This window comes from Haemaphysalis longicornis, unplaced genomic scaffold (genome assembly GCF_048455015.1).
Source record: "Haemaphysalis longicornis isolate Haplotype H1 unplaced genomic scaffold, Haemaphysalis longicornis Haplotype H1 scaffold_10, whole genome shotgun sequence".
NCBI lineage: Eukaryota > Metazoa > Arthropoda > Arachnida > Ixodida > Ixodidae > Haemaphysalis > Haemaphysalis longicornis.
In genome coordinates, this window is record NW_027526204.1 from 114,331,938 (window position 1) to 114,404,026 (window position 72,089).

At 48.2% G+C, this 72,089-nt stretch overlaps 1 protein-coding gene across 1 annotated transcript; it reads left to right on the forward strand.

Annotated features, from left to right (window-relative positions):
- Positions 1 to 9,586: 9,586 nt before the first annotated feature.
- Positions 9,587 to 39,448, forward strand: LOC144160043 (calcium-activated chloride channel regulator 1-like). The gene is made up of 4 exons (XM_077691663.1): positions 9,587 to 9,842; positions 23,863 to 24,039; positions 26,509 to 26,802; positions 38,817 to 39,448. Exons 1-4 carry the CDS (start codon positions 9,587 to 9,589, stop codon positions 39,374 to 39,376), a joined length of 1,287 nt encoding a protein of 428 aa, XP_077547789.1. The 3' UTR covers positions 39,377 to 39,448.
- Positions 39,449 to 72,089: the final 32,641 nt, after the last annotated feature.

Below are 72,089 nucleotides of genomic sequence, written 5' to 3' on the forward strand. Positions count from 1 at the left end.
GCTATCAGCTTCGCGATTTAACCCTGAACGTGAGGAGCAGCACAAAGAGGCGGGCGCATCGTCATCCTCTGGCGTGGAGGTATTCTGGTACCACGCAGCGCCGACTACTTGAAGCTATGCTCCACCAATTGTGTTAATTCTGACCACCAATTCAGGTCCATCGACTGGCAGCAGCAGGGGAAAAATTACATCAGTTTGATAAGCTGTCTCGTGATAGTCTGGTATGAGAGCTGTTTGATTATGCTTGTGTCTAATGTGTTGTATATGTGATATCGCGAATTGCGCATAACTTATATAATTTTGCCCTGCCCGCTTGACGGGCACGAGCAGTGGCTGAGCGCGTTCACTCTTTGTTTTCGTAGACATACGTCCCCGAATGTTGCTACTGTGTACTTTTGTACATTATAAGTTGTAGTAAAGACTTCTTTATTACTAAAGGAGGGCGATTGGTCGATTGACCTTCAGGTCGATTGACCTTCATGGCTAACTCTACGACCACCGACATCCTTTACATAGTACGGGACCTGTCTCATGAAGGAATTACGATACGCATGGTCTGGACACCTGCGCACACGTCTGGAGCGGACGGCACCCTAACGGCGCACAACGCTGCCCGGGAGTGCCTACTAATTCCTCGCACGGTTCTCGACACCACTTCACCACAATCTCACCCACCGAGCACATCTGAACAACATTGGCAACAAAAACTGCGTCAAGCTGGAGCCCTCAGCCGGCACCGGGTAGCCGAGACCTCACCCCTGGTTTCCTTGCTCCAGTAAAGACCCTTCCCAGAACAGGAGAGGTCTTCGCCAACAAAGTTTACGCCACCTCGGCCTATACCCCGATGTGATTTCGAAGTGGACGGACCCAAGGCGTCCCTCCTTACTCATCAGGTGCCCCCACTGTGGCAGCGGCGAGACACCCAAACTTGTTCCACCTATTTGGTCATGTGCAGCCATCTGAGACGGCCGTGCGCAGTTGCTCGCAGGCGCCACGGTTCCGACGTCGGCGTTAGAGCATGTCGAGTATGGTAGGGATAACCCCGACATGCTAGAAAAAATCAGACCTTGCCCTCAAAAATGGTCTCTATAAAATTCCCCGCATTTCCCCGAGGGGAAGAATGTGAAAGTGCGAATGCACGAGTTGAATTTGCGCGGTTCGGTAATGTTCTCGAAAGAGAGATCACACACACACACAACTAAAGATGCATTTATTCACAGACACCTATTTGTGTTGTCGTTGTACTTGATTGCTAGAGCGGATCTCAGCTTTGAAATTTCGTGTCAGTACTCCTTTAAGCGGGTGCATTAGCCCTTCTCACCCCCGATTCCTGACCAATCCCCCGCGTGGGTATGTGCCATGTCAGCGGCCAGGCAGCGCGCGCCCATCTCCCCCCGTTGCCAAGGAGGAGGAGGAATACACTTTATTGCAGTATGCAATTTAGGGGCGGGTGGTGACCACTGGGCGCAGCCCAGCGGTGACTTCGGCAGCACGTTCCACCAAGGCTTTCTGGACCCCGGGGTCAGAGCCGCCCAACGCCGCCTCCCATTGATCAACAGAGGGGATTAGGGGTAAGGGGTTTCGAGGGCACGCCCACATAGCGTGGCAGATGGTGTCGACATCTCCGCAGTGGGGGCATAGGGGTGATGGGTATTGATCAGGGTATATGCGATAAAGGCTGGCGCGGCACGGAAGGGTATTAGTTTGAAGGAGCCGCCACAAGCGTTCTTCCTTTGTGGAAAGTGAGGAGTGGGCTGGGGGGTATTTCAGGCGGAGGAGGCGGTAGTGCGCGGTGATAGCCGCGTACGTAATAAGGCTATCTCGAGTGGATTGCGCTCCGTGGTTAGGGGTAACCGAAGGGCCTGCTCGGACAGTAAGATCTCGAGCTGCTGTATGGGCCGCCTCGTTACCCCCTAAGCCGGTGTGGGCGGGCGTCCACACGAGCTCCACGGGCGTTTTGGGGGGGTTTTGCAGAATAATTTTGAGAGCTTTGGCTGATATGAGCGCTCGGGCAAAGTTCCGTATAGCAGATTGAGAATCGGACAAGATGACTTTGGGGGTAGGACCGTGAGAAAGGGCTAGCGCTATTGCCGCCTCTTCCGCCTCAGTAGGTAAGTGGGTGCGGATGGTGAGAGATGTGAGTGGGGGGGAGTTAGGACTGTTGATAACCGCCAAGGCATAGGCTGTGTGGTTTTGGTAGCTAGCAGCATCCACATAGTGTGTTGTCGGTTTAACAGGGTATTTTCTGACAGGTAACGAGCGCGTTGTTCCCTTCGAGCGACGTGGTTTGTGGGGTGCATATTGCGGGGAAGCGGCCGGGTTAGGATATTGTCTCGAATGGTAGGTGGAATCGGGTGGGCAGAATTAGTAAAGATTGGGATGCGGATGTGTAATCGTCGGAGAATTGTTAGTCCCGCAGGGGACGATGCTAGACGGGAGTATTGATTTATTAGATGGGCCTCAATTAGTTCCTCAGCGGTATTGTGGATACCAAGCTGTTCTAGTTTGGCAGTGGAGGTGCTGTGAGGTACCTGCAGGGCGACTCGGTATACTTTACGCAACAGGCGGTTTACTTTGTCAAGTTCTGCTCGGGTGGGATTGAGGTACGGGAGGGAGAAGGTGAGGCGACTGATAATGAAAGCTTGAATGAAGCGTAGGCGTTCTGCCTCCTTGAGGCCTTGGTGCCGGGGAGCGATGCGTCGGAGAAGGCCAATGGTTTGAGTGATCTGGGCGTTTAGTTGAGTGAGGTATTGGGAGTTCGCGCGATTTTGTTGTATTGAGAGCCCTAGCACCTTTATCCGGGGCACCGTAGGAATTTGGCTCTGGCCGAGAGTTATAGTAATGGTAGGAGGGTTCGGGGGTTTACCGCGAGGAGGAGGGAGAATTAGTAGCTCGGATTTTGCTGTGGAACATGTGAGCCCTGCTTGAGCCGCGGCAGAGAGGACCATATTTGCACCGGTTTGAAGTGTTTCTTCAATTTGGGCATCGCTTCCTCCAGAAGTCCAAAGGGTAATGTCATCCGCGTACATACTGTGTCGAAGGTAGGGTATTTGAGAAAGCTGTTGTGGTAGTTGGAGGACGGCTACGTTAAAGAGCAACGGTGACAACACTGCTCCTTGAGGGGTTCCCATGGATGACATTTTTATTGGTGCGGAGGTGACATCTCCTAGGTGAAGCTCCGCGGTACGGTTGCTTAAAAAGGAACGGATGTAATTATAGGTACGGTGGCCAACTTTCAATGATTCAAGATTGCTCAGGATTGCTGCATGGGAGACTTGGTCGAAAGCTTTTTGAAGATCAAGAGCTAGAATGGCGGCCGTGTCCATTCTGGAAGGAGGGGCAATGATGTCATGATGGAGTTGTAGGTGGACGTCTTGGACTGATAGCTGAGAGCGGAAGCCAAGCATTGTGGGGGGATAGGCGTTGGAATCGTCCAGGTATTGAGTAAGGCGGGTGTGAATAATATGTTCAAGGACTTTGCCTACACAGGAAGTAAGAGATATAGGTCGGAGATGTTCGAGTGCGAGGGGTTTGCCAGGTTTAGGTATGAAGGATATTTTAGCATGTTTCCATTCGGGAGGTAGAGTGCCGGTAATCCAGAAGTGATTATAGTATTTGGTGAGAGTGGCTATAGAGGTATCATCAAGGTTTCGTAGAAGTTTATTGGTTATGCCGTCCGGGCCGGGAGCTGTGTTGGTGCGGATCTTGAGGAGCGCCGCGCGTACCTCAGCTTGTGTGATTTCTCGGTCTAAATCAGGGTGTGGGGGTCCAGAGTAGTTGGGCGCGATAAAAGTGGGGCCTTGTGCTATGTACGTAGCTTTGAGATAATCTAAGAGTTGGGTGTTGGTGCCGGGATATTTATGGACAAGCTGAGTGAGTCGTGATTGGGTTTGGGTTCGGGAGGAGCTAGGGTCCAGTAGGTGTCGGAGAAGGTGCCAGGTACGACGCATACCCAGATTTCCGCGCATCTGGTCACAGAGTTGTACCCATTGGAGTCGGGCGAGTTCAAGGGCGTGGGCCTCAATAGTTTTTTGTAGTTCCGCTAATCTGGCCCGGAGTCGGCGGCGGTGTTTACCAGCTCGCCACCTTCGTTCAATACTTCTATAAGCTTCCCAGAGATGGTGGAGGCGAGTATCAACAACGTCGCTTGGAATTTCATGTTCGAGGGGTTTGTCTTGAGATCGTTTAGTTGTTAAAAGTCCGGCGATCCAAGTGGTCAGAGAGGTGGCATCGATGCTTGTTGGTGGCGGGATCTGCTCACTTTCTGTACGGAACTGGTGCCAGTCAGTAATATACTGCTGACGCGGTTTCGATGCAAGCGAGTGGATGGGTTGGAGGTCCAATGCAATGATAAAGTGATCGCTGCCTAGCGAATGAGGTGTGCTGTGCCAGCGTAAGCAATGGATGTTGCGGGAGAAAGAGAGATCAGGCATGGTATCGCGTTGCACACTGTTTCCCATGCGCGTGGGGGTGGTCGGGTCAGATTCAATCGTTAGACGTTTGGTTTGGACAAGGTCCCACAGACGGCGGCCTTTGGGTGTGGTGCGATGGTACCCCCAAGCGAGATGGGGAGCATTAAAATCACCAAGGATTAGCAGGGGATGATGCTGTGCTGCTCGGATGGCATGAGTAAAGAGGGAGCTAAAGTTGTGAGCTGTGGCTTTGGGGCTACTGTAAACATTCAATACGTAGAGGCGAAGGGCTTGCCGAGCAGGAGGATATAGAATAATAAAATCATGTGGTATGTCCGTACCCTCAATGGGAGTGGACTCAACAGAGACGTTGCGGTGCACGAGGGTAGCAGTGAATGGGTTGTTAGGGGATTGTATGGTTTGATAGCCCGTGAGTTTTACTTTGAGCCCTGGTTCCTGAAGCGCAATGATGGTGGGACTGGGGTCGTGAGTGGATATGTGCATTTGCAGGTTGTGGCGCTTTTTACCAAAACCTCTGCAGTTCCACTGCCAGACTAGAATTTTAAGTTTAGATTTGCTCATTGTCAAAATCAGAAGGGGGGAGGGGGACTTCTTGTGGGGTCGGGGCTAGGTTAGCATTTGTTGTGAGCGCCCGCACGCAAGACTGTATTTCTCCGCGAAGTTCTGTAATAGCAGCTTGTAAGGCGTTTTGGGTGCTTACTAGAGTTTGGTGTAACTGAAGATATTCCTGCCTTTGATTAGTTAAAGCCTGTTCAATGGAGCCGAGGCGGTCATTCGTTGCGTTATCGATATGAGTTTGGGGGAGTTCTGGTGGCGGGGCCTTACGTTTGTGGGGAGGGGCTTGGGATGCTTCAAGCTCCATGTCGGTGTCGGAAGGCGTGGGGGGCGCGGGAGGTGCGTTGGTATTGGGTGTGGCGAGAGTGTTGCGGAGAGCGAGGTTTTCCTGTTTGAGGAGGATATTTTCTTGGCGTAGCTGTGCAATCTCGGCGCGTATTGCCTGTAGTTCTCGAATGAGGTCTGGGGAATAGTGGGGTGCATTTGGAGGTGGGGGATTGTTGGGAGGCAGACGTGGGCGGCTCACCTGGAAATGTTGAGGGTCTTGCTCTGTTTGTTGTTGGCCGGTGGATGTTGTAGCCGTGTGGCGTAGGTTAGTCGTCAGGACGGAAGAGTTTGCACTCTGTTGCATCGATGAGGTAGTCGGCCCTCCAGTTGGCAGCTGCTTCCAAGGCTTGCCCTGTCCCTCTGAAGGTTTCTCTCGGTCTTTAGTGCTCCAGGCGTGGCGCGCAGGATGGTTGGCGCAGGTTCCGCGGTCGAGGCCAGGAAAATCGGCGGGGCTGTCATTCGGAGTCTTGGCTGATTTCACTTGTTCCGAGACCACCTGAGCGTACGATGGTGGTCGCTTGCGGGGTTGGAAGCGTCGTGGACAGTCTGCAGAGCCCGTGAGATGAGGGCCCTCGCACACTACGCACCGGTGAGTGCACGGGTGGTTCTCCGATGGATTCGTGATGCCGCAACTGGAGCAGCGCGGGGGGGATTTGATGTTTGGGCACACATCTTGCCGGTGCCCAGCTTGCCAGCACGCTGTGCATGCTTCCGTCTTGCGGCGAAATGGCTTGCACCGGTACGTCGCTGCCCTATATCGCACCCAGAAAGGGACTCGGTGGCCGTCGAACAAGATTTGAACTATGTTGGAGGTGTTCAGGCGTTTAACGTCAAGGATCGGTAAGTCTGGGTTATAATTCAAAATACTGTCCTGCACTTGTTCCGGGGTGTCGTCTTCGGGAACATTGAAGATAACTCCCGTGATGGTATTAGCTGGCGCGGACACATGGGCGGCTACTTCATACTGGTGACCGCGAAGCTCGAGGAACCTAATTCCGGCGTACCGGGTGGCACGGTCTTCTGACGGTGTGCTAATAAGGAGGTAATTAGCCACACAGTGTACCCGAATTTGGTCTTCACGGTTCAGCGCCACTCCTGCTTGGGTCTGGATTGCATCGGCTAGAGTGGCTTGCGCTACAGACGACAGTGCAATTCCTCCTCGAGGGCGAAGGACGATTTTAACATCAGACTCCGGGAGAGGCGAAGCCGGCGGCGGGCGACGCTGGGGACGCTTTTTGTCTTGCTTGGGTGCACGCGCGGCGCTCGAGGTGTTCATGGCTGCAGTAGACGCACGTGCTTGGTCTCGTAAGGCGTGTTGCCGGTGGCGGATCGTAGCCCACCCGGGCTGCTCGAGTTCTTCGGGGTCGATGTCGTCTCCTTCCACGATGTTTTCCATGACGGGTATTACGCTGAGCGGCGATGCGCCGGAGCTGGCGCGGCCGCTTGCAGATGTTGCGCCGGCGACGACAGCGGCTTCACTAGGCCTTACAATATAGTCATTCATTCGTTCATTTCAAAATTTCGTCCGACTAATTATTTCCATTTACGTTATCATAACGAATACATTTGGAACCTTTGTGAATGCTGCAATATTGTGAAAATGCAGGGCGTTACATGGTTCGCCATTTCCTGTAATTTTTTAATATTTTTCTTATCTTTTTAGTTTGTCAAAATTTCGTTCGACAAAATATCTGCATTTACGCTATTGCAACGATTAGAGGTTAAACTTTCGAAAATATGCATTATTATGGAAATGCCATGCGTTATACGTTTTGCCTTTTTCTGTAATTTTAATCGTTTTTTTCCAAAATTTAGTCTGACCTATTATCTCCATTTGCGCTATTATGACGATTACAGGTGAAACTTTTCCAAAATCTGTATTATTATGGAAATGCCATGCGCTATACGTTTTGCCTTTTTGTGTAATTTTTTTTTTCAAAAGTTCGTCCGACCAATTATCACCATTTACGTTATTGTAACGATTACATTTGGAACTTTTTGGAAATCTGCAATATTGTGGAAATGCTTGGCGTTACACCGTTCGCAATTTTCCGTAATTATTTGATATTTTCTTACATTTTTAGTTCGTCAAAATTTCTTTGGTCCTGTTATCTCCATTTACTCTATTACAACGATTAGATGTGAGACTTTCGCGAAATCTACATTATCGTGGGAATGCAAGGCGTTACAGGGTTCTCCATTTCCCGTTTTTTCGTGTGTTTCTTATTTGTTAGTTTTTCAAAATTTTGTTCTACCACTTACCACCATTTACGCTATTATCGCGGTTACAGCTCAATCACTCCAAGCTACTAATATGAGCTTGAATAAAGTTTTCAAGCTTTCCCCTTGCCCCCCAAATATCCGAGCATTAGTGACTGCGGCCATTAGGGCAGGAAAAACAACCGCAAATGAGTGGCAGCGCTGCAGCCGGGTCCGATGGTTTAGCTAAGAAAAAGGGCTCCTCTTACATTCGATTTGACCTTAAGTGCAAATTCTTCACTAACTTCTATTTTCTTATTGCTTACATTATCTTCGCATAATTTGTATCTTGCCCTTACCTGGCCTTAGCTTTTCTACAAGCGTAGGCATGGGCAGCTTACAACTTCAGTGAAGCGAAGTCAGCTTCGAAGATAATTCGATTTTGTAGATTTTACGAAGTTGACAGAGTCAACGAACAAACTAAAACCACATTTTTCCGGGCGTAAGTCTTGTTGGGGCTCAGTTTTCACTGCGTGATCGAACTGCGGCGATCCGCGGGCGTTCGGCCGGCCGATTGTGTCGGAGCTGTGGTCGGCAGTCGGCGTTCGGCTGGCCGATTTTGTCGAAGATGTGGTCGGCGGTCGGCGATTTTCGCAGTAGGCGCACTGAACCGATGAAGCCTCAGGGAGGAGCCATGGAACTCGTGTGGGTACCGGCTCACTCGAAGGTGGAAGGCAACGCCCTCGCCGACCACCACGCCCGAGAACTGTCCGTCCGGGCCGAGGACGAGCCGGCTGAGCTACCGCATCCCGTGACGAGCTTTAAAGACATAACTCGGATGTACAGATACGCGAGGGGCAAACTTCCCGAACCGCACCCGCAGTTAACCAGGCAACAGCAAACGATCCTACGGCGCACGCAGGCGGGATCGCTAGCGCATCCCGTTCTGTTACGCCGAATGTACCCGGCGCAGCACGACACCCTCTGCCCTTTCTGCAAAATGGAAAGACGCACTCTGGCACACATAGTCGAGTGCAAAGACCTCAAGAACCCCCCACCTCCTCTTCACCGAACACCCCCAATCCCCAACCCCCCGAGCGATGGGAGACCTTGTTGTCCAGCCCCGCCCTGCCAACTCATCTCGCACTGACGGCCAGGGGCCAGGAGTTGCTGGAGACATATGGGTCCCGTGAATAGGGAACCATCCGGTCTGGTGCCTGCGCGCACCATCGAATTGTCGAGCTCAGTAAAGCTGATTCTCTTTCTCTCTCTCGATCGGGAAGAGTAAGCGTCATAAAAAAAAACGTCATAGAAGACCGTTAAAGAGATGCATTATGCAGGGCAGCACTTTCGAATTGATTTTTCTACTAAATGAATCTACGTTAGCGTACACTGAGTGGTCGAAACAAACCCTAAGGACTCCGGACTTATTTTGCACAAGTAATGTCACAAATTTACAAATCACTGCACTGTCATTTTAGGGTATCGAATAGCAAAGCTGCACACGACGGTACGAAAGTATGAGTGCACTTACATCCCATTTTCGATTAGTTTTTTTTCCTGGCGGCATCGTCGTCGCCGTCTGGACTCCGTCTTTTGCTCTCGGCACCGAAGCCACATGACATAACCCGTTCCATGCGTTACTTTTCTCCACGCAGATTGTGTACGAAGAGGTGCTATTCCACAGGAAGTATGAAAAACGCTTCTATATCGATAGCGAATTGAACGACACATTATATGTCGCCATTCAACCTGACCGCCGCAAAGTACATTTGAAGGTGAAGGCGTGGCTGGTGAATCCCAGGGGACGAGTGTGCCAAGAGTGCCATGAAACACTTGATGGTACCCGCATCATCATCACCATTCCCCCGCATGAGGTAACGTAAATTTTCGCGTACTCCTGCTAGGATTCGGAAAAATTTCATGTAGGATTTCAAAGAAGCCTAACGTCACCAGCCATGTTTGTGTGGCGACGAAGACAATCGCGGCGTTTTGTTTATGTTTATCTATTTCTGTAATCTTTATCGGTCGCGTCAACGTTCTCGTCGTAGGAAGGATACTGGAAGCTGCACATGGAGTCCGAGAGCCCTGCCGCAATTAATTTGACCATCCAAGTCAAGTTCCTGGAAAGACGTGGCAACACGATTCGCGTCACTACCAAAGTCGGAAACCTACTCGTCGACCAGCCGTCCCAAGGGATCGTGTATGCGAAAGTTACCAAGGGCAAGCAAGTCGTGTTGAACGCCGCTGTTGGCGCCGTGGTGTCGGGTCACGATGTGCAAGGCCGGCTCCACGAGCTAAGGGTCCTGCTCCACGACGACGGACTAGGTACAGTGTCCAAGCTTGACGGCCATCCTTGAGCAGGCTAACATTGCAATATCAAGAAGTCGTCTTGGCATGCTCTAACGTTCATACCAGCATACTAGAAAGTGGTTTTGGCAAATTTTAATGTTCATACCAGCATATACTACCATTTTAACCGCGGAGCTGTTTAAACGCAAAAATTTCATCGCACGGGCGTGTGTTGTTTTTTTTTGCGTGTGTGAGCGTGTGGTTAAAGGCCCACATTTCGCAATTCTTTCCCCCATTTTCTGCGTAAAAATTCAGGGGAACTTGCGTTCATGCGCCAGACCTGAATGGCAAAGCTGCTGTAGGTGAGCATAATTGTTTATTAGCAGTGTGTGGTGCTAGTATCAGCGTCATATGCATAGAAGAGGGCGTCTTCTTCTTCACGGCGAGTGGCGGATGTGAAATCATCCTCGGCAATGTAGTCTTCCGCCAGCTCAACTGGCGAAGCTTGTACTGTCCCGCAAGGCTTGAAACATAGCGGAGCTGCAGGATTTATTTATACGGGAGCACTAAATCGCGACACACAGCATTTTTACAAGTTTGAAATTGTTTATATAAATGTTCGTTCGTTGCACTCAACTCTCCTAGTAGTAGTGATCGCCATAAGCGTCGATATCGTCGTGTTTCTAGTGCCAAGCGTTGCAGCGCGGTAGCGCTTGACGACAGCGCTGGAGTTTTAAGTGCGGAACACTTTTTAGACACTCGCCTTGTCGTTCTAGCTCGCTCGCTGGAACCAAGCATACCGCTACGGCGTTACGGTGTAGCCTGTCATGGTCCCTTCGCCACGGCGTAACCCAGAGGCTTCGAAAGCCAAGCGGTGTATATAGTCATAAGCGCTCGAAACTCGTGAACTGCTGGCGCTAAGCAGTGGCTTAGCTCGGCTATGCCAGGATCAACGCCGCCTGTATAATCCTTGCCTAACGCGTGAGCCAAACAGCCACTCTCCACTCTCCAAATGGCCAAACAGCCACTCTCCTGTTGCTCTCTCCTACCCTTTATCACTCCGTAGCCTTCCTACGAGCTTTCATGTCCACCAGCCAGTCTCGGAAAATATGCAAAATAGTTGGCAGTGTGTCTAGTGTTCCGCAGGCGGCGCTCACACACCTTTGAGGCAAGCTGACCGACGCACGCTGTAGAAGTGGGTGCAGTGTTCGCGGCTCGCGAGCAGTGACGTAAGGCGGAACGTCCGCTGGCGCGCGCCACATACCGGATGAGTTCCTGAACTAAGCGTCCCTACGACTCCCATTGGGAAGCGGGTGACGCGTTAGGCAATATTTATACAGGCGGCGTTGCCAGGATATACGTAGCATGAGCTAAGGTTCAGCTAGTTATTCTTAGCCTTCCTAGTTGTCTAGGATTAGCTGATTATCATGCACGCTGCTGCTTATCATCCAATCCAAATCCAATCCAAGCCGAGCCAAACCAATCCAATCCAATCCAGGGCAATGCAGTCAAATCCTCGCGCGTGCAAGCACGACATGGCAGTGCAACACCGGCACGTGCGGGAAGAAAAGCACAAAGAGAACAGAACTCCCGCTTGCGCAGTTTCAGGCAGGGGGCGCGCGAGCACTGCGAAGGCGGAAAATTTGAATTGCATGGGGTGGTAGCAGTAAGCGGATAACGGCGTTACAGTGCATTATGGCAAATCACTGCTATGCACTTGTGACAGCTTTAACATTGAGTGGAACGGCTTTAATTTTATTTTTAGGGGCGAAGCCCCTTAAGGGGTGGTGCTGTTAGCGTCTCCTTTCGTTGTCATCGTCGCAATCGTCATCTCATGTAGTCACGGTACTAAAACACCAGGGCACTCGTTCACGTCTCGCGGTAGAACGTAATGCGTAGTAATTAACACTGGGACGTCCGTTTACGTATCGCGCTAGAAGGCTTTATGCTTCAAAGACAAGAGACTCCGTTGGCAAAACGCCAAGGTGCCAAGAATACACTTATACACTGCAAGCTTCGCCCCTCCCCAGGCTCCACGTTGTGGAGATGGCCCGGGATTTTTAAGTGCAGAGCACTTTAGCCGCTCACCTTGTCGTCGTAGCTCGCTCGCTGGAGTCAAGCAGAGCAACAAAGCGTCCCGTGGTAACGCTGTCATTCGCGGGACGCCAGAGGCTTCGAAAGCCAAATAGTTCGTATAGTCATAAGCGTTCGAAACTCGTGAACCGTTGGCGCTTGTCCTACATATCCCCGTTGTTCAGCGCAAAGAAAACTGAAGGTACATTTCAGGCTAAATAAACGTAACTGACTGGCAGCGCCCGCGTCCATTTAGTTAGGAGCACTCGTTGGTTTGGTTTTTACGATAGTAAGCGAAAAAAGCGGCAGCGTAAGAAAACAATGGTGCGTTCGAAATGGCGCAAATCAGCTCCAGCATACAAAACAGAAATTAAAACATGCACAAAAAGAATAGACTCCCTCCCACTGGCGCAGTTTCAGGCAGGGGGCGCGCCAGCACTGCGAAGGCGGGAAAATTGAAATGCTTGGGGTGGTAGCAGTGAGCGGATAACGGCGACACTGCTCATTATGGCGAATCACATCTCTGCACTTCCGACAGCTTTCACATTCAGTGGAACGGCTTCAATTTCTGCTGAAGCCACTGCGCGAGCCGGGTACTAGGCAGTCGCCACGAGACACACGCTCATGAGAGCTCTGCATTATCTTGCTCCTCATTGTTTTTTTGCGCGTTGTTTGTTTGTTTTGCTAAAGCCATTTCGCGTTAAAGGAACACTCAGCGGTGGCCGCGACGTACGCGCTCACGAGAGCTCTGCATTATCTTGCTCCTCGCTGTTTTCTTGCGAGTTTTTTATTGTTTGTTTTGCTAAAGCAACTTCGCGTGAAGGGAACACTCGGCGGGGGCCGCGAGACACCCGCTCACGAGAGCTCTGCATTATCTTGCTCCTCGTTGTTTTCTTGCGAGTTTTTTTTTTGTTTCGTTTTTCGAAAGCCACTTTGCGTGAAGGGAACGACTGGCGGTGGCCGCGAGGCACGCGGTCACAATAGCTCTACATTATCTTGCTGCCCGTTGTTTTTTGCGAATTTTTTGCTTGTTTGTTTGCTAAAGCCACTTTGGCTAAGGAAATGCTCGGCGGTGGCCGCGAGGCACGCGCTCACGAGAGCTCTGCACTATCCTGTTCCTCGTTGTTTTTGCGAGTTTTTTTGCTTGTTTGTTTTGCTAAAGCCACTTCGCGTGAAGGAAACACTCGGCGGTGGCCGCGAGGCACGCACTCAAGAGAGCTCTGCATTATCTTGCTCCTCATTGTTTCTTGCGAGTTTTTTTTCTTGTTTGTTTTGCTAAAGCCACTTCGCGTGAAGGGAACACTCGGCGGTGGCCGCGAGGCATGCGCTCATGAGAGCTCTGCATTGTCTTGCTCCTGGTTGTTTTTTGCGAGTTTTTTTGTTTTGCTAAAGCCACTTCGCGTGGAGGGAACTCTCGGCGGTGGCCGCGAGGTACGCGCTCACGAGAACTCTGCATTATCTTGCTCCTCGTTGTTTTCTTGCGAGTTTTTTTGTTTGTTTCGTTTTTCGAAAGCCACTTTGCGTGAAGGGAACGTCTGGCGGTGGCCTCCAGGCACGCGGTCCCAATAGCTCTACATTATCTTGCTGCCCGTTGTTTTTTGCGAATTTTTTTGCTTGTTTGTTTTGCTAAAGCCACTTCGCGTGAAGGGAACGCTCGGCGGTGGCCGCGAGGTACGCGCTCACGAGAGCTCTGCATTATCTTGCTCCTCATTGTTTTTTGCGAGTTTTTTTTGTTTCGTTTTGCTAAAGCCACTTCGCGTGAAGATAACACTCGGCGGTGGCCGCGAGGCATGCGCTCATGAGAGCTCTGCATTGTCTTGCTCCTCGTTGTTTTTTGCGAGTTTTTTTGTTTTGCTAAAGCTACTTCGCATGGAGGGAACTCTCGGTGGTGGCCGCGAGGTACGTGCTCATGAGAGCTCTGCATTATCTCGCTCCTCGTTGTTTTCTTGCGAGTTTTTTTTGTTTGTTTGTTTGCTAAAGCCACTTCGGCTAAGGAAATGCTCGGCGGTGGCCGCGAGGCACGCGCTCACGAGAGCTCTGCATTATCTGGCTCCTCGTTGTTTTCTTGCGAGTTTTTTTGTTTCGTTTTTCGAAAGCCACTTTGCGTGAAGGGAACGACTGGCGGTGGCCGCGAGGCACGCGGTCACAATAGCTCTACATTATCTTGCTGCCCGTTGTTTTTTGCGAATTTTTTTGCTTGTTTGTTTGCTAAAGCTCGGCGGTGGCCGCGAGGCACGCGCTCACGAGAGCTCTGCACTATCCTGTTCCTCGTTGTTTTTGCGAGTTTTTTTTCTTGCTTGTTTTGCTAAAGCCACTTTGCGTGAAGGGAACGCTCGGCGGTGGCCGCGAGGCACGCACTCACGAGAGCTCTGCATTGTCTTGCTCTTCGTTGTATTTTGCGAATTTTTTTGCTTGTTTGTTTGCTAAAGCAACTTCGCGTAAGGGAATGCACGGCGGTGGCCGCGCTCACGAGAGCTCTTCATTATCTTGCTCCTCATTGTTTTTTGTGACTTTTTTGCTTGTTTGTTTTGCTAAAGCCACTTCGCGTGAAGGGAACGCTCGGCGGTGGCCGCGAGGTACGCGCTTACGAGAGCTCTGCATTATCTTGCTCCTCATTGTTTTTTGCGAGTTTTTTTTTGTTTGTTTCGTTATGCTAAGGCCACTTCGCGTGAAGGGAACACTCGGCGGTGGCCGCGAGGTACGCGCTCACAAGATCTCTGCATTATCTTTCTCCTCGTTGTTTTCTTGCGAGTTTTTTTGCTTGTTTGTTTGGCTAAAGCCACTTCGCGTGAAGGGAACGCTCGGCGGTGGCCGCGAGGTACGCGCTCACAAGAGCTCTGCATTATCTTTCTCCTCGTTGTTTTCTTGCGAGTTTTTTTTCTTGCTTGTTTTGCTAAAGGCACTTTGCGTGAAGGGAACGCTCGGCGGTGGCCGCGAGGCACGCACTCACGAGAGCTCTGCATTATCTTGCTCTTCGTTGTATTTTGCGAATTTTTTTGCTTGTTTGTTTGCTAAAGCAACTTCGCGTAAGGGAATGCTCGGCGGTGGCCGCGCTCACGAGAGCTCTGCATTATCTTGCTCCTCGTTGTTTTCTTGCGAGTTTGTTTGCTTGTTTGTTTTGCTAAAGCCACTTCGCGTGAAGGGAACGCTCGGCGGTGGCCGCGAGGTACGCGCTCACGAGAGCTCTGCATTATCTTGCTCCTAATTGTTTTTTGCGAGTTTTTTTTGTTTGTTTCGTTTTGCTAAAGCCACTTCGCGTGAAGGAAACACTCGACGGTGGCCGCGAGGCACGCGCTCACGAGATCTCTACATTATCTTGCTCCTCGTTGTTTTTTGCGAGTTTTTTTGTTTATTTTGCTAAAGCCACTTTGCGTGAAGGGAACGCTCGGCGGTGGCCGCGAGGCACGCGCTCACGAGAGCTCTGCATTATATAGCTCCTGGTTGTTTTTTGCGAGTTTTTTTGTTTGTTTTCCACTTCGCGTGAAGGGAGCAGTCGGCGGTGGCCGCGAGGCACACGATCACGAGAGCTCTGCATTATCTTGCTCGTCGTTTTTTGCGAGTTTTTTCTTTGGTTCGTTTTGGTGAAGCCACTTCGCGTGAAGGGAACACACGGCGGTGGCCTCGAGGCATGCGGTCACGAGAACTTGCATTATATTGCTCCTTGTTATTTTTTGCGAGTTTTTTCGTTTGTTTCGTTTTTCTAAAGCCACTTCGCGTGAAAAGAACACACGGCGGTGGCCGCGAGGCATGCGCTTACGAGACCTCTCCATTATCTTGTTCCTCGTTGTTTTCTTGTGAGTTTTTTTCGTTTGTTTCGTTTTGCTAAAGCCACTTCGCGTGAAGGGAACGCTCGGCGGTGGCCGCGAGGCACGCGCTCACAAGAGCTCTGCACTATATTGCTCCTTGTTGTTTTTTGCGAGTTTTTTGTTTTCCACTTCGCGTGAAGGGAACACTCGGCGGTGGCCGCGAGGTACGCGCTCACGAGAGCTCTGCATTATCTTGCTCCTCGTTGTTTTCTTGCGAGTTTTTTTGTTTGTTTTGCTAAAGCCACTTCACGTGAAGGGAACACTCGGCGGTGGCCGCGAGGCACGCGCTCACGAGAGCTATGGATTATCCGGCGCCTGGTTGTTTTTTGCGAGTTTTTTTGTTTGTTTTGCTAAAGCCACTTCGCGTGAAGGGAACACTCGGCGGTAACGGCGAGGCACGCGCTCACGAGAGCTCTTCATATTTGGGGCCTCATTGTTTGTTGCGAATTTTTTTTGCTTCGTTTTCTAAACCCACTTCACGTGAAGGGAACACTCGGTGGTGGCCGCAAGGTACGCGCTCACGAGAGCTCTGCATGATCTTGTTCCTCGTTGTTTTCTTGTGAGTTTTTTTTTTTTGTTTAGTTCTGCTAAAGCCACTTCGCGTGAAGGGAACGATCGGCGGTGGCAGCGAGGGACGCGCTCACAAGAGCTCTGCACTATGTTGCTCCTGGTTGTTTTTTGCGAGTTTTTTGTTTTCCACTTCGCGTGAAGAGAACACTCGGCGGTGGCCGCGAGGTACGCACTCACGAGAGCTCTGCATGATCTTGTTCCTGGTTGTTTTCTTGTGAGTTTTTTTCGTTTTTTTCGTTTTGCTAAAGGCACTTCACGTGAAGGGAACGCTCGGCAGTGGCCGCGATGCAGGCGCTCACGAGAGATCTGTATTAGCTTGCTCCTCGTTGTTTTTTGCGAGTTTTTTTGTTTGTTTTCCACTTCGCGTGAACGGAAAACTCGGCGGTGGCCGCAGGGCACACACTCACGAGAGCTCTGCATTATCTTGTTTGTTTTTTTTGCGAGTTTTTCGTTTGTTTGTTTTGCTAAAGCCACTTCGCGTGAAGAAAACACTCGGCGGTGGCCGCGAGGCACGCGCTCACGAGAGCTGTGCATTATCTTGTCCGCGTTGATTTTTGCGAGTTTTTTTGGCTTGTTTGTTTTGCTAAAGCCACTTCGCGTGAAGGGAACACACGGCGGTGGCCGCGAGGCATGCGCTCACGAGAGCTCTGCAGTATCTTGCTCTTCGTTGTTATTTGCGAGGTTTTTGTTTGTTTGTTTTGCTAAAGCCACTTCGCGTGAATGGAACACTCGGCGGTGGCCGCGAGGTACGCGCTCACAAGAGCTGGTCGTTTTTTGCGAGTTTTTTCGTTTGTTTCGTTTTGCTAAATCCACTTCGCGTGAAGGGAACACTCGGCGGGGGCCGCGAGGTACGCGCTCGCGAGAGGTCTGCATTATCTTGCTCCCCGTTGATTTCTTGCGAGTTTTTTCGTTTGTTTCGTTTTTCTAAAACCACTTCGCGTGAAAGGACCACTAGGCGGTGGCCGCGAGGCACGCGCTCACGAGAGCTCTGTAGTAGCTTGCGCCTAGTTGTTTTTTGCGAGTTTTTTGTTGGTTTTGCTAAAGCCACTTCACGTGAAGGGAACACTCGGCGGTGGCCGCGAGGCACGCGCTCACAGGGGCTCTGCATTATATGGCGACTCGTTGTTTTTTGCGAGTTTCTTCTTGTTTCGTTTTGCTAAACCAACTTCGGGTGAAGAGAACACTCAGCGGTGGCCGCGAAGCACGCTCTCACGAGAGCTATGGATTATCTGGCGCCTGGTTGTTTTTTGCGAGTTTTTTTTGCTTCGTTTTCTAAAGCCACTTCGCTTGAAGGGAACACTCGGTGGTGGCCGCGAGGTACGCGCTCACGAGAGCTCTGTATTACTTGCTCCTCATTGTTTTTTGTGAGTTTGTATGTTTGTTTTGCTAAAGCCACTTCGCGTGTAGGAACACTCAGCGGTGGCCTCGAGGCACGCGCTCACGAGAGCTCTCTATTACTTGCTCCTCGTTGTTTTTTGCGAGTTTTTTTGTTTGTTTTGCTAAAGCCACTTCGCGTGAAGGGAACACTCGGCGGTAACCGCGAGGTATGCGCTCACGAGAGCTCTGTATTAGCTTGGTCCGCGTTGTTTTTTGCGAGTGTTTTGTTTGTTTTGCTAAAGCCACTTCGCGTGAAGGAACACTCGGCGGCATGCGCTACGAGAGCTATGTATTAGCTTGCTCCTCGTTGTTTTTTGCGAGTTTTGTTTGTTTTGCTAAAGCACTTCGCATGAAGGGAACACTCGGCGGTGGCGGCGAGGCATGCGCTCACGAGAGCCCTGCATTATCTTGCTCCTCGTTGTTTTGCTGCGGTTTTTTTCGTTTGTTTCGTTTTCCTTAAGCCACTTCGCATGAAAGAAACACTCGGTGGTGGCCGCGAGGCACGCGCTCACGAGAGCTCTGCATTACCTTGCTCCTCATTGTTTTTTGCGAGTTTGTTTTGCTAAAGCTACTTCGCGTGAAGGGAACACTGAGCGGTTGCCGCGAGGCACGCGCTCACGAGAGTTCTGAATTATCTGGCGAGTTTTTTTGTTTGTTTTGCTAAGCCACTTCGCGTGAAGGGAACACTCGGCGGTGGCCGCGAGGCACGCGCTCACGAGAGCTCTTCATATCTGGTGCCTAATTGTTTTTTGCGAATTTTTTTTTGCTTCGTTTTCTAAAGCCACTTCGAGTGAAGGGAACACTCGGTGGTGGCCGCGAGGTACGCGCTCACGAGAGCTCTGTATTACTTGCTCCTCATTGTTTTTTGTGAGTTTGTATGTTTGTTTTGCTAAAGCCACTTCGCGTGCAGGGAACACTCAGCGTTGTCCGCGAGGCACGCGCTCACGAGAGCTCTCTATTACTTGCTCCTCGTTGTTTTTTGCGAGATTTTTTGTTTGTTTTGCTAAAGCCACTTCACGTGAAGGGAACACTCGGCGGTAACCGCGAGGTATGCGCTCACGAGAGCTCTGTATTAGCTTGGTCCGCGTTGTTTTTTGCGAGTGTTTTGTTTGTTTTGCTAAAGCCACTTCGCGTGAAGGAACACTCGGCGGTTACGCGAGGCATGCGCTACGAGAGCTCTGTATTAGCTTGCTCCTAGTTGGTTTTTGCGAGTTTTTTGTTTGTTTTGCTAAAGCCACTTCGCATGAAGGGAACACTCGGCGGTTGCGGCGAGGCATGCGCTCACGAGAGCCCTGCATTATCTTGGTCCTCGTTGTTTTTTGCGATTGTTTTTGTTTGTTTTGCTAAAGCGACTTCGCGTTAAAGGAACACTCGGCTGTGGCCGTGAGGTACGCGCTCACGAGAGCTCTGAATTATCTTGCTCCTCGTTGTTTTCTTGCGAGTTTTTTTCATTTGTTTCGTTTTGCTAAAGCCACTTCACGTGAAGGGAACGCTCGGCGGTGGCCGCGAGGTACGCGCTCACGAGAGCTGTGCATTATCTTGGTCCTCGTTGTTTTCTTGCGAGTTTTTTTCATTTGTTTCGTTTTGCTAAAGCCACTTCGCATGAAGGGAACACTCGGCGGTTGCGGCGAGGCATGCGCTCACGAGAGCCCTGCATTATCTTGGTCCTCGTTGTTTTTTGCGATTGTTTTTGTTTGTTTTGCTAAAGCGACTTCGCGTTAAAGGAACACTCGGCTGTGGCCGTGAGGTACGCGCTCACGAGAGCTCTGAATTATCTTGCTCCTCATTGTTTTTTGCGAGTTTTTCGTTTGTTTGTTTTGCTAAAGCCACTGCGCGTGAAGGGAACACTCGGCGGTGGCCGCGAGGCACGCGCTCACGAACGCACCCCATTTTCTTAGCATTTTCTCACTGGAATACCACACTTCCGGCTTGTATAACAGCTCCGCTGGTAAAAAATTACGGTTGCGTCCCTTCGTGCACAGACCCTGGAAGCGCGCTGTCCCTTCCCTTAGAGGTGTGCTGCTAAAATATACGAGTGCCAGCCCTCCATTTCTCTTCTCATTACCCGCTCTTTCCCCGCAAACACTATTGCTAAACCAAGACGCCAGATCCCTCGTGATCGGCGAGTGTCTGCGCTACAAGTCGATGCCTTTTTTCGAGCCCAGCGGTTTCAAGAGCGCCACCGCAGGTTATTATGCTGCTGCGGCACGACTTCGTTACGGCCTGCCCTTCTACGCACGGTTATTCTACGCCAGGTTATACGCAAGCGATGTTAGACCAGGGGCAACTACTGATTGCACAAGCTGAGTTTGCGGTGTTCCACCAGTAACAAAAAAGGACGTAGAGAAGGCACTCGAGGAAATTAAAAGAGGAAAGGCTGCAGATCACGACGACATATTTGTCGATCTTTTAAAAGAGGGAGAAAAGTATTGTACTGGAGGAGCTTGCCAGAGTTTTCAGAATGGTAAAGACTATAAAAGTGGCCAGCCTGGAAGAACACCGATTCACAAAGAGAAAGACAAAAACGCCTGTGAATTGCACGCCTGTCCTCCTACTTTCAATTGCATAAAAGCTGTTTGCCAAAGTAATAGTTAGCCGCATAAGTGACAACCTAGATTCCCATCTACCCAAAGAGCAGGCTGGATTTTGGAAAAGATACTCAACAACACATCACGATCGTATTGTCAATCAACCAATCACTCGAAAAATCCACAGAGTAAACGAGACCCCTTTTCGTAGCAAGAATAGGCCACAAAACCGCGTTTGATTCAGCACACACTGCAGCAGCGCTAGAATCATTAAAACACCAGATAATAGAGGAGACCTATATAAAGGGTGCACGGGCAGGATATTTCTTTACAAGCAAAGTTACAACGAATGCCGGATCCCGAACGCTGTTAGGCAGATACCATCCCACCAAAACTATTCACAGCGTGTCTGGATGGGGTATTCAGGAAGCTTCAGTGGGGAAACATGGGATTAAGGATAGGCGGGAAAATTTTGAACCATTTGAGGTTTGAGGACGACAGTCTTGCCAAGTGAGTGAGAACACCTGCAAACAATGCTCTAGTAATTAGCATCAGAAAGCAAGGCAGTGGAACAAAATATAACTATGAATGAATATAAAGTAATGATGAATAAACACCCTAAAAGCGTGCTTTTTAGCGTATGTAACAAAACGCTAGAAGTAGATGAGTACAGCTAAACCTGCTTTTAACGAACAGCGTGATTCAATGCTATTTGTTCTCTATACTGAGTAGTTCGATATAACCGAACCCGCTTATAACGTACTTGAGTATCAAATTTGTCAGAAGCAGTGTGACCAATTGGTGGAAAACGTGATGACGACAGAGAGGCCATGAATAGTAATCTACTCCAAAAGAAATTCTTTGCAGAGAAATGTACACCTATTTGGAGCAGGCAGGGATTTTTCTCCCGAACACAGCGTTTAGCGCCGTAAGTGAGAATCGCGTTCTCGACAGTCCACATAATTTCGACGAACTCCATTCCACTTCCCCATGTTTCGGCGCAGTATCGCCGACGCACATCGGGATCAGAACGGGCTCATCGTAACGGCGAGCGAGGACTGCCGGAGTCGGGAAAACAGCCTAGCATGCTGACCGTTTTTTTTTCCCTCCTTCCTAAAGCGTCGCGGCTTTCAGTAATCGCGGCTTCCTAAACTAAGTTCTCGGCTCACTGGGATAAGACAGCCACCCACTTTTATGCTCACTATATTAACATTTATCCTCATCATCCTCATCATCCTCATCATCGTAAAGACCAATGGGTCTGGAGCTGCCCGCACGCACTTGATAACGTGGCAGGAAGCTGACAAGGAAGGCGCGCATTGGTGCCGCCGCTACGCTTCACGAAAGCGCGGGCGGGCAGCGCGGCGGCCCGGAGGTTAGGCGCAGCCGACTCGCGCTGTCTGGCGTTCGGTGACCACCGATCGCGGGCGCTCAGAGTTTGATACAGTCGAACACGGATATATCGAACTCCAAGGGGATCGCGAAATAGTTCGATATATGAAAAATTCGATATAAAAATATGGGCTCTGAGACCTCACCTATGGCGGACGATCACTTACCGATCGTCGCATTCAAGAATGACAACTAATTGCGCACTCACGACGAACCAGGACGCTTTATTTCCGTGAAAAAAATCGCTGATCTTGGCCTGCTTCTTCGTCTTGGAAACGAAATTAAAGACGCTGGTCTCGATCTTCTCGAGGCTGCACAACTAGAAAACTCCAGCAGTACGCTGCGCCTTCGCACACCATGCACAACACGCACGCAAAAGAAGAACAGCGCGCACGTACCACAAGAACTTTGAAGGTAACGATTCCAAGGCTCTCTGAACGGACTCCAACAAAGAGCTCGCGATGGTCATCTCCGAGAGAAACAATGATCTCCGAAAGGTGCCGGATAACTCGCCAAACAGCAGCAACAGCAGCAAAATGCAAAAGAAGGAGGAGGCCGCCAGCGCCTTTGTTCCCTCTTCCCTTTCCCGAGACGACATCGGGGGAAGACAGACCCAGAGAGAGAGAGAAAACAAAACTATTTTTCGGCAAGCCGGGGAACATACGCAGGCGCAAAAAAAAAAAAAAAAAGGGGGACGTGCGCATTCGGGGCATCCCTACCTCGCACTGTCACATTTTCCGAGCGTTCGGGCTTGTGTGCCTAGGGAGATTTAGCATACCGGGCTCCGTCCACTAACGCTACGGCGGCCGGTAGCGGGGCCCGACTGGGCAAGCGCAAATTCGTTCCGGTAGGGGGGATTAGTTCCGCGAGCCAGTATTCGCCATGCCCTCAATCGGGGGTGCAGCGACCGCCGAAGAGCCCCATCCAGCTCGCGCGGCGTTCGATATACCCAATGTCGGGAAAAATACGGTTCGATATAAACGTACGAATTCCTATTCTTTTACACAGAATTTTCAAGGGGATAATTTATGAGTTCGATATAGACAATAATTCGATATACCCGTGTTCGATATATCCGTGTTCGACTGTATATCCGTCGTTTATTTCGTTATAAAAATATATTTTACGAGCATAATGGCAATCAACTTTTAGTGTTCGCTATAAAGTGTAATTCGTTCTGTTCGAGTTTATTATATTCGGGCTTCACTCCATATCTCTCCATAACGGGTTGTAAGAGCTGACTCCAACCACGCGAGACAAATTAGGCCCAGGACAGGTATGCACTGGATCGGTGTCGGCAAACGCTCCCAAATACGAAAAAGTAAGCTATTTTATAAGAATATATAGCCAATGCATCCTGCCGGTGATGACACATGAAGCGGAAACTGGGCGATTTACAAAACAACTAGAAAACAAACTTAGGTCGGATCAACGGGACGTGGAACGAATAACGTCAAGATTAACAGTCAGGGACAGAAAATGACCAACCTGGATCAGACAACAGACTAGAGTAGAAGATGTCATAGTTCAACTAAACAAAAAAAAAAAAAAAGACTTTGGATGGCCATGTAGTGAGACGAAAATACAACCGGTGGACGATTAGGGTAGCAGAGTGAATACCACGAGATGGGTCTAAAAGAAGGGGAAGGCCATTAACCCTATGGAGGGACGAACTATTTAAATTCGCGGTCAAGCACTGGACTCGAGCTGCACAGGACATGTGGGGTCGGAGGTCGATGGGAGAAGGCTTCTTCCTGCATTGGGCCTAAGTAGGCTATGATGATTATGACGACGTCGGTGATGATTATTGTAAAGCTTACCAGAAAATTTCTCGTGCATTTCTTAAACACGTTACAACAATTATGATTCTTGCTGTTCGTCGCATCATACGAATTTGCTGTTTTGAGCCCCGGTTGCGTAGTAGTCGTCATCACCATTATCACCATCGTCATTTAATTTTCTCTTAATACATAAGGCATGCATAAGGAGCAATGCATAAGGCGTATTGCTGAAGTTGGGCCCCGAAACTGTGAAATTCGCTTGGTTGAAGCAGTTTGTGTGTCGAGCGCCTATTCGTGTGCGACAGCAGATTAGCGATCAGTGATTAAGAAAGATACGTTTGCGTTATGCACCATTTTGCTGCAGCAACTTGCAGCATTTTGAATTTCCAACAACTAACATATTTTCTTACCGTGTGGCTACCCGTATGAACGTTCGCTTTGTCGAAAAAAGGTGCAGCACGTATTGAAGACTTCAGGCACTGCTGAGACAGTATTTTTTTTCTTACACCTCTTTCTTCCGTCACTCTAGATCCTGACACCGACGCCGATGACGGAACATACAGTGGATATTTCACCAAATTTCTCGGCAAGGGCAGGTATGCCGTTGAGGGCTTCGTATCAAATGGGAACCGGACTGCAGTACTTGCTGATCCCTTGGAAAGCTCTCCAAGCTTCTTCAGCACACCCAATATTACGGTGGCAGCAGGTGAGTTGGAAGCGAGGGGGAATACTGCGCGGGTAGCGCCTCAGAAAACAATGTAGCGTATCTTTGACTTTGCGCAACTTTGACATTTCGCGTGTCTCAGGAGCGTGTAAGCGCTCCTTTGAGATAATTTGACTAGGTTTTGTTCCGGAAACTTAATGGATAATTTAGAAAATATCAAGCGAAAAGGAAGGCGAACAGCAAGATTGGTCTTCTGTTATTGTCTTTTCTTCGTAGTTTTTTTCGGTATGGCAGACAGTTTTCAGTACATTGCGAGTGACGTCACAATAGATGGAATCAATTGATGGTTCTTTTTTTCTTTTATTTTGACACGTTTTTGGGGACGACCAGCGTGCCATCGTAACGGCAGCACGAGAAACTTCATTCGTATGCAACGCTGTGTGTGTCGGAATTACCGGTTGCTTCTCGTGATTTGAGCGTTGCCTCGAACGTTTATGCTCCACTTCTGCAGCCCGTGAAATGTTTAAGAGCTGTGTATCGTGAAGTGAAAGGTATTTTTTATCTCTCACGGTTGGCTGACTTCAAACAAACAATAAACTTCTCCGGATTTCAGTTCCCCGAAAACGCAGTGAATGATCTGTTGCCAACGTTCGGCTTTCGCGAAGCATCATCACGACAACCTTTGTCATCACCACTAACATCACAGTATTCATGCCGGCTCCTAAACGAATGTTCTCCCGCTGACAACCGATCCCCAGAGCTCTTCGATGTAGGCAATTGCGGAACTCCGCCTCAAAAAACGGCCCGCATTTGCCACCCCCCCCCCTCTTTCTGCTTTGGATCGTGCGTATGATGGCGCCACAGCGGCCAGCGCGCGCACTATCCAAAACACAAATTAGCTATACAAATAGGCAATTTAACGCAAATTTTGTAATAAAGGTGCATAATTCTTTATTTTTGTACTTGCCTAAGTTATTCATTGAGTCCTTAACTGCGGCTTTTTTTACGGACTGTTTATACGTCTGCGCAACTGCCTCTACCGATTGACACTTGTGCGGCACTCCGGCACAATACAGGTCCGACCTGAAGTACTAAATTTGCAGTTGTCGCTCGGCCTACGTCTCAATGTATGCCAAAACTAATCCAGTATCTGATCAAGTGGCTCTGAATAATCCTTTAAAGCTTGCGTCAAGCCTTCGAAGCGAATTTTGAGCTCTTTTTTTTTTTTGCCGCCGGAAGACTGCTTATGACGCGCACCAGACGACACTGAGCAGGCGACAACGCATCTTGTTGAACGCACGGAGGCATTTTTTTACTACTCATGGTTTGAATGCATATAAACACTTGGTGGTTGAACACTTTGGGCTTCTTCGGCAAAAAAGATTTACGTAAGCACCGAAATACCATTTCTCGCCCAGCTCGTCGAGCGTTTAACCACTCGTGGCCTCCGCAATCGGCTGCCGGCGGCGCGCCGTTGCAACAGAGTGTTTTAGCATAGCGTGCTCCGTCCGCTAACGCTACGGCGGCGGGTAGCGGGGCGCGACTGGGGAGAGCAAATTCGTCACGGTGGGGTGGATTAGTTCCGCGCGGCCTGCCTTCGCCATGCCCGCTCTTTCCCTCCGCTGCGGGGCAACCTCCTCGCACTCCCCGCATGCGCATGCGCAGTCCGGTCCCGCTACCCGCTAACCTTAGCGTAGCGTACAGGAGCCGCTATGCTAAAACTCTCCAAGCCGCCGGCAGCCGATCGCGGAGGCCACGAACCACGTTATATAGTTTATTTTGTCACCAACAGATGGCGACACTCTACGGGAAAAGCCAAAGCAGTGGACCAATTGTGGGGCGACTTTTTGATGCATGGAAGTTTCGCAACTCCTGTATCACGTGACTCTGCCAATCACTTCGGGTCTGCGCTATACAAAACCACTCTTGGCGCCACGCATATTTTTGCAGTTAGCTCCTTTCTCGTATACTTTTCGTTCTGTTTCTTTTAGCCCCATTCAAACCATGATGGTTCAGTTTCCCACTTTCCAGCAATACGTACCCCGACGAACTTTTCTTCTGTTAGGGTCAATTGCGTATAAAATTAAAATAACACGCCGTATTTCAGGATCGCTCATTCCTACGAATAATCAGACAACGTGAGACTGTACTGCGCATGAGGCGACAAACAGGGTGCCGGCCTGATTGAAACATGGCTGTGTCGGTATCGTCTTCCACTCCCTATTTTACACTTTTGTGATGGTGAGTGCGCGCGGATCGCACCAAAGTCAAACCGTCCGTACAACAGGTCATAATCCTAGTCGTAATGATTTCGGGCACGGATTCAAACGAAATCGGGGTGTTACGATTATTTCCCACAAATGAGTTCACGTAAGCTTATTTAGAAGTTAAGCTTACGAAAAGAGGCTGGTACGCACTGTACATCTTTCTTTAATTTTTAATTTCTTCATCGATCCCTTGGTTTAACGTGAAAGTACGCTAAGCTGTTCTTTTTTCTACTTTGACCCCCAGCGCCAACCCTCGAAGGAGGGGCTTCCTCTTACCCGATCGAGGACCTCGAGGTTGTCAACACATCGTCCGAAGACGCAAACAGAAACAGGCGTGAAGTGTCGCAACCCTTGGAGAACTTCCAAAGAAAGCAATTAGGGGGGAGCTTCGCGGTCACCAAAAACATCGTTGAAAAAAACGTGCCCCCCGGAAACATCCGGGACCTCAAAGTGGCTTACGCGCGACCGGGAAGTAACCGGACGCTCCTCGTGCAACTCACCTGGACCTGGCCAGGAGCGCACTTGACTGACGGGAAAGGTGCGTGTCTTAGGAATATATACAAATCGAAACAAGTGAGAAGAATATCTCCCCTGGAAGCTACATTTAAAGAGAAATGTCACTGCTACAGGACATCTAAGCAACTTTTGGAGCACTCTTGACGTTTGTTTGAGACTCTGCAGAAGACGCGCCTGCAGCACTAAGGATTATACCTAACAAATTACGCCGGATCTTAATGCGCCTGCGCACACGCACGTAGACATACACACAGGAATGTCAAATAGTTTAGATCAGGTGCATTACTTACACACAAGCACAACGCCCACCATTAATCGGTACTCCTGGTGCAGTCTCGGTGAAGTCGTATCCCATAGTCTCAATTAAGCCTGGATGTGAATATGTGCATTACTGTTACGCTGTACCCTTTCTCTAGCAGTCAAGATCTCAAATGGGTGCGTACAATTAAGGCGTGCATTCTCGGGGCAGAATTAATACTTGTGGAAAAGCAACCATCGTAGCAGTTTACAACCAGTGCTGTATATACCAAGAACTTGAAAGGTTGTAATTTTTGTCTTACTGAGAATTCCCTCTTAGTAAATACTACCAGTAAGGAAAAAAAAAATGGGTTGAAATGTTGCCGTCACCACTATTTCGTAACTACCCTGCACAAAAATAAATTGCATATGGGAAACACGGCTTGCAGCTACGGCGTTTTGCGGCTTTATGTAATATTTACAGACCACGTTTAATCATCTGAACGTTTCCGATTGTACACCGTTTGTCAAAATTTTGTGCGCCAATCCTAAGCCTTCTCGACCACAAAGAATTCAAAGAAGCGGCTTTACCTTTAAATGTGACAAAAATATTTTGAGGCAGTTAGAAAGAAAGGTGTTTTCTCTTGCTTTACTGCATGAAAAGTTTCAGCCTTGCACGGAACGTAAGCTTGTGCATCGAATTTTTTGCAGCCTGCACGTTTCCGGTTTCGCCCACAAAATTTCGATAAAGATTGTACAAAGAATAAGGAAATTGTGTATATGTCGAGCTTTAGTACTAAAGAGAGTAGTAGAAGAGAAAAGTTACGCGTTCAGGCGTCGAGGATCAGTGTGGACTAAGGGAACAGGATGGACTGCAGGTGATATTACGCCACGTGGGACCTTGCGACGATAAAGATGTTTCAAACAACAGAATTATGTAGAACAAGGGCCCCACTTAGCAAATTCAAGAGGCGAGTAGCACAGTTCGCAATTTTATTGATTTGTGTGGCACCGTTGTGTTATAAAAACGTGTGGTTAAGTGAAGTCCACCCTAGGGAGGTTTAAACATTTCTAATTCCACGCGGACAAGTCTGGGCAGTCGAATTTTGGCTTTAAATGTAAAACGCGCAGTTACAAGGTTAAGAGAAACGCAACCACTCACAGATATTTCAAGAGAAGACGGAGTGTTGGTATATGTTTGGCTACTGATGAGATATTCATGTCCATTGATGGGCCGTACAGTCTGCTTTGATAATAGACATCACGGCGCCAGGATGATGTTCAACAAGGGCTTATTATGAATTGAGCTCGTGCCTTCGATTTAGTTAGAATACTCGTTGGGTAGGGCTTTAAACTATGCAGCGAAAAAAAGTGGACACTGAAGAAAAGGACGCGTTCAAAATGGCGCACAAAGGTTCCAGCAAGTGAGAGATGGAAGCTAGCGCAAAAAGAACAGACCTCGATCTCGCTCGGGCTGTTCTATGTAGAACATAAAAAAATTCCCCGCATTTCCCCGAGGGGAAGAATGTGAAAGTGCGAATGCACGAGTTGAATTTGCGCGGTTCGGTAATGTTCGCGAAAGAGAGATCACACACACACACACAACTACAAAGAAAGAAAGATGCATTTATTCACAGACACCTATTTGTGTTGTCGTTGTACTGGATTGCTAGAGCGGATCTCAGCTTTGAAATTTCGTGTCAGTACTCCTTTTAAGCAGGTGCATTAGCCCTTCTCACGCCCGATTCTTGGCCAATCCCCCACGTGGGTATGTGCCATGTCAGCGGCCAGGCAGCGCGCGCCCATCTCCCCCCGTTGCCAAGGAAGACGAGGAGATTCCTGGCCAATCCCCCACGTGGGTATGTGCCATGTCAGCGGCCAGGCTGCGCGCGCCCATCTCCACGTGCGCGGACATCGCCGGTGGACGCAGGTTCAGGGTCGCTTAAGAAGTGCATTGCACTTAAAAAAACATACAGAAATGGATGCGAGCTGTGCTAGGAGTAAGGGCTCGCGCACTGTAAAGGCGGGAAAATTGCATTGCATTTTCATCAAGATAGAAGTGATACAGGGAGGGGAAGTGCGTGAGGGGTGGCAGAAAAGAGCGGAGAGCGGCGCCACAGCCTCTGTGGAAAATCGCTGCTCCACCTTCGACAGCTTTCACTTTGAATGGAGCTGGTTTAATTTTGTAGCGAAAGCTACAGTACGCTACCTCGGGCAGTCTTCGCGGGGTAACCAGTTTTGACCTTGAGAGCCAGAGGTCAAACCACACCCCCTTCCGCAAGCGCCCGGATTGGAGCAGCGCCCGATGGCGGGGAGAGATAGGCGAGGAGGGAGCAGTGAAGCGCGTGGGACCCGTACCGCCACCTGGCGGAGGAAGGCGAGGACGCCGCCGCCACCGCAGCGATAAGTGCGCGCGACGAAGGAAGGCGACGTTGGCGACGTGCACGCAGAGCCGTGCGCGATGGAGGAGGATGAACATCCAGCTGTGGTCGCTCGTACAACGCCGTGGGGCGAAAAAGAGGGAACACGCTAACTGTTGCGTCAAGCTTTGCTACCTTCGAGTCATACGCGTTAGTGCGAGCATCCGAAATTTTTGTTCTTGATGCCTGTAGACCTCATTTTTAATATTAAAAGCACGAATAACCTATTGAAATTATTGCATATTTTCGCTGCCAGCAGGCTATTGGTTAGGCGCATTTACGGGAATATTGCTTCAAGAAGCCCTCCGGTTAAAAAAATTGCCGCGTATCTGCTTCTTTCGTTGCAAAGTCGACAAAAGACGATCGTCTTTATGGACATTTGCGTAATGTCTTGTTCTTTTCAACAATGTTGACAAGTATGAACATTACACCGGACTTAGACGGGTAGATTTGGCTGTGACTATATATTTGGCTGTGACTATTTGGCTGTGACTATATATTGCGCAGGCCTTGTTTTTGGCCGGGTGTAAAAGTCATGCAAGATTCGGTAGAGTGTACGTATCACTGGGTCTTGTGCCTCTGAGGGAGGCCTAGAACATGAAACGAGTGTCCTTCAGCGACCACAGCATGGTGACGTTGACAATAGGTCAGAAGCAAAGAAAAACTCGCTTAAACTGGGATACCTGGAATTTCAATGTCAAACTACTGATGAGCCATTCACAACTGGTGTAAAGAAGAGATAGAGAAGGCAATCGGAACAGAAAACGGGTCAGTTATCATTGTCTGGGAACAGCTAAAAAGTGACGTTAAGATAAGTGCAATAGAAAGGTCGTCCGTGATGCGTCATAAAGAAAAGCAGGAGGAAGAACAATTACAAAGCCAGTTGCACTTCTTGCAAGGCATTCAGGTTGAACAGCCGGGAGCTTTTGCAAAAGAAATAAGAAAGGTTAAAAATAGGCTGGAGGTTATTGACATCGTGAAGTACAGGGGTGCCATAGTGCGCGCACGCGCAGAGCGACTCTGGTTGGGCGAAACTAGCGTCACTAAATAAGCTACGCTTAATAGTACCGCTACTTCGTGCACCCAGAAGCGTCTGGGGGCCATTTTGTTTCTGGCTTGCAGTGTTGCCATCTCTCCCAATGAAACCGCCGCCGGTTGTGACGGGTAGAGTGTGACCGGCCCTCGCTCTAGCGTCCGCGCAGCAGAGAGAGAGAGAAAGAGAGAGTAGAGGCGCTCAAAAACAAAATGGCTGCGTCCAAATGTAAACACATATCACGTGGTGCCGACCGAGCAATGAAAATCCTGTCGGCACATAACAATGAGAGAAAAGAGTGCCGATACTCTAAAAGCCTTTATGTAGTGACGCTACGCGAAACAACAAGCAAATGTTCCTGAGTGACGAAAAGGATTTTGCGCAGAAGAATGAGATGAAAGCTTTTCAATACAATAATGTGGTTTCTATGGACTCTGAAGTCGTGGAGCGCGCGTTTTTTGAGCATTATAAGGAACTGCTTGGAAGTGAAAAGCAAGGTAGTAAAGATTACGAGAAAACTTTCTTGCCGCCAATGCCAAAGTTAAGTGATTATGACATAGCAAGCATGAAGGTGCCGATCAGTTTGCAGGAGATAAATAAAGCCATCGACGAATTAAATACGTAAATTTCCTCGGAGACCGAGATGTTGTGGACACTGGCGTGTGATTGAAGGACAGTTGTTAGAAAAGTCACCGGGGCGAGATGGATTGGGAGGCGAGTTTTACAAGTCCTTCAAATAAGACATAGCAGTAATTTTGTACAGGGTAATAATGGAAACGTATGAATCCATGGGAACACTGCCTTCGTTAAGGAAAAGCCATATTGTGTTAATTCCTAAAACTGATGATCCTGAAAAGCTGTTGGCGGTAGAGTCCTATCGGCCAATGAGCTTAACGAATGCCAAATTTTCGTGAAGGTTTTGGCTAGCAGATTGCAAGGAGTCATAAAAACAATTGTTGGAACTCATCAAACAAATGGAATTCAGGGATGATCTATTTTTGCCAATATTCATGTCGCAAGAAGTGTATTAGAGTGTTGCGACGCTGTACGGGGCCAAGTGGCGATGATTCAAATCGCATAACATTCTTTTCTCAGTGTTATAACACGTTAACGTAGGATCTGATATCCTCAAAGGTGTAAAGATGTCGTACGCGCAGTGCTCAGATAGTGTTATTGTAAACAAAAAAGTGGGTGAAAGTTTTGATATACTGTAGTCGGTGAGGCAGGGGTTCCCCTTGAGCCCCTTGATGTTGGTGGTATATCCTGAGCCCTTTTGTTTAAAGAATTTTCAAAATGAAAATATACATGGATTTCGTTTGCACTACAGTGAAGTTAATATTTTGTCATATTCCCAATGACGTCGCTGTTTCCTGCAGTGATAAGAAAAGTGTGAGTGAGGTGGTGAATGATCTCAAGAGATTTTGAGAGTGTTCCGCCAGTGCAGTTAACTGGAACAAGTGCATATGATTATGGCACTGTGACTGCCAAAGTAGGCCAGTGTTTTTCGAGAACATGCCTTGGACGACAACTGCGGCCAGGTATTTGGGCATCCCGTTTGAAAACTACCAGGACGATAGAGAGTACTGGGTCAGACAAACTGATAGAGTTAGAGAGAAATTAACACAATGGGAGGAAGGGATCTGTGAAAGTTTCCCCGTGCATCAGTATGTAATGTGTTTGCCGTTGCCAAGGTATGGTATGTCCTACAGGCGATTTGTATGTCAAGAAGGAACATACAAAAGCTGCACAGAGTGTTCGCGGTGTTTTTGTGGGGCTCAAGTTGGGAGTGCATGAGTCGAACTAATTTGTTTCGCTCGGTGAAAAGTGGTGGATTGGGACTGGCACATTGGTTCATCCGACAAATAGTTTCTAGGTTTATGTTTCTGAGAGAGCAGAGAGATTGCTTTCTACGTACTGTGGTACCATTTCGACAACGTGATGTTATTCCAGACTATGTAATTTCAATTTCTGAAATCCGATGTGTACGCGTGCGTGGGTTCTTGCGGGAAGTCGTAGATGCTTTTAGGATTTTGAGGGTTAGGTTTTTCTAGGAGTATTTCAGTAGTGTACCGCGGAAGAGTTTGTACAAAAATATAATTGATGTGTGTCTACCTGTTCCGGTTTATCATCAATTGTATTCAGTAGGTTCAGGAAAAGATTAAACGAATGCCAGTACGTTCATCCGTTAGATCCTTCAAACTTCATAGCGGCGCGCATGGACACTTAACTGTCGATTATGCAAAAAACTTGAAACAATTGAGCCATCTTTCTGGACTGTAGGGATGCGGTGTTCCACTGGGATATCCTCCAACGAAACTTGGAAAAAGACCAGCCATTAACGCCTTATGGCATTCACTTTTGGCCCGTAAACAATGATGGAGGCGTGCGCTATGATACGTTCATGGCACTTAGTCTGCATTCTGTGTGGAAAACTCACATGGCAGTGCATAATGCCGAAGAGGATGCTCGCACGGTGCGAGAGTACTTTATTGAAAGCGTTGTTTATATAAGAGAAGTGTATAGGGTCATATGCCGGAAGAACCTAAGTGGTTACCCATTGTGGATGTTCTAGCGCAGTTTAAGATGTTTCAAGCCCCCCCCTCAGCCGACTGGTGGCTGTAGCTACTAATTTGTGTACTGTGCAGTGCGTTTTGTGTTATCGCCAAGCAGGCAATAAAAAGGGAAAAAAAGGTGGCTGAATAGAGCCACAGACAGACAGACAGACAGACAGACAGACAGACAGACAGACAGACAGACAGACAGACAGACAGACAGACAGACAGACAGACAGACAGACCAAAATTTCGCGGTTTAAGTAGCCCAGGAAAGACTATCGTCTTCAAAATATTTCATTTGTGACGTAATGTAAGCCGCATGTGCTAAACACTAACTGGTCTTTTGTTGTATCTGTGGTCCGGTTCAAACGAACAGGACCCAATGGCGATTTGCGGCATGTTCCGACTAAGTTCTGTGTTTTTTTTGCTCCGCGGTGGCATCTTGGCTATAATCCCTGCCGTAGTGGAGGAGTACGTACTCATCAAAACACCTCTTCATCCTAGCCGAAACCTATTTTACAGCGGGGTTTTCACTTTCGGTCGCCATTGTACATACAGGCCTCACGACAGGCACTTCAACCCTTCGCCTAGTGCTGACGAACGTAACGGCAGAACACACGCATCCCCGGAACTCTGCCTGTTGCTTGCCGTCGGCGCTCGACCCTTTCAACTTCTTCGTCCTGGGAGCCGCCATTTTATCAGTGGGCTGTGCTAGCGGCCCTATAATTGGCGCAGTCGACAGGAATATGTAACCGCGCATGCGCAACACAGCCCAGGGCATGTAGTGATCGTATCAATTATTAAAGCATGAAAAGGTTCATAGGCAGCGCCGCGATGCAGTTAGGCCACCGCTCCCGTGCTCCGTTTACTTCTGCGCGGAGCTGTGCATACTTTAGTGGTCTTTGTTTTACAGTGCCGTCCAAAACATTGCACTCCTTTCTGGGGTCCGGCTTCCCCCACGCTCCTCGTATCCCTCGTCAGTGGGGGGAGAAGTTCGGTTGACCCATAGCTCTGCTGTTTCTCCAGCGTTGCATTACTAGCGCAAGCTGCGGCATTTTTTTTATTTCGTTACCTCACTTTGGTAGAGTTTTCTTTTTCCAATTTTTAATTTTTGGTAATTCAAAATATTGTTCTACCGATTACCTTTATTCGCCCAATTATAACAAATAAGTGTGTTACTTCTGCCTTTTCTGCATTTTCTTTGAAATGCTGGGTGTTACATGGCTTGCCAATTTTCACATTTTTTTTTTGTTTCCAACGTTACTTTCTGGTCTCCTTTAATTTTGCCTTCGTTATTTGCTTCCTTGAAAGAGATGTCGAAGTTCCACATTTTTTACTCCATCAGTTCATTTTTGTAAAATCTTACGCTTTTTATAATTTTTTTTTGCTTTTTCAAAATTCTGTGCGACCAAGTATCTAGATTTACACTACCATAAACTGTGCTACTTCTGGCGAATATGCGTTTTTCCGCAAGTGCAGAGAGTTGCATGGTATACGACTTTTCGCAATAATTTATTCCTACTTGCAACGTTTTTTTTCGCGCTTTTTTCGTTTGGTCTTGGTCCTTTGGAGGAGATGTACACCGTGGAGATTCTTCGTGGCCAGGCCAATCTTGTAAAATTGTTTTCCAATTTTTTTTTTCATTTTTCAATTTTTCAATACTTTGTTCAAGCAATTATTTCCGTCTACTCTATTGGAACAATTTAATGTGCTACTTCAGCCACTTATCCAATTTTGTGGGAATGCAGGGTGTTACACGGGTTTGTTATTATTGATATCGTTTATTCGTATTTCGAACGTTCTTTTGCGGGCTTTTTTGTTAGTCTTGAGTTTCCGGGGGAGATTTATTAGAAGCGTATTTTTGATTTCGTCCCATTATCTTTGTGAATATTGTTTTAATGCAGAGCAATATTTGCCGAGTACCCACACAGCCAGGACCGTGTAACGCCCAGCATTTCTACAATAATGCCGATTTGGCTGAAGTTCCCCTTGTAATCCTTATAATGGCGTAAATGGAGATAATTGATGGAACATGATTTTGGAAAACCAAAAATAACCAAATTAGAAAAAAAATATGGATGTGGCGAACCGTGTAACGCATTGCATTTCCACAAAAAAAATCAGATTTGGCGGAAGTTTTACCTGTAATCGTTTTATTAACGTAACTGGATATAATTGTTGGAACGAAATTTTGAAAAACCAAAAAATAGGTAAAATAAAAGCAATTACTGAAAACAGCGAACCGTGTGACACCCTGCATTCCCTCACCAATGGAGATTTCCCGAAAGTTCCACCTGTAATCCTTATAATAGCTTAAAAGGAAATAATTAGTGGAACAATATTTCGAAAAAATAATAAAGACCAAAATACATACCCAGCTTTCTCGCTCAAAATTCCGACCTCTCAGGAACCTAGCAAAACCACTTCACGAAAATCATATTTGGCATAAAGCAAGGAGTCAACGTAAACATCAAAATACTAAAAGAACATTCCAGGATTCTGAATATTTTGTGTGTAATTCTATGTCAAATCTTACTCCCAATGCATTTCTATGGGACAGTTTCCATGGCTCAGGAACCTAGTCGCGCAATGTGCGAGTCTTGAAACTGCGCACAAAGCTAGTTTTCTCCCCCAATGTTAGCTGCGCAAAATAACTTTACATTTCGCTGAAGAACTACGAAGTAATCGCTGTTGAAAGGACTGCCATGAGCGGGAAAGCTGCACATGATAACAAAAAATGCGGAAAACGGCAAACCGTATAACGCCCTGAATTTCCGCAATAATGCAGATTTTGTGAAAGTTATCACCTGTAGTCATTATATTTAGCGTAAATGAGATAATCGAAAGAAATTTGAAACACTAAAAAGTAAAAAAAAAATTAAAATTATGGAAAATAACGAACCGTGTAATGCCCCGTATTTCCATAATGATGCAGATTTCGCGAAAGTTTCAAATTCAGTCCTTATAATGGCGTAAATGTAAACAATTGGTCGACCGAAGTCTTGATAAAATAAAAAAGAAAAATATAAAAGAATTATGGAAGAAGGCAATCCGTACATCACCCTACATTTCCACAATGCAGATTTCGCGAAAGTTCAAATGTAATCGTTATAACAGCAAAAATGGAGATAATTGGTCGAATGAAGTTTGGAAAAACTAAAAATAAGCAGAATATAAAAAATGCGAACCGTGTAACGCCCTACATTTCCACAATAATGCAGGTTTCGCGAAACTTTCAAATGTAATAGTTATAATAGCGTAAATGGAGACAATTGGCCAAAAGAAATTTGGAAAAATAAGAAAAATATAAAAACAATTACCGGAAATGGCAAACCGTATACCACCCGGCATTTACACAATAACCAGATTTCGTGAAATTCCCACCTGTAGTCGTTATAATATAGTAAATGCCGATAATTTGTCGGACACGATTTAGAAAAACAAAAAAAAAATGGCTGTAAAAAACTCACAGTCAAGACAAGCGGCATAGAATGCTGCGCATTGGTAGACAATTATTTGAATTTCTGCAGATTGTTGATATTTTTTATTCTATTCGACCAATTATGCCCGTTTACGCTAATATAACGAATAACTGCGTTAGTTCCGACAATTATTCATTTTTGTAGATATGCGGAGCGTTACACGGTTTGCTCATTTCGCTATTATTTATTGATATTTCGAACGTTCTTTTTTGTGGGCTTCAATTATTCTTCGTTTTTCGAGTACCTGCAATCATAGTCATCATCATGCTACTTAGGTCCACTGCAGTTTGAAGGCCTCTCCTACCGACCTCCATCCGCTGCTGAACGGCGTTGCTCGAGTCCTTTCTTTGCACCAGAATTCCCATATTTCCTCCCGCCATCGCGCTATTAGCCTTCCCTTCCGCTGCTGCTCGCACGCTATCACGCAACTCCGTAACTACACCACCCGAACGATCCAACGCATCCGCGGCGTCGCTTTCAAACATCACGGCATGAATGAAAAACTGACTACGCCTTGTCAAAATTCCTACTCACCTACTACCTTCCCTACTTTCCTCTCACTCTTAAACACACCCAATCCCCCAACACCCTTCTTAAAAAGTATATGCAGAGCGGCCTTACACCTGTTTCTCTCCGCATCCAACTCTCACCTTACTATCCTCTAATGCAGGGCAATAAGAGAGATTCATGGTGAAAAACAGCGCAAGGAACACAGGGACGCATCAGCGCTGTGCGTCGTCCACTCTTCCTTTTTGTCCGTGTTCCTTGCGCTAGTTTTAAAGACGATAGTCTTTCTTGGGCTACTTAAACCCAGAAATTTTGGTCTGTCTGTATGTCTGTCCGTCTGTCTGTCTGTGACTCGATTCAGCCACCTGGCCAAAGCAAAACAATGCCTGCGCGATAGTCTTATATAGTCACAGCTAAATCTACCCGTCTATGCCCGGTGTAATGTTCATTTTTGTCAACATTGTTGAAGAAGAACAAGGAATTACGCAAATATGAGACAAGAAATCAATACAGAAGTGATATTTGCAGCGTTCCTTTATAAAAAATCAAACATGCTTGACTTTTGCGAAATTAAATACTTCATCAACTGCAGAAAAAGAATTCACTCCGCCGTCGCCTGCTGTCGCCCGCGCCATTATAGCTTCTGGCGCCATTTTAAGAAATCAACCGGCAACAGTTACGCAAGGTTCCACTAGATAGGTTCCACGTTCTGCTTGCAACGCACGTGGAGTAGGGAAACGCGGTTCTATAAACGCTGAAGTAGGGCGCCTCGATTAACGCTCGTCTTCGCCGTACGGCAGCGTTCGCATCGAGACACCTGGTTTGGAGCAGTAGAACGCGGGAAATTTAAAATGATTTAAGCAAACCTTTGGCGTCTTTACCTTGGGAGGAGCGCGACGCAAGAGGAACATGAGAGGTGAGCGGGAAAGCGAAGGGAGGCATTTACTTCGCAAAAGCCAATAAAGACTATCGTCTTTTGACGGCATTTGCAACAAAAGGAGCAGATACGCGGCCAATTTTTTCACCATGAATCTTAATCTGCACTAACTAGCCCAAGTTTCCATCTTACTGCAATAAGAGAGGCCTTGGATAAGGGGGTACTGGACAAATAATTGCTACGTATTCAGCGAATTCCCTAATTTTACAGTAGAATCCCTTGGTGTCACTTTACGAGGTGACTGTGATCAATGTTCTGAACACGTATCACAATTCTAGCGTAATGTCGATTCTGACCACGAACAACACGATTTATTTGGGGTAGGCGCACGTCAGACTACAAGCGAGCAAGAGTTCATTGTTCTCGCATGTCTGATTTGTGCTCGACAGCATGGACATCATGGCTGCTGGTATGCGGAATCCGTACAAGGTGAAGGAGCAAGCGGTGGTCCAGCGGTGCTTAGCGATTCTTTTAAAGAATACCATAAGTCTTTTGCTTCCTTATATATTCAATATTTTTTACCACATCCACCCATATACCTGTTGATTAGTTTAATAGATACGTACACGCTGGTTTCATTTCATCACATTCCGTATGTTAACTGCAACATTGTGAAACCGCACATATATGTTCTGCGAACCCGTGCAGTATTCGCTGAATAAAGCCAACCGGAAGTGATGTTTTGAAATGATTGATTTCAGTGATTATCCAGGAAATCAAATCAAGAATTTATTGCGGTGCGATTATCCTGCTAGAAAATCTATTTGTTTGAAAGGCAAACAAATAACTCGCGATATGAGCCGAGGAAAACATTTTGCGGTCTTAATGACGAGCAACGTCTCACCTGGGTTTTTGTTTTTTATAGCTTCTGCTGTGACGATTCGGGCAAGTAAAGACTACGCAAGCCTGAAGTCAAGCTTTCACCGACAGACAGAGATCTCCGCCGCCAGTGTTGTGGTCGGGAACCTCAACCCGCTTCCGTACGGGGCCAGGCACGTCGTAACAGTCGCCCTCGCTGCAACCTTCGCGACCCTTCGAAGTGACGGCGAGTATGTCTGGAGTGTGTTCATAGCTGCCCGCATCACGAACAGTGACGGCCTCAGTTCCGACACTTCGAACACTGCAGCTGCCTGGTATGCGCCTCCGCGCGCTAAAACTAGGGTGACTGTTAGCGACAGAACAGCCGCACCCAAAACAACTGAAATTAGCACTACAGAAGACGTCACCACAGCAGAAGGTGGTATCCAGTCGTCGAACGTGGTCCTGTCAATCGGGGTTTTAATCCTGATTGTCGTTGCGGCCGCAGTTCTCCTAGCTCTCAACGCCATAGCTGTCATGAGAAGATTCGACGTAGAGTCCTCAACCAGTCTCGGCAGTTACCCCCCTTCTGAAAACCGGAAGCAGCCTCTGGAAACAAACCCATAGTCCGTCATCTACATTGTGGGCTTTCGTGAGAGAGCGACGGTCCTTCACAAAATTCATCCCAAAATAAAAGTGTGTCAGCTCTTTCGACCACAGTGCCATGGTTTGCAACCTTATACAACAACTTCCTCATCATCTGTACATTACCATTCGTGCTAGTTCTGATGACTTCTGTAATCATTACCGCATGTACATAATCATCATCAGCGTTTGGGTAGTTCTTCCGCCAGGGGGCTTCAATAGACGGTCGCCCTAATCGTTCTCTCTCAAGAGTAATAAATAAAAACACGCAGTTTGCGCACAGAGTTCGCCCATTCCTGCTTTGAAAGAAAGCTCAAGGCGCTGCTGGAACGCCCCTGCTCAGTACACTTTAAAACACAAACCACAACCATTCACCGACAATCCCCCTGTTTTCAAGTTTTCAAACTAATCATGGTGCAGCTGCTTGTGGTATGGAAATTATGATGTTGCGTACGTATCTTTGTCGTAGATTGCAACTTGCTTACTTTTAACGAGCGGCATTCCCTCATACCTCCAACCGTTGGAGACTTAGAGTTTGTCTATTTACACTAACGCGTAAGAAAGATTTCTATAAGGTACTCCCTGAATTGTCAGAAACCGAATAGAAGCAACGGGGGCCAACCAAAGGCGGCGATGTGCATATACATGGCCCGATGCTATGAAAAGGACCCTGCTGCATACAAGATGAAACAGATTGTTGTTCGGACGCTTTGTACAACAGCCCGAAACATTTCCTACTCAGTGCGTGATTCATACAGAACAATAAATCATGTTCTGCAGCTTCATTCCCCCCTTGCAGTGGTTCAACAGAATTCAACGGAATTTTACCCTGCATACACGAAAGCTTTGTTCAGATGTTGCAGTCAGTATTTTGTACACATGACCATCCCTCAGTACCCCAGCTTCAAATTAGGTCACGACTTTTCATATGAACAAAGGCCGGTTGAGAGAGAATAGGCCCAACGTAGAACAAGCATTGCACTTTAATCGTAGAAATGGACTGGTTGAGCAACGTGGACTTCGCTAGCCGTCACCACGGGCTCAAGGAGAAAGAAAGAATCCGTCTAGTTCATGCTTTCATCATCAGTCGGATCACGTACTCTCTCCCCTACCTTAAGCTTACCACCTCTGACATAGACAAAATTGACTGCCTCATCCGAAAGGCATACAAAGCAGCATTACAAATCTCCCTCCACTCATCCATTCCCAGACTCGCCTTGTTGGGAGTATACACGACTGCCCACGAGCTACCAGAGGCCCATCGTATTAATCAGTTACGCCACCTACACTACACGAGTTGCCACTTACACAGGGCGGCACATTCTTCAGCGCTTACCAATTGGCATCCAGGCAATGGTACAGAACGAAGCTTCTTTGCATCGAGACACCCGAGACTGCCTCCGCATACGTCCACTCTCGCACAACACGCACCCAGTACATCACGCGGACCTCAGGTGCCAAAGTGCCCTTGCGCTTACAGGTAAATACCCCATCTCCCCCACCACCATGTATGTTAACGACGTGGAGTTTTGACACGCGGACGGCTTCGCTCTGGCAGTAGTTACCCAGCCCAACTGTCCCCCAGTCACCTCCCTCACCGTACAGACCTCTTGCCCTGCAACTGCGGAGGAGGTGACGATAGTTCTGGCTCTTATCACCAGGCCGCAACCACACATTATAATCACTGATTTGAAGACGGCCCTTCAAAACTTCATCCGCGGTAGCATTTCGGCAACTGCACTCAAAATTATCCTTCGAAATCCCCCTACTTAACAAGTCGACATCGTCTGGACCGCGGCCCACGCTGGGGTTGGAGGCAACAAGGAGGCCCATAAAGCAGCACGAGAACTCACCAGCCGTGCTGGGCTCGCTCTTGCTCCCTACCACCTTGCTCGGTCGGCCCGCGATCGACTGCTCTCGTACCAAGACGTCGCGGAGCATTACCGCCTCTCCCGCCGCCGCTATCCCCCTGCACACACATCCCTCACCAACGATCAGGAGCGCCTATGGCTGCTTCTTCAGACCAACTCCCTCGCCAGTCGGTCCCTCCTCCACACGATCTATCCCTCTGAGTTCCCTGCACCCAACTGTCCCCTCTGTGACCCCCTGGACACACTAACCCACAACATGTGGGCTTGTCTGTGCTGTGTACGAAATCCCGCTATCTTGCGGAACGTTTTGCGTTGGCCAAACGGGCCATCGCGTCAACGAGAGAGCCAGGGAACATGAATTGTCCCTTGGAAAAGATAAGACACATGCCGAGCACATCCTGACCCCATTCTATTGAGGACATTATGACGTCGTCAGCTCGTCCTCTTTTGATAATCAATTGGTACAAAAAAGGTCCTATTGTCCGGCCTCAGGACATCTTCAGAACATCCTCAAAAGGAAGCCAAGGATGATTACAGTACATTAAGAGGACTACTGTACGATTCCGGACATTTCGAGGACTACTTTCTAGCTAAGCTTTTTAGGGGCGAAGCTCCTTAAGGCGTGGGTCTGTCCATCCTCGACATATGTATGTAGCCACCTCTAGTTTAGTTCTTGGATCGTTTACTAGATGGCGTGGCTACCTCTAGTTTAGTTCTTGGATTGTTTACTAGATGGCGGTACTTGTATATGATGAAAAGATGCGCTTGGATTGTTTACTAGATGGCGTGGCTACCTCTAGTTTAGTTCTTGGATTGTTTACTAGATGGCGGGGAGCGTTGTAATAAAATCCGTTCGCTGTTGGCGCGCGCTCGGAGTCGCCCGATGGATAAGGCTGCACATGTGCGAGCCCGCGAGGCAGAAGCGCTCCGTGAAGCTGCGCGACGCCGCCGCCAAGATCCTGCCGTACGAGAGCGGGAGGCCGAAGCGTGTCGTCTGGCTGCGCGACGACGCCGCCAAGATCCCAGCGTTCGAGAACGAGAGGCCCAAGCGTCACGGCAACGGCGCGAGGACCCTGCCGTACGCGAAGGGGCACGGCTGCGGCGCGAAGAGGATCTCCAAAACGTCAGAGAACGGGAAGCGGCAAGAAAGCGCGCGTATCGGCAGGCAGACCCCGATGCAGTGAGATCTCGTGAGGCGTCTGCAAAACGCATCAGGCGAGCTCAGCCCCAAGGTGCCGACGCGCGGTTTAAGTGAGACTTTCTAGACGTTACGTTCGGACACAGATGTAGTGGGCGAACTTTCACTGAAGAGTCACGGTTTTACCGATGATTTCCCCTCAGGAGCTTCGCCCACTCATCATCATTCACCCCGTGGATATGCTGTGAATTTTTTTTGCTAGGTGTTATGCACAGGGTGTACGAAAAAGGAAGAGCCTGGGCCTGGTACCGACATCCCCGAGGTATTTATGCAGTTGACTCTTTGCCAACGTATGTCACTTTGTGTACCCTCAGAATCTCCACTGGGTACAGCCTTTACGCTAAAATGTGTAGCATTAATCTAAAACCAGTACTGGCCAAGCCTCCTCCGGCTGACACAAGTATTCAAAATATGCTGGGGGATGGTGATTTACTGCACAAGTAAACGCATCGTAGTGCAATGTGAGGTGACGCATGCTTTGAATCGTCACTGGAGTCCACTGGAGAGCCTTGTAGTCACTAGAGTCCGACTGGGCCAACGACCCTATAAAAAGTATACAAACACAACAAATTTACAAAGCATATACACAAGAATTTCCACTGTGCACTGGGCGCCGCCGTTGGTTAACGATCGATGTTCCACCTTGCGGGCATTTATTGGGGACTATTGGGCGAGCAGACGACAGCGCAGTCACACGCTATTGCGCCGTTCCGTGTGTGGTTATCAGGCGTCCCAGCGGCATCGAAAATCGACATCACTTATTCGGTATGTCAGCAGCGCTAAGTTTAACAGTGCTTGAAGGGGAACGTTCAAAGTGTCGTAGAGCTGTCAGCTTTGCCCATTAAAGGGGTCCTGAAAGGCGTTTTGAGCACACTAAATGAACTAGCGCAATCGTTAGATTGGGTCGTCAACGTAATCTGCGCCAAGTATTACTCTTTTACGCGCAGCGGAAAGGTCACACTTTTGTTGCAAAGTTTGTCGCCATTTTCTCACCCTTCCCTACGTGTTTTTGGACGCCGCCATCTTCACATGTCTACGTCATCGATTCCCAGGTGTGCGTCATGAGGTAGACATCCTGCTATTGGGCGGATTTTTCACGCACTTCCGGCAAAGTGATGTGTCGTCTGCTCAGCGTGGACTCGCCGGCTGATCTGCCAGCAGAGTGCCGGAGTGCTTGGACATTTTACAACTATCCAAACAAGTGTAAACAAACGGTTAACTGTTTGTATTGAATGCAACACGGCCACAGCACGGCATGGATATTCTCTTACCTGAGTACGTTCCATAAAGAAAGCGTCGAAGCCCAGTGGCACTTCTTTCATGCAATCGCAGAGGACGCCCTGAACCGAATGCCCGGGTTTGAGGCATACATTTTATTCAACTTCAAAACAAACCAGAGGTGCGTTTCGAACGAACACAACGTCACAAGATGCGTTGCAAGTCTGAACCGCGATTGACAGACGATCGGTTGCCTCCTCCTGCCAGTCGTAAATTCGTCACTCACCTCGCGCGCGGTTTGCAGGGACGAACAGCAAGTAACTTAAATCTGAACGGAGTCACTTAAATCTGAACTTAAACAGACAATACCTCCAGAGCACAGAAACGTGCGATAAGGATTTAGCATGAGGGTGAATAAACAGCGCTTCCAAAGCAGCATACGACCGTACTTATTCTCGCAAAGTTGCTAGGTTCGAAGCCTTTCCGATTAAGCACGACGTCCCATTCGCGGCGGCACTCAAGGAACGCAAGCAGTTTGTTCAGTGAATAGACTCCGCACATGCAGACCCTTCTTTTGTCGTGGTGCACTTCACACGTTTCTTGTATGAGCACTTTGCTTTTGCGCTGATTGTTAGTGCAGCCAACAACGGCGTAACGACGCCCAGAAGGGTAGCTTCTGTACATTGCCAAGTAAAGGCAAAGGCCAAGTAATGGCAACCTGCCAAAACTGAAGAAAAAAGACATCAATTGGTGATTAAAGGTCGGGCGTACGTCCTGCTGGTGCGGCGAAACGTAGCCTGGCAGGCTACACCCGTCAGGACAAGGCGCGTGTAGGGGCGCATGCCACCTTAGTGGATTGAGAACGGAATGAATAGCCAAAGCTGACAGCTCTCCGACGCTTTGAACGTTCCCCTCAAATCACTGTTATACTTCGCGCTGTTGACATACCGATGAAGTGACACTTACGATTTTCGATGCTACTGGGACGTCTGATAACCACGCACGGCACGGCGCAACAGTGTGTGACTGCGGCGTCGTCTGCTCGCCCGCAGTTCCCAAGAAATACTCACCAGGTGGCACACCGGTCGCCGGAAAGTGGCCGATCGGGCAAAATTCTGGTCTATTAAAAAGAGTGCATTGCTACTTCGTTGCATTTTTGCAGACTTTCACAACCTTTCTAAAATGCTAAAAAAATTTCTCACCCAGCTGCACGGCTACATTTCCGAAGTTCTTTAGGGGAAGCATTGCGGGCATGGTGCAGTGCCTTCCAAGGTGCACTGAATCAGTAGTAGCCATTGTTTTGTTACCTTTACATGATTAGCTTTCAACGCAGAATGCATATACCATGCTCCAAATGTTTCTCCAAAATTTTAAGCTATTTTCTTCCCAAATGTGTTGACAGTGCCCTTTCCCTCGCACCACCCTCCATGCCAAGTAGACTAGGACTACTCGCAATTCACAGGAGGGCTAAATTTAGTGGGTCTCTATTCCTTAACAAGCTTCAGGTAGAATGAAAACACATTGAAAACCCGTAGCATGCAAAGTCATCACTGAGCAGGCAGAAACTCAGTGATGAGCTGCTTGCAACAACTCTAAGAACCTTGCAACAACTCCAAGAACAACATTGCCTGGAAACACCACTTTCTTAAACTGTCGGTCCTGACAGGGAGCAACAAGTGGTGCATAATCATGTGCAATGGACAAACACGGCTAACTTGTAGGCTTCTGAGGTTTTTTCGGAATTATCTCCTTTTCCAACAATCTGCAGTACAGTTGCACTAGGGGATACTGGGGCTTCCGCACCATCCTCTTTAGTGTCGACATATGGTTATCCGATGGAAAGGCACTCCATGCGTCCAAGGGGTCCGAACGCTCAACATCACATGCCAAATAGCACAATCCATGCACATTATGCGTGACATGGGGCTTACCATAGGCAGCAGCGAAGCCCTTAACAAAATACCTCAAAAGTCTATTTGCATACTGCACATCACATGCCGGCGTACAAGGTGTTGTAAGGCATAGGATTGCCACATGGAAAGTGAGAAAGTTCTGGGAGAAATACTTGTGCCCGCGTGGTGTTCTTCCTGTGCTTTGTCATGAAAGCTCTGATCTGGATATCTGGGAAACACCCTGTTCTTCTCATGTTTGCCTTTCACAATGCACTTTGAGCAGCTGAAGAAGGCTGGATGGCCTTTTGTGTACAAAACAAACGCTTTGAAAGGAGCGTCTATACTATGCATGCAGCATCACAGGAAGGGTTTGTCACCTAACAACACTTTCATCTCATCAACAAAACCTGACAGCATTCGCGTCACTGGGCTTCCTATGGCCGAAGAAAACACTAACAACAAGTGGCTCCTTCTCAACCTTGTTAACACGGCCAAGAATGACCCAAAAGGTAGTTCTCTTTTACATATTTCCAGGCCGTCTATATTGAAGGTAAGGCTGAGTTCTGCAGGGAGCTCTGGACAATCCTGAAGTATTTTGCGCGGTCCTGCTTCTACACCGAAGTGGCGGTATACGTTCCCTCTGAACGTTGCGAAGTACCACTGGACCTTGTTGTGTGAAGCAGGGCTCTTGCAGACGATGGCAGTGAAGAAAAACACGTGTGGCTGCGCAGCACTCCAAGCAGTGGTGCAAGCGCGGAATTGGTCGGTTTGAAGTTTACCGCCCACTCCAGCAGTTTGGGCCGAAACGCCAACGGGGTGTCTTCATCGTCTTCGTTACCCCAACTGTGCGGCAATGGTCTAATTAGTGTCGCATGATGGCGGCGATGGAAGCAGTTTGTGTTGTCTGACAACTCGTGATCTCCGCTGGGACAGGGGCCGTGCAACGTGACTCCAGATGTGGTGATGGTCCATTTCAGAAACAGCAGGATGTGACACGTTAAAGTTCTTCCGTCGTCTGGGGAACCTTGCTGCTGCTGGTGGGTGCTCCGACTGGGATTACGCCTACAACGCGAGCGTACGCCAGCATCTAATTCAGTTACTTCTAAACAAAGCACACGTTGTTGCGATGTACACGGCTCGAGCACAAAGTGAATTTGTGTGCTGCCAACTAACGCGGAAAATGCATCGATGCGGCGCTTCCGTTCCCGCCTGAACTGCCCTCCGCTGTTCTCCGACATTGCGAATCCGGTAAAATTACACAGAGCGCTCACCTTCGTTATTTGCACCCATGACAGGTGACTTGCCTATGTGCGTGGGACAGGCAAGGAAGGGTGCACCCTTCCTTGCCTGTTAACGAAGGTGAAGTGAGCGCTCTGTGTAACGAAGGTGAGCGCTCTGTGTAATTTTACCGGATTCGCAATGTCGGAGAGCAGCGGAGGGCAGTTCAGGCGGGAACGGAAGCGCCGCATCGATGCATTTTCCGCGTTAGTTGGCACACCGCGTGTACCCCGGTCTGTACCCTTCACCCCACTGCCCCGTTTGTGGGGTGGTCCAAACCATGGATCACCTCCTCTGGCAATGCCCCCACAACCCATTCCCCCCATATCGAGAATGTGAGCTCTGGGCGAGGGCGTTGGGCAACTCGGATTCGGCGGTGCAAGACGCCATCGTCGCCCGGGCTGCCAAAGTCACCGTGGACCTTCCTGCCTCGGCCACCCCCCCTCCCCAGAATTAGCCATTGCGGCAATAAAAGTTTTCTCTCTCTCTCTCTCTCTCTCTCTCTCTCTCTGCGTGGGTGCCATCTTTCTCAAGGCCCACTGGCTACACAAACGTTCAACTTGACTTGACTAAAATATGTACTTGTGCATGGTGGCCAGCAGCGAAATAGAAGTGCTGAAAAATTGTTTCGCACAATACGCACATAGTGAACATTTTCTATTTTGTCTCATTTTTAATTTAAAAATTTTCAGATGTTTGCATTCTTCTGAATGTTGAAAATGTAGCCAGGAAGTAAAGTAGAAGCGCTGTTTTTTTTTGCCTGTACTACCAGCAAACAACGTGGACGAGAACGCCATTCACTATCGTGCGAAATACCTGCGCGTGAAAACTATTAGCCAACATTCCCGTTTTCTTGTAGAGACCAAAATTAGCACATCCTGAGAAAGTCCTCAAATAAACGTTTTTAGAATATCAAGGCACGGATCGCCGTGAGAACGTTTGTAACTTCTGAGGGCGTCCTGGTGACATTGCGTGTATTCAGTGAGGGAGCACATTGGCCAACCCACTCCCGTGCCTGCGGTTATGAGCCATGGTTCAATGAGATAAAAATACTAAACAAAAGTGGGAAGAGGGAGTCGAGAGAATTAGCCGAGGCGTATAACATCAGGAAGAGAGCGAGTGACTGTAACTCGATTGCACTCTACAATAGCGAAATGGGCTTTCTGAGAAACATGCGCTAAACATACCTGTATTGCCATCATCTGCGTATGTGTACGATCGTTATTTCTCACCTATCGTTTCCTAAAGAATATAAGCACATGCGTAGCGGAATAAAGTAGTTGCAAGTTAGCGCCTGCCTCGTCTACTCTGTTTCATCATCCGTGTTTTTTTTTGTTGCGCTTCAAATCATGTCAGTTTTAGTGCAAAGCTTTGCTGCTTTCGTCCAGCGGTTCTACGAAGGATGCGCAAGTAACCTTTTGACCGGAGACACACCCTCAGCGACACGCCCCTCTAAGCGCATCGCGTGATTCGCAGGGCTCGCTGTCGGCGCTGTGCACAAGGCCCAATTCTGAGTCGGTTTGCTAACATCACGCGACGGAGCGGCCGCTCAGCTGATCGACAGCCGACCAAACCCGCAGCCTCCCACGCATGCGCCGCTGGGTCGTCTCGGGCTATGTGACTCATCTTTCGCCGCGTTCCGCGTTTCCCGGGAATGAAAGCGAGGCCGGGCCCCTTCTTTGAGCGTTGCCCGGGACCGAACGGGTTTGAGCCGTGGTCGGCAATATAGCTACATCAGAGGTTAACCATTATTTACGATGTTAACTCGGTAACATCTCCCCTGTATTTTTTGCGGTTGTCCGAAATAAAACATTCACATTCACATTCATATTCACCAAGAGAAACCAAGACTCAGCCAGACTAAGCCAAGCTTTTGCTTTACATATCCCTGGTTAGCTGAGCTAAACCGCTTCCTTGATGATTATGATGATGATGATTCCTATTGGTTTCCCCTTTGAAGCGGGGTGATGACATGTCATCTTACCAAAAAGGACTAATATAACCATGTTTTACACTCTTGGTTTAATACTAGCGCTGCTTATGGCAGGCCCTAAAGCTTATTAGGCCCCAAATACTTTCTTTTCCCTGTTACAGGTGGTAACTGTCCTAGGCAATATCCCCCTCTCTGCTTTTCGTCCACCCGCATTCTAATCTTCTTTTCGTCCCCTCGACAGCCTTGAAGTTAACTTCCTCTCTGATACCCTTAAATCCTAGGGCATCTGAAAGCCCAATATTCCCTTCATGTAGATTTGGATGGATACCCTCACATTCTAACACTATGTGCCGCATAGTTTCTGTTTCTTTTCCGCAGACCACACATACCCCATCATTTTGTGAATACTTCCCCACAAAACTCTTAGTTCTTTTTTTTCATATTGCGTTTTTTATTTGTTAAAACATTTTTTATGGCTTGAATGGAGCTGAGTGAGCTTACAAAGGGTTGTTCTTTAAGACTGACCAAAGTTGTATTTTGTCTTGAAATACCGCTCGTACTGGCACCCACGGCGTGCCAGTCGGCATCGTGTTTAGCAACGCCTGATCCCAAAAATTGGATTGCAAACGGTTGCATTGGAGCTGCTTCGGCATAGCCTTGGAAATAAGCAGGATAGCTTTAAAAAACCTGGAAGATGTGTTAATAACGCATTTACAGAGCTACTCTGTCTTTCAATGAGGTAGCTCACTTTCCAAGCCCGTCTCCGTGCACTGGAAACTTTTTTATAGCTCCATGGTGCCTATTTTGTAAGCCACGATAGGTTCCCTCCAGGGTGAATATTAGTTATCTTGCTGCGCGGTGGCAGAAAAAATGATACGAGCCATGACTGACGGTGAAAGATAAATTTACAAATCAGCCATGATAGAAACCCGCACAGGCGGCGCTCCCCACACTGCTGCTTCTCTGGAGATTGGGCCCACATGCGCTACGCTGCGCTGCTCTCGTCTTCGTCTTCTTGTGAGAATATGTGCAAGAGTTGCAGAGAGAGAAATGGTAATTACATTAATAAAGTCTTCAGCGAGCGCACGTTTTTCACCGCAGTCTGGAACAAAAACATAATCTGGAACACAGTCTGGAACACAGTCTGGCGAGAAATGAAAGCACGTACAGCCACGGAAAAATGAAACGCGCGAACACGGAAATGTGAATCAAAACACGCAAAATTGAAAAATACTGTTTGTGCAGTTCATATAATGGCACGCTATTGGTATTATTTGGAAATACACATTTCCCAACTTAGTATTTGTATCTAAGCCACGCGCCAGCTTGACTTGCATAGAAAGAAATCGCGCGATTTGTGTGTTCAGGTTCATGTTTTCGTGTTTGCGTTTCATTTTGTCGACGACTGCACATTACTTTGTCCTCTGCGCAGTTTCGTCAGAATGAACTTGCATATAGAGGGAGGCGACATTATAATTCTGAACTGTGCAAGCAGGCCAACCTGGTTCGGTGTTTGTTTTGATGATAGGCCAAATAAGCAGAAAAGGAGCTGTTGGAAATCACTGCGAGAGGCCGAAGAAGGTAGAGGTAAGAAAAGATGTGAGGAGTAAAAAAATCGGGATGGGAGTGGATGAACGCCGCTACCTAGGGCTAATGTAGATCGTTATTTAAACTCAGTGGGGGAACTTATTCAATCTCTTTCTCTTTCCTGTTTTTTTTGGGTGGGGGATAGTAAACGTGCTAAGAAGCGCGCGTCCCTCCGTACATGCGCGTTCCCTCCCGCTTACATGGATTATGGACTAGGTCATTTTCAGGAGAGCTGTCTGGTTCACGACTGACTGAGTAGAGGGCTATGCCCTTCGTTGGAGCGATTGTCGTACCCGAAGGCTTGTGTCTTGCTCGTTGTTGACATAGAGGGCGGAAAACTCCTAACGGTGCTTTGGTCCGCTCAGAATGAATCCTTACAGTCGTGTTTGTACTGCAGATACATGCATGCACGCATACATACATACATACATACATACATACATACATACATACATACATACATACATACATACATACATACATACATACATACATACATACATACATACATACATACATACATACATACATACATACATACATACATACATACATACACACTCGACCATCACTTACGCATGTGATCTACAGGAACACTGGTAGCTAATTTCAGCAAAGCGGATGATGGTTGCATATTAACCTACCTTGCGCATGATTTCCCGAAGTTCTCAGAATTGGCTGGAAAGCCCGGCACACACGTCAATACACTCTGGCTGCTGTTTAAAAATATTGTGTCATGCTGTGTGCATGACTTCATTCCCCTGAGATTAACACGGCCCCGCACAAACAATCCGTGGATCATACGCGAAGTTATAGATGCCAAACGAAAGATCAAGAGATTGCGTAAATCTTTGAAGAAAAACAAAACGAGCTCTCCTGATGCACCTAACCTGAGAGGCGAAATCGCAAACTTGAAAAGTGCAAATTAAAACAAGCAGAGGATAACTACTTCCAAATAACGCTGCCTTCATTCATAAAAGATAACCCATGCAGATTCGGGAAACACATCCGCCCTCCTAGACCAGACACCCCGGATTTTTCTCGTGAAGAAAAAAAAAGTTAAAGCTAATTTTTACAATAATTTTTTCATTCTGTTTTCACAAAATATAACAGAAAAACCCCAGACCTTCCTTTTGCCGATAGTGTTTTAATTGACCCCTTGAATGTATGTATGTGTATGTGAGGGAATTTTTAACCTCTTGCTGAACGTCGATCCCAAAAAAGCATGCGGGCTCGATCAAATACCCAACAATTTTCTCAGTCGTTACGCGGAATGGTGCAGCCGGTATCTAGGATTAGTCTTTCGTAAGTCTATATCTTCTTCAAAGCTTTCTGATGATTGTAAAAAAAGCAAAAGTCGCACCGATACCTCAAACAGCCAACAGTGAAGATCCATATTGATTTCAGACCCATCTCACTTACTAGCACATCATGTAAATTTTTTGAACACATCATTCTGAAGCCCATAACACTATTCCTAGAGACCAAAAGCACCTTATCACCTTACCAGCACAGATTTCGAACAGGGTTATCCACAACAACGCAGTTAACTGAAGTTGTACATGACCTCGCTTTTTCTATTTACCGCTGGCAGACATGCTTGATACTGCTAGGTTCTTCTGAAGCATTTGATTCAGTATGCCATAAAAAATTAACAGCAAAACTCAAAAGTGTATTCGCAACCGGAAACCTAACAAACTGGATCGAAGACTTTTTATATGACCGCTCGTAATTTCTAATCTTTGAAAAAGTACAATGAGATGGCATGCTCGTAACATCCGGAGTCCCCCAGGGCTCAGTTCGTGGCCCGCTCCTTTTCCATATATTTATAAATGATATAACGACAAACATTTCAGGTGAAATAAAAACTTTTCTCTGACGATTGCGTTATGTATCAAGAAATCAATAGTTCCAAAGACCAGGTTGCGCTTCAGGAATTTCTAAACCAACTTGATAACTGGTGTGCTAAGTGGCAAATGAAGAATAACCTCAGCAAAACAGTGTGCATGTACGCAACAAGAAAGAACCAATACATTAACCTTACAACATTAACGACACGCATCTGGCGAAAGTACATGAACATAAATATTTAGGCGTAATTTTAACATTCAACCTTAAATGGGACTCCCACATCGTTCGCATTGCATCCGCTGCCTAGCGCAAGTTATTTTATACTAGATGTCTGAGGCTCGCACCAAAATCAACTAAACTTTTAGCCTACACAACATATATCAGACCAGTGTTAGAATGCGCCAGCACAGTATGGTTCCCATATGCTGCCACTAACGAGAAAAAATTAGAAAAAGCACTGAGGCAAGCCGTAAGATTTATCTGCAACAAATACAAACGTACTGACTCACCAACCAATATGCTATTGGACTATGGACTTAATACACTGGAGTTTAGAGCTAAACAAGCCCGTCTAAAATATCTGTTTCAATTACTACACAGCCATTATAAAATCGACGCATACAAGTTCATCCACCCTTCAGAATCCCGGCAAACAAGGCAAAAACACGCACACACATTGACTGAATATTCTTGCAACGATGACGCCTTCAAATATTCTTTTTTTACCGCTCGCCATCAGAGAATGGCATCGCTTGGACCCATGCATAGCTAATACGGATTCATTAACTGATTTCGTGTTCAGATGCGCTAACGTTGCCAAATAACAGGAAAGTAAAACATGCAATTCTAATGTTTATGAATTGTGGATTTGAAAGTTCTGTATAATGTACAATGCACAGTGAACAACCCTTAACTTTCGTCTGTATAACGTACACCGTCATGTTCAGCGTCTACGAATTTAGAATGTACTTACTTTTTCTTAATAATCAATTTTTCCTGCGAACTGAATATGTATGACGTGCTTCACCAATGTGCTTTATCTTTGGCTTTCTTCGTTTGATGTAAATACTACATACCAACATGTGCAACTTGCCTTAGTGGGATCACTTGCTGACTAATGGTTTTGTGACTTTATTTTACTGTTCCGTTCCTGCGCGGTCTTGTTCGTTGGAGTTTCCGCACGTATGGTTAGTCGCTATGTCAATTCGTTAGACAAGTTGTTTTTTTAGCTTACTTGAGTACACTTGCCCCTTTGGCATCCTTTATAAAATGTGCAACATCAAATTATCATGCGTATATTATGCGTTAACCAACCCCTGTACTTGTTTCACTTGTTTAGTATCCTTCGTGAATATGTGGAATCTCAAATAATCACTCTTACATTATTAGTTACTCAACCCTTGTTCTTGTTACGACTTTTTGCTTTTATTACTGTTACATTACCTACCGAACTAGCACTCTTGTAATTATGTGCATATACTCCTGTACGCCCATTTGCCTTGGTATCAAAGGAGACTGGCAGTATTCTAAATAAATAAATAAATAAATAAATAAATAAATAAATAAATACATGCATGTGTGCATGCACACATACATACATACATTCATGCATACATGCACATACATACATACATACATACATACATACATACATGCGTACAAACATGCATGCATGCATACATACATACATACATACATACATACATACATACATACATACATACATACATACATACATACATACATACATAGGGGGCGGGGGCGGCCGCTCCCCCTAATCATCCTAGGGGGCGCCAAATTTGCCCTGTACCTTTACTCAATCGAACCAGGCCCGTATGGTTATGACCACGCGTGTGTTTTCACGATAATGGCAGCCGAACCCTCATGTTACCTTCCAAAGGGTATTTACTTTCAACCTCGGAAAGGCGGGGACCAAAAGCAAGGCCGTCGTGAAAAACACGTCATCACTTACTTGTCATTTTTGCATCCATTGCGGAGCGCCTCCTCTTTCTACTCTTCCTGGGAAATAACGTGCGAAGCACCTAGCATAACAGCCGTGTAATATAGTTCAGAATAGACAATAATAACTGTATACATTCTCACGCATTTAAAAAAGCTAGCGTTTGAACGATACGCACTGCGTTTTGACCGTTAGGCCTCTAGTGGGAAGAGGTCGGGGTTGGGAGGAGGGGGGCTGCGGTAAAACTTTGCCCCCTCTAATTTAGAACACTGCGCACGCCTATGCATACATGCATGCAACATGCATGCGTGTGTGTGTTCGCGGCCCAGTACGAACCAGTACGAAAGTACTGCTGCGGGCACCCCGTTTTCATTTCCCAATTGCAGGCTTTGATCTCCAGCGAAATTTCGAACTTTCCTCAAACTTTGATACCGTTTTTGACGAATAATCGGCCACTTCCGCCCCCCGTCCCGATAGAACGTGCGCTCAGCTGGGACTAGGGAAACCGATTGCGCAGAAAGAAACACCGGAAGCGATCTCGTCACGCCTTCCAACCTCTGCGCGGTTGCGTCTCGTTACACGTTTAATGCGCGCGTGCGTTCAATATTTAGCAGCCGTTGCCTCCCTTTCCAAAGCGGTCGAAACAGCCTCGCTCAGTAACTGCAGCTGCTGAGAGCACGTTCGCTGAGTCCTTATACATTCCCGCCCGCGTTAACTTTCGTATACGGCGTGGATCTTACGAAAGAGCGGCGGATGATTAGCTTCATTTATGTGCCCGAAAACAGCGATACCAATCCGCCCTCGCTGCCGCGAATTACAGCACAGGGCATCTCAACACCACCGAGTACGAAGGCCTCCAGGTTGCGTCACTATCGAAGTTTTCGATCGCCAGATGTTGCTCATTTCGTTATTCCCAATAGAAACGAGTCTGAGCGTCTTGGTTGCTTTCGAAAGGTGGAGCGTTCGACGCGGTGGCAGCGCATCTGCTGTTTTCGCGCGCACCCTCCGGTACCCGCATGGGCGGCGGTGATTTCGCGATGCGTTCACCAGATGGCAGAACGCGTTTTTGTCTCGTGTTGGCAGTGTTTTGGCCCAGATTTCGTCCTCGTAAAAGCTCGCGGGTTGGCGCGTTTCGTCATTCGGCGTGCACACGCACCTTCGATTATTTCACATTGTTTTTGGCTTCATCGAAGGCTTGCGAGAGGCGCTTGTGTAGTTTGTGTTCAAGGCAGTCGTTTGCGCTTTTCGGGAGGTTGGTGTATATACCCGCCAGATGGACGATGCGAAGTTAACTCGACCATGACGCGTTCGCGTGGCAGGAAACGCGCGTTTACGGTTCCACGGCTGTCTGTCTCCCCGTTCTGTTCAAAGGTATGGCATCTGTGGATGGCCGCCATAGCCGATTCGGAACTAGGAGTACACGGGAAAGCGAGGTTGCACGTGCTTTCAAATGCGGGGCATGAACGAAGCCCGAAATGCACGCGGCTACACTATTACCCAGCACTTTTAAAGCGAAAGCTTTCTTAGTTTGACCGATGGCGTCCTGTCCAAAAACCGCATGTATTTCCCTATTCGACCTCTCAGCTCTGGTGAGGTATCTGGACACACGCCGCAGGCGTAGAACGGGGCTTCCACTGTGTCAGAATGGTTACTCGAAAATCGCAAAAAAAAAAAAAAAGGAACGGTTCTAGATGAGACAATACGCCCAGCGACCACGAAGAAGGAAGGCAACAGTATACCTTTGCCCCATAGACTACGTATCGGTATACATTTATATCGTTCGTTCGTGCGTTAAACTTAGCGCGCGAAAAATCGTCGCACGGGTTGGTTCTCCGTGCGGAGGAAGCCATGGCCACAGCTTCCCAAGACTGCGCCCTGGACTAAGGGTGCTTAGGAGAATAAAGTTTGCTTCCTTCCTTCCTTCGTTAGCGATTTGGGTCCTAGGGGGTCTGACGATCGATGCGACGCGATTTCAGCTTTCGCGATTCTCTCAGCTTTCTTTGCGAAGGGGTGGAACATTTTTTTAAATTTCTGTAAATCGCGTACCTTATGTGTCTTACCTTACCTTACCTTACCTTACCTTACCTTACGCTTACCTTACATTATGTCCCGAAGCTTCAGTCATCTTGCCGTTGGAATAAGCCCAGGGCGTACAGCGCGTACGAGCATTGTTAATTACTAGATGCCCAGTTCACTTCATTGTTAGGCTTAAAGGAGCCATGAAGAGAAAACAAAAGTTTGTTTTATTCGAAAGATTAGCTGTTTCATAGTAACCCAAGCGCTTTCCCGGAAGCAAATGATGCTTTATTCACTGAGAAATAAGGCAATTTAAGCCAAAATTTTAAATCTCCCGCTAAAATTGCACATTCCGTGACGTGAACCATGGCGTCATACGAGCCGGTCCATGAAACAGATACTTAGTATGTCGACTCCATATAGCACCCACACGCGGGAGTCGACCGAGACGGCGGCCATTTTAAAAATACTAGTAAAACCTAGTGCACCCGCAGCCCTAGTCATGGAATCGCCTGATCCGGAGAACAAAACTCTCGCCGAGGAGCTCGGGCTTGCATTTAACAACCTCACACAACTTGAACGCTCAATGCTTCTAAGTGCACGAGCGGCAAGAGTTGTGGGATACGCGGTGGACGGGAAAGCGACCATTCCGCGATAGCCACAACAGACGAACGCCCAGCCGTCGGCACCGCTGCCTCGTCAGCCCCGTCGCGACGGACGAATACAGACTGGAACGTATGTGCCGTATTTTTATTGCGGTTAATAATAGTTCAATTTCAGTAGCAGTATCGCTTATGCCAGTTGGCCGGTGTCGTGTATGTAAAGCCGTTCGCGCGAGCTCTCTGCGTCGACCAGAAAGATACGAGCGTCAATGCGCGGTGTTTACGGCATTTTTTTCCCCCAAGGTCAGAGCGCTTTTACGGCGATTTTACGAAGTCGGCGACGAGCGCCAGCATGTCCCAGGAGTGAGCTAACGTAAGGGTCCCTGCCGTAATCACTTCCTCGGAAATGAAGCGAGCACACTCGTACTTCATTTAGCTCTCTTTCTCCTCCGTTTGCCAAGTTCACACAACGTAGCCACTTGCTTCGCCGAGGTTCGTCGTTGGGCAGCACATGAATGGAGATCTCCTCACCGGGGATGTCGCACTCCCTCGACGATTTGCCCGTACTACATGGGCATTTCAAAACGTAGCAACGAAATCTCATTGTAAAGTACTCGAACAAACTGAAGTTTTCAGTGGTTGTAAACTGGAAACGAGCTCCTAACAATAGCAGCAAGCCAACACCATTCCGAAACTGCGACGACTGTCACTATCTCGTCGCTGCTTGCTGTTCCTTACTCCCCTCGTTTCTATTTTTACCTTTGCTGGTTGGCGATATGACGGCCAACCTCCTGTGAAGGGATTACGATACCAAGCAAGGTCGCGGCTGTGCGTGCTGGGACGGTTCGTTGGCCCCTAAGAGCCTCGAACCCGAAAATTCGTCTGCGCGACGGCGAGATGTCGAGCTTGGCCGGCGGTAGTTTCGTACGCATTGGCGCACACGCTTGCGTGTTCGTTCGGAACTTCAACCGTTTACTCCACCGTTCTTTGTCATAAAAAGAATGTGCAGTATGTTTCACGGGCATTCAGCTCGCTATGCAAACTGTAAGCCCTTCCTAACATGCGTTTGCTTTTGCCGGCCTCCGCCAATCGCAGAGCATTCTCGAGTGACATCATAGGTTCTGTTGCGGAAAATGAGCTGGTGGGTCGCATGGTCATTTCCTTTTTTCCTAATTATGGAGCTTATTTGAGCGAAGTTTGCGTTATAAGTGGTGTCGTTATGGTTCTAACGAGGCAATCTTTCGAATGAACCAAACTTGTGTTTTCTCTTCATGGCTCCTTTAAGGGAAGGCTGGACGTGAATGGTTAGTTGGGTTCTTCGTTATCAGTCAGCCAGCACCCCCCCCCCCCCCCCTCTCCCGTCTCCGCACCTAATGGACCTCTCCCGGGGTACGTCACGGGGTGGCCGTGACGTCACGGCGAGCGCACGTGCTGGGCGTGGCCGGGAGGGTGGTTGGCAAAACATTCGGACCGGCGCGCGGCGCGTATGCAGTGAGGCTGCATTAGACGAGCGCAAAAGTGTAGTTTGTGATTATGGGTTGGCTTTTCTGATGCCGGTGGGCTGCTGTGCTCTCGGCTACGCAAGTAGTGCGAGCAAAATCAGAGACATCAGGCTCTTCCGCGTCCGCAAAGACGTAAATTCGGCGGGTATTATGGATGCGCACAATGCGCCGAATAATCTGGTAGCCAAAGCAGCGACATGGTCTGCTCTTACTAAGAGCAACACTTCCCATTCTCTAACTTCTGCTGTTCTTCACAGCGCAGTCATATTGTTTACATTGGCAGTCCGCGCTGATTAGTGCCATGAAACGATGCTGTTTATCAACCGGCTGCTATCATGCAGCACCAGCAGGAATTTGGCCCAGTGAAATAGTGCCAAAGGCGAAGGGTGGCCACAGGGAAATTTTCTTGCTGCGAAATATTGTCATGTTTTGGCGCGGTAGAGAACTATATTAAAAAGACAAGAAATGCCTAACTTGCGTAGGCTACGCGAAATAAATCTGTCGACGAGCGATCAGCGGTAGCCGCCTGCCGCCAGATTGACCTCAAGTTTTGGTCGCGTGGGGCGATCTGTTCAAGACGAACGAAATTTTTTACCTTGATCAAATATATTATGTCTTGAGGATGCGGCAAAACAGAAATGCTTGCCGTGCCTTATGTGCCTCAGCTAGGTGCGAAACGGACCGATCACGTGTCTCGAAAAAACTCGAAAAATCTGGCGTAAGCAAACGAACTGAGTGAATGTATTCTTTTGTTGCGGCCTCCAGATGCTGGCGTATTCAGCGGGCGTACACTAACTTTAACTATCATCAAATAATGACTACCGATAATTATTTCCGTCCCACTGTCGCAAGCTGTACGCACCATAGAGTCGCACGCACTAAACATATGTGGCTGCTACGTTACTGTCGCATTCACGATGAAGCGTTTCGCGATTTCACTAGGGAAAAAAATAACAAAACAATCGGTCACTTATACGTAGAGCCCGACATCACCGCGATATTTTTATTGGAATAATTTTTGGCTTTTGCTCTTTATAATTTTGCTTCGTTGCTCCTTATTTTACTTTGTGATAGTTTCATGCTTTACCTTTCCTTTTTCCCCGTGAGTACGCCACCGTCTCGGGCGACGCAAAGAGACCAAGGACAGAGAGCGTATACGCTGCCTGAGCTAGGCACCGCAGTCACTTAAGCGGACCTCAAAAACAACAATGAATGAACTTTCCATGGTATGTGTCCGAACGCAAAGCCTCTTAAAGAAGCAGTCTTGGAAGGGGTCGCAACAGTACCAACCTCCATCGTTTAGGCTGTTCTGTCGCGCACTGATTATCCGAAAGCGTCACTCGTCAGTTGACCGTACGGTACACGAAAGTGTTCTGCAGAAGGCTACAGGGAGGTGCGACGGCCGCAGCTAGGATAGCTAGACCCCCCCCACACCTGTAATGTTGGCGGCCAGCGCCGGTCCGAACCAACGGCACATCGTTCCTTTCGGGCACCGCGCGGCCAGGCCGGGCCGTCGGCGCAGGCGCGTTCTGCCAACCGCCGCCGCATTTCGCAGCCGCCAGCAGGCGCCACCCGTCGCGCACGTGAGCTTCGTGACGTCATGGTGTTTACATACAGAAAGAGGTCCATTCACAAAAGTTCACGTTTGCATTCGACGCCAACTGGAGCTTGACGCGTCAAGAGACAACGCCCGACTAAGTGACGCGAAGACTCACCGGGAGCTCAGAAGTGGTTAATCGTATGCTCTCGTATATAAAACTTTGCGCCTCAGAGTCGTGTTCCCGGCGTTTCATGCGCGAAATTGTTAAGGCCACGTTGAAGAAAAACCTCGTGGAGTGGGGACTGGTGCGAGGCTTCTGAAGCTTCGTAGCACTCGATCTCCTGAGCCTCTTACAAGGAACACTGATGCGGGTTGCAAGCATTATCTAAATACCTGACCACATCAAAGGCTAGAACACGTGGGCCGTGTTCTGAGCTTTTTCGGCTGTTTAGACGCGTTTTTGGCGGCAAAAGTGCACCCAAATGCTTCGTTTTCCTTGCCACAATCCGCGCCGCCGGTTTGCTGACGTCAGCTATGACGACACTCTGGCAGGTCCGCACTGCAGTGCTAAATTTAGTGGATTGCTGTCGTGCTCAACCTGTGCACCATCTGCGCGCGGAAGAGCCAGAAGTTGATATTAACCATTAAATAAGTGAAAACAAAAGAATTCAAACGCAGCTAGTAGCAAGAAAACAAAGTGCAAACCAGCGTTGCGTCATTGGTTGTTTTTTTGTGACGTCAGTAGGGCTGCTAACGGCGCATTCCTTTTCTGGCGCCTACCACAGATAAAAAAAGTCTTTAGACTACCACTACACAGTCAAATAATAGATTAATTCACAAATAAGACTGGCGAATTCACTTCAGTGTCCCTTTAAACATTGTACGGTGCGGTCGATGCGCTAAAAGGCCTCGTGACTTCGCCACAGGCGCGTGGAGCAACGCCTATGCGGAACGTTGGCGTACGCGCTGACACGTACTTAAACTCGTACCAAAATACACAAGAAGGGCTTTTTAAGGATCTTGCGATAAAATTTCACGTGAAAGCGCAGCAGAACCCCGCCTTGGCGATATTCAGGTATACGAGGTGCGAGCAGCGATAGCTACCAGCAAAAAAAAAAAAAGAAAAAAGAAACACCGCACGCGGTACCTATCGAGTAACAAACAAGACCCTTGCTAACCTGAACGACAGAGCCTTACAAACTCTGATTGATCACTTGAACTACTTTTGGCTGGCAGGAAAACATACAGCTTCGTGGAAAACAGCCGAAGTACACTTCATACCGAAGTTGGCAAAATCGCCACAGGTTGAGAACCTAAGAGCGAACAATGAAGGAAGAAAAATTTATTAAGAAATGATGGCCCGAGGCCGCAGGGGAAAGGGGAGGGCAGGAATGACGCTAGCAATGTCCAGCCATCGAGGCCGCACAGACGCAGCTCCAGAGTGCTGTCAAGGTGTCCTTGACGCGCCAAGAGGGCCGAATCCACTCTTCGTATGAGTGAACCCACGCCGGGCGGTGTTGGGCGCGAAGCACGGCGAGGCCCGGGCAAGACCAGACGAGGTGCGGAAGGTCAGGGTTCGATGTGCCATGGCATGCGTAGCAGAGCACATGGGGGTCTAAGAAAGAAGGGGAGGAACTGGGAGCAGATCCGGTCTATGGAAGTCCTTGACATCGGAGAACCTGCCGGTGGTATGTTGTTGCCTTGCTGGGATTCGTTGCCCGAAGGGTCAAAGTGAATGTGCCGTCCTCACCACCGTGCGACGATGTCGGCGGTTATGGCGAAGCCGGAACGGGCCCGATTGAGAAAAACCTGGGCGCCGCGAGATAAGCCAGGAGGTAGAGGATGCGGATTCTGGGGTACTGATGACTGGAGGTGAAGGCGCCGGGCATGTCGGCGACGCTGGCGCTCCTCGTCAGGATCGAAGTGGGCTCCGCTGGAAATGGTCTCCCCGGACGGATGGCGGTACGACGAAGATGCCTCGCTCACCAGCCTGTGGGCGCTTTCATTACCGGGATGCCCTCCATGGCCAGGGATCCACCGTACTGTTACGGGCGTGTGGAAGGTGTGCTGGGAGCTGCATGATCGTTTAATGCAGTGTGCTGCAGAGTGTTTCCATGGAATTCCTATAAGGGAACGAAGGCCTCGGCACAGTCCGTGAAAATGTGCACACGGTGGTACGCGCGCTGATTGCATGCCTGCAGAACGGAACGTGCTTGGCGTAGGCCTTGTTGAATAGCGCGCAGCTCAAGGTTGGTGGTGTCCGGAATGAAGTCGACGGTGTAGGCTGCATCGTTACGTTCATTGCTGTCTGCCGCAACAGCTGCAAGTGCCACAGCGGCCTTGCGAGGTTGCCAGGAGGCGTCGACGTACACACGTAATGTCCACGGATCCGCAGCGTCGGTGGCTGCGGTGGTCTGCACCAGTGTGGCACGGTGCGCCGCATAAGTATCCCGAGCAGTTTTCCGGGGTGCTGGTCGCCGCTATGTAATCAGCACGTCCTCCCATGGGCGAACGTGCGGAGGGATGGCGGGCTCATCTAGTAGTCGCTCACCATCGTGACGTAGGAAGTGGCGTCCCTGCAGTGTCAAGTGGCGACGGTCGTTGGCGCCTGCTATGCGCGCTGAGATGGTGCCCCAAGCGTGGGCAAACCAGCATAACGGTACAGCTTTTCGACGCGAGTGTGACGGGGCAGGCCAGTAATAGCCCTCAGCGCTTCCTTCTTGTGGCGGATTCGAGGCACTTTACAAGAGCGCTACTGTTCTGGAGGCCGCACTTATTCAGATCTTGTGCGAATTCGCCAACACAATGCCCGCATTCGGCGTCACACAAGGTAACTTGCGAGGAACCGCTGGGAGAAGCATTGCTCTTCGTTTTCCCGCCGAAGCGGAGCTCGGAAGTTGTGGGGAACGTTCCGGGCCATCATGCTTCTACGCACCGTATCAACTCAGGAGGCTTTCGAACGAGAAGCTGCAAGGACATTCTTCCCGCAGCCACCCTCTACGCCACCCCAGAACATTTACTTCTCGGAGCCGGTAGACGAAAACGACCCCATTGAGGCGCCCTTCACTATTACTGAACTTATAACTGGCCTGGAGCAAGTGAATGTGCGCAGTGTGCCAGCAAAGATTTCGTAACTTGGTCAATGCTGCGGAATCTAGATGAACAAACTGAATGCGACATACCAGAACTGTTGAATTCCATTTGGGCCTCAGGACGTCTGCCAGAATCTTTCAAGCACGCAGTCGTCACACCCATTCCTAAGGCTGAGAAAGATCTATCCACGCCGTCTAATCTACAGCCCATCTCCCTGACGTCGATATTGTGCAAATTACTTGAACGAATGGCTGCTACCCGACTAATCCACTATTTGGAAGAAGAAGCTTTCTTTTTCCACCCCGCGCAGACTGGATTCAGAACCAATTTCGCAACGCATGACAGAACCTCCTTGGGTGGGTACTCCGGCGTACACGACATCATAAACCCCACATCTTGGTGGCTGAGACCTTCGCAAGGCTTTCGACACCGTCTCCCACCACGCAGTACTACAAGCCCTTTGCGAAGCTTACCCTGGTAAAAGGATGAGAAATTTCGTGCGGGCCCTCCTGGCAGACAGGACATTTGAAATACGCTCGAGACGTGTGAATACCCACCATTTCAAGAACACTTGCGGGGTACCGCAAGCCGCCATAATGTCCCCGATATTATTCAATATCGTAATGGCAAAGCTAGTCAAGGGCGTTGCGGCCGTCACAGGGGTTTATGTCACGGCTTACGCTGACGACGTTACCATCTGGACGGAGGCCAATGATCAACCTACGACTGATGCCGCCGTACAGCGTCTGCACCATGCTTTGGACACATTTACGGCCCTTCTGATACCCACTGGCATGGAGGTGTCAGCAACAAAAACAAATTACTTAGCTGTGCGCGGCAAAGCCACTAATCGTGAGCGTATTCATTTAACTATCGCAGGGCAACCCCTCCAGCCAGCTCCAGATGGTTGGATCCGCATACTGGGTGTTCCGTTTCATGAAAACGGGGGAGCTCAAGAGTGGCTCAGACATCTCAAATCATTCTGGCCACGTCTCCTACACATAATACGTCGCATCTCTGAAACTTTCGGTGGTGCTTCGCAAGATATCGCTCGACGCCTAGTAGAGCTAGGGCTAGTATCTAGAGCGGTCTACAGCGCCATGTGTTACGATCTCACGAAGTACCAACTTCACCTAAGAGCGATCTTTCTTACTTTTTGTATTGGCAAAGTTATGGAACGGGTAATCTTCACGGGGTTACATCAGCACCTTTACAGCACCCTCCAGATGCCAGATTCCATGTTAGGCTTCAGGAAGCACCTAGAAACGCAAGATGTACTTACCCAAATCAAATAGGAGATCCTCGCCCCGGCAGCAAGGCACTCCCCCAGGGCCATACTTGCTCTAGACCTGAAGGGAGCGTTTGACAACGTGACACATGAAGCTATCCACCAAAAATTGGCAAAACCGGAAGTGGAGAGATGATCTACAACCACATCGTACAATTTATTTCCAACCGCCACGCCATACCTAAGATGGGAGACGTCACCTCTAATCCTATCAAACTAGGGAACCGAGGGGCCCCTAAGTCTTAGTACTTTTCCCTCTATTTTTTAACATCGCGCTTCTGGGACTTCCGGAACAACTAGAGCAAATACCCAACCCGCACCACGCCCAATATGCAGATGACGTCACTGTATGGACAAACATGGACTCCCTTGTCGGAGCTCCTTGTTCTTCGAAGGGGGCCCATAAAGCGAGACAATCATGACATCCAAACCTCCTTGGAAGGTCACAACATCAAACCCACAAAGTCGCTCCGCATCCTAGGCCTTACAATACATCATCATCATCATCATCATCATCATCATCATCATCATCATCATCAGCCTATCTACGCCCATTGCAGGGCAAAGGCCTCTCCCATTATTCTCCAATCACCTCGGTCCTGTGCCAACTGTGACCAATTTATCCCCGCAAACTTCTTAATCTCACCTGCCCATCTAACTTCCTGCCGCACCCTGCAGCGCTTGCCTTCTCTAGGGATCCAATCTGTTACCCTTAATGACGAGCGGTTATCTTGCCTTCGCATTACATGCCCTGCCCACGTCCATTTCTTCTTCTTAATCTCTACTAATATGTCCTTAACACGTGTTTGTTCCCTGACCCACTCCGCTCTCTTCTTGTCCATTAATGTTACACCTATCATTTTACGCTCCATTGCCCGCTGAGTCGTTCTCAATTTAAGTTGAACCCTCTTAGTGAGCCTCCAAGTTTCTGCCCCGTAGGTGAGTACCGGTAAGATTCAGCTGTCATACACTTTCTTCTTCAGCGACAATGGTAGGCTGCTATTCATTATCTGAGAATGCCTGCCATATGCACCTCACCCCATTCTGATCCTTCTAATTATCTCTGCCTTATGGTTGGGATCTGGGGTCACAACTTGGCATAAGTAGATATATTAGCTTACCACTTCCACTGCCTCGCCACCTATCTCAAACGGCTGTGCTGTCCTAGGTTATTGTTCATTACTTTAGTTTTCTGCATATTAATTTTCAGGCCCACGGTTCTACTCTGCTCATCCAGTGCGGAAAGCATGCTTTCAATTCGTCCCCCGAGTTACTTAGCAAGGCAATGTCATCAGCAAATCTGAGGTTACTGATGTATTCTCCATTAACCCTTACTCCCACCAGTTCCCAATCCAACGTTCTGAATACTTCTTGTAAACATGCTGTGAATAACATTGGAGAGATTGTGTCTCCTTGTCGTACACCCTTCCTTATAGGTATATTACTGCTCTACTTATGGAGGATGATGGTAGCTGTGGACCTATTGTAGATATCCTCTAATATACTTACATAATGCTCATCTACCCCCTCGTTCCGTAATGCCTGAATGACTTCTAGTGTTTCGACCGAGTCAAATGCTTTCTCATAATCTATGAAGGCTATATATAGGGGTTCAGTATACTCAGCGCACTTCTCTATCACCTGATTGATCGTGTGAATATCGCCCATTTTTGAATAACCTTTACGGAACCCTGCTTCTTCTTTAGGTTGACTGAAATCTAAGGTTGCAGAAATTCTGTTAGCGATTACCTTGGTAAGTACCTTGTAGACGACTGACAGTAAGCTGATCGACGTGTAATTTTTCAAGTGCTTCATGTCGCCTTTCTTATGGATTAGGATGATGTTCGCGTTCTTCCAAGATTCCGGTACACTTGCGGTCATTAGGCATTGCGTATACAGGTTTGCCAGTTTTTCAAGTACAACTTCTCCGCCATCCTTCAAGACGTCTGCTGTTCTCTGATCCTCACCAGGCGCTTTGCCCCCTTTCATTTCTTTCAAAGCCTTCCTTACTTCTTCGGTCGTTACTGGTGGGATGTCTATCTCCTCTGAACTACTGTCTCTTTCGGCATTATCCTGGATGTCCCGGCTACTGTACAGATCCCTGTAGAACTACTCGGCCACTGTGACTATTTTATATCTATTTGTGATGACATTGCCTTGCTTATCTTTAAGTGCATACATCTGATTTTTCCCCATGCCAAGACACCTCTTCACAGCTTTCAGGCTACCTCCGTTCTTTACAGTGTATTCGATCCTCTTCATATTATACTTCCGTATGTCAGCTGTCTTACGCTTATTGATTAACTTTGAAAGCTCCGCAAGTTCTATTCTGTCAGCTGCGGTGGAGATTGTCATGGTTTGCCGTTTCCTAATTAGATCTTTTGTCTCCTGTGAGAGTTTTCCAGTATCCTGTCTAGCCATAGTGCCCCCGACTTCTACTGCACACTCCGTGATAATACGTGTAAGGTTGTCGCTGGCTTCCTGTGTCGTAACCTGGGCTTCCTGGTTAAGAGTTGAATATCAATACAAGCCGACGCTAAAGCCGACTCCCTGCGTGAGCACCTAAAAAGGACCACGGATCAAGTCATACACAAGATCCGCCGTGTTACAAACAGGAACAATGGGATGAAATAACGTGATACGGTAAAGTTGGTGCAAGCAGTTATCTTTTCACGTATTACGGATGAAGCCCCAGATGTGACGCTAAATAACACCCAACGTCACCGAATATACGTGGTAATCCGAAAGGCTCTCAAGCAAGCGTTGGGGTTACCGATGGGTACATCAACCTATAAATTACTCAAGATGGGACTAGACAATACCGTAGGGACACCTGTCGAACCAACGAGCAATATTCGGGCTGACTCAGGCCGGCCGAAAGCTCCTCCAGAAACTTCAATGTGCTTCTCAGAATGAAAGCCCACCTTAGGAACTCTGCGAAGAATGGTGGAAGCTGATACTGATACGCCCTGTGCCACGAAACATGCACCATGGCTCCTGAGCACCATAAAGACAGGCGGGTGGCTTGAATGATACGCGCTGAAATAATTGCACGGTGGCAAAACCACAGTCGCGCACACTGATGCCGCCAACCACAGCACCAAGAGAGCCATGGTGGCGGTTGTGACTTGCAAAAGCGAGCACATATCGTTACAGCCACACGCGAGAGGCTGAGGAGCCGGCTATAGTTCTAGCGCTGACAGATGCAACCACTGTGGTTATGGACTCTCAAGAGGCTTGCCAAAGTTTCACTTCGTCTCTAATGGCACCGGCAGCAGTTCGTATCCCGCAAAGCAAACCCCAGAAACGTAAGGTCAAAATTGCCTGGACCCCGGCCCACCGCTCCATGAAATGCAGAACGAGCCCTCGCCGAACGGGCCACGGAGGAAGAACTGGAGCCCACCCGCTAACGACCTGCAATGAAATCACGAAAAACTACAAGCTAAGCAGGACGACTTTACCATACCAACAGCTACAGCTGACAAACACGGAGAAAACCACTCTTGGGTTGCTTCAAAGGAATATTTTCCCACACCCCACTCGAATCAACTATTTCCAACCCAGTACGATTCACTATGCAAATTCTGTGGACAACCAGGTACACTGGATCTCATCGTCTGGGAGTGCAACCCAGATCTCAGATCTGCCCCCCCCCCCCTTCCCTACCCCCGAGCAGTGGGAGGTCATGATGTCTAGCTCGTAGCTTCCTGACCAGGCTTTTCTGGTGGAGAGGGCTCTGCTGGCGAAGACGGCACATGGACTCCTGAACTGAAGAGCCACTCCCGCCTAGCGCCAAGTCCAATAAAAGTTTTAGGGGCTTGACCTGTTGGCGTCTCCTGTCGTCGTCGTCGTAATCGTCGTTCTTCCCATGTCGCCACGTTACTAAAACACCAGGAAACTCGTTTACGCCTCGCAATAGAACGTAACGCGAACTAAAAAGCACCGGCACACTCGCTTACTCCTCCCCCTGGAGCGCTTCGTAACGCGTACTAAAAAAACACCGGCACATTCGTTTACACCTCGCGCGTGAGAGCTTCGTTCTTCGACAAGAGAGTTTTAGAGCAAAGCTGTATATCTCTACCCCCCCAACGGTTTCATCTCCGTTGGAAAAGACGCCAAAGCGCCAAGGATACACTTTTCCACAGCATGCTTCGCCCCTAACCAGGATTCACGTTACTGGAGATAGGCCGGGATTTTTTTCCTTCTTTCCTACTGTAGCGAAGCACTCTTCACAGCTGCTCGAGTTCGAAGGGCTTACCAACGGGCTACGACGGCTGACAGCTAGGCGAATATCCCAACAACGAAATGGTCTGCGGTACAGACTTTCGTTGACAACGTGTTCTCCAGTAAATTTGCCCCGTTGTTACAATCGTCTGCGCTGCATAGTTGAAGGGGCCGTGGAGACAACATACGAATTTGGTTTACTAAAAATAAATCGTTGAGATACTGAAAAAAAAATCAATACAACGCGATTGAGAAAGCTCGTTAATTCGAACTCGGTTAATTCAAACTTCCGGTTAATTCGAACTCACGCCCTTGTCCCGGCTCAGTCCTGGATATTTCAGTGGGGAAAAACTCCCGATAATTCGAACGCGTCGGTATCCAGAGCGGTTAATTCGAACTGGGAGATCCTCGTTTCCACCGCTCCTCCAGAACAACTCGGCCAAGAGTGATTACAATGTGTCGCAAATCCAAACAACACCAAATTTACTAGAGATTCAAAGAAAAATGGGGTTCGTTCGGCACCAGAATCCCGGGACGCTCGCCGCCGAGTGTGTACACAAAGCAGCCGCGTCGGCGGATTGCCTCGAAAGCGCGTCATCCCTATTTCATATTTGCCGCGCTTTCGAGGCGCTTTTTCAAAGAAAGTGCTACGAGTTGTGCCGCGCCTCCGCCAGATGGCGCCACGGGTCCCGCGACCGAGAGAAGACGCAGTGAAACATCCCCCTCGCGAGGGGCACGATCAAATGCAGAGCATTTCCGGGGGCGCACGACGTTAAGTAGTTTGCGTTACGTTAATGTTGTTGCACTTGTGGCAACTGCTGACGAGAGAGCGCTCGTCAGCAGTAATTCGAATGAGTCAACGATATAAGGCGCGTTCGTAGCGTCCCATTCTGTGTCGGCTTTGTGGCGCAGTGGGTAGAGCACCATGTACATTGCGTTCCGCCTGCAGGGTCGAGGGATCGAAACCGGGCGCCGGATAGTATTTTTTTTATATAGTAGGGACAACGACGGTGCGGTCTGCGGACGTCAACGCGGGTGACATCGTGAGTTACTGAAATGCTCTGCATTTAGAAAGACCTCTTTGCCCCACTAACGGAGATTCCAATTTTATCGCAAACTTTGCACGCACAATGGAGATATCACAGGAAACAGCTAAAGCAGTGGTGACCACTTAACAGTGACTTGTCTATGACGTCACATAATCTTGATTGTTACGGTGACTTGTCTATGACATCACAGAATGTTGATTGTTTGCGCGTCTGGCGGCCGCAGACCAGGGGCGGTATTCTCGAGTTTTGTCCCTTTTGCGTCCCTTTCAAAAGTGTCCCTTTTGGCGAGCCCTGATTGGCTAAAAGCAAACAACCGGAACTGACGTAACGCAAACGCAACAAACCTACTGCCAACGCCCACTGCTTAACTGGAAGTGCGTCACGATGAAAGGGACTCAAAAGGGACGTTTTCAAAGGGACAGTTACGAGAATACCGCCCCTGATCTATACCGCAAGAAACATGCCTGGGTGATTTTAGTGGGGTCTCTATAGTTTCGTTCGACCGTATCACTTGGATGCTGACGTGCATTTGGCACACTGATAATCACTTTGTTAGTGCTTGCCCATAATGCCTCACTCCTGCCCACATTACCTGCCTGCGGCGCGAAATTGGAAAGCTTTTCCATATACCTCGTGTTTTTTTCTCGGTTGAAAGCTGTCTTTCGTGGCTGGAGTTACACTGAGTTAGCTAACAAAGGATAGTTCTTTCCAACTGAGCAAATTTGTATTTTGTCTTTTTGGGCACTCCAAACTAGTGCAATCCATTGTTTTACAATTCAGTAGAAGTGGACACGTTATTTTGAAACCCACAAGACAACAAAACGCTACGAACGAACGTACCGGTAACGTCTCACTCGTTTCCAACATCGTTTAAAAACTACGTATATGGTTTCAAAACGTAGAGGTTTACAACGAGCTTCTGTTGGCGCACGGTTCGCACACGTTGAAAAACCTGCCCGATGGTGTTACGAATACGTTGCCACTATCTACGTCACCAAATAAGCAAGAAGGATGGTGAAAGAGCGTTGACAACAGTAACCACGTGACGAAACATGCGCGCCAATCCACCCTGTGAATAAGGTTGGAAAGCGAAGCTGTGAACGACTCCCACAGCTATTACCCATGCGACGTCACCTGAATTCACATACATGGCTCTACAAAGAGTGAAACCGGAGACAAGTGCAATGCACTTAACCACACCCTTTATTACTTCAAAGAGACATTCTTTGATAAGTTTGCTGCTACACTACACTTTGATAAGTTTGCTCCTACACGGCTGCTACACTGGCTGTGGGCGGAGCGCATAGCGGCGTGAGAGATCGCGTGGTGCCATCACGTGGCATTCAGCGAGAACACAAGGATTAAGCCCGCACATGTGCTCGGCGAGTGTACCGTCTGTCTCCCCCGTCTCCGCGTGCGCTCGTAGCTCATTCGGTAAGACAACGAGCTCCCGCTTCGTTTAATTTGTTTCAGTATCGATTCCTGGTGGTTCCAGTAATTTATTTTATTTGTTCGAGGGAGTTTCCTGTTGACACTAGCGGTGGCGACAGTATACCGGTGGTGAGTAGAGGTAAAAAAACCTCGCTTTAAAAACAAACATTAAAAACCGGCTCGGGGAAGAGCGACACGCTTTTTGTCTCACTCATAGAACGATCCCAGGACGTTTACAAGTATCTTCCACGCCGCTCTATTGTATGAAGTGGTCGCGTGTCGAAACAGCTATACCGTTCCTGACATGGTTGCCCCAATTCCGCATTCCCTATCATTTTTATGGGTAGTCGCCTTCCCACGCTAACCAGTAAGCGTGGATGCATATTTCCCCGCACAGCGCTGTCCTCAATAAGCGGATAAGTCCCAATAGCCCTGGCTTTCCATCACGTTTCTTCTCTCCATTCTTCCGTGCCTAGTTCGGCCGTTCACGCCGATGTAGTACCATCTCGGGAAGGTTCAAGGACGGAGGACGCCGATTTGGCTGCATGTGGTGCTTTTATTTCACCCCCACTTCGTTTTTTCCGCGTGTCACATTTATGAAAAAAATATCTTGCATTATATATATATATATATATATATATATATATATATATATATATATATATATTTATATATATATATATTAGTGTGTGTGTATTTGTGTGTGTGTGTGTGAGAAGAAACCTCGGCACCCCTTCCCCATCCCTCAACTCTTTTCATCTCGCCCCCTGTGCGGCTTCTTTTTTTCTAACTACGTTGCGCGACATCACAAAAAATAACGAAAGGATGCAATTGCCTTTGAAGCAACCACAATGCTGCTCTGCGTAGACCCCGCGTAATAATTCTATTGGGAGCTAAAAAGTAGCAGATATCCCCATCCGAAGGATGGCACCCCTTCTACCCGCTACAATAACAATAAAAAGCGGAAGTAAAAAAAAAACGAATTTTGTTTTACCGTCCCAGGGACCCTTTACGGCCTGAGGGGGAAAGCTGGCCTTTGTAGCTAGTCGCTCAATGCTGTGGAAAAAAGAAGGGGGTTCTGCAAAAAATAATGCGAGCGAAGAAAAAAAACACAGAGGTCTGCGAGCTAGATCAAAAATAGAGCGTAAAAAATTGAGCTCTG

Coding starts and splice junctions, on each gene's coding strand:
- LOC144160043 (XM_077691663.1), top strand. CDS start 9,587: ATGGAGTCCGAGAGCCCTGCCGCAATTAATTTGACCATCCAAGTCAAG. Junction 9,843..23,862: donor GCTCCACGACGACGGACTAG/GTACAGTGTCCA, acceptor CCGTCACTCTAG/ATCCTGACACCGACGCCGAT. Junction 26,803..38,816: donor GCACTTGACTGACGGGAAAG/GTGCGTGTCTTA, acceptor TGTTTTTTATAG/CTTCTGCTGTGACGATTCGG.